At 46.6% G+C, this 72,089-nt stretch overlaps 1 protein-coding gene and 2 pseudogenes across 2 annotated transcripts; all 3 read left to right on the forward strand.

The window, feature by feature from the left end:
- Positions 1-4,660: 4,660 nt before the first annotated feature.
- On the forward strand, positions 4,661-46,453 carry LOC135054827 (oocyte zinc finger protein XlCOF7.1-like). Of its 2 annotated transcripts, none has more exons than XM_063958206.1 (5): positions 4,661-4,777; positions 6,463-6,617; positions 36,552-36,743; positions 38,720-38,798; positions 43,596-46,453. In XM_063958206.1, the coding sequence occupies exons 2-5, from the start codon at positions 6,540-6,542 to the stop codon at positions 45,323-45,325; spliced, it is 2,079 nt and encodes a 692-aa protein (XP_063814276.1). In that variant the 5' UTR covers positions 4,661-4,777; positions 6,463-6,539; the 3' UTR covers positions 45,326-46,453. The 2 variants fall into 2 exon arrangements, with proteins under 2 accessions (XP_063814276.1, XP_063814277.1); XM_063958207.1 differs by having other exon boundaries at positions 43,599-46,453.
- LOC134897463 (5S ribosomal RNA) lies at positions 31,990-32,109 on the forward strand (annotated as a pseudogene).
- LOC134896016 (5S ribosomal RNA) lies at positions 32,338-32,457 on the forward strand (annotated as a pseudogene).
- Positions 46,454-72,089: the final 25,636 nt, after the last annotated feature.

A 72,089-nucleotide genomic window follows, 5' to 3' on the forward strand; every position in this document is an offset into this window, starting at 1 on the left:
TCAGCATGGATGTGTAGTGCTGCAGCTGCTTGGTCTGATACCCTGTCAGATAACATTGATTCCCTTGACAGGGATACTATTTTGCTAACCATAGAGCATATTAAAGACGTCGTCTTATATATGAGGGATGCACAGAGGGACATTTGCCGGCTGGCATCTAGAATTAATGCAATGTCCATTTCTGCCAGGAGAGTATTATGGACTCGGCAGTGGACAGGTGATGCTGATTCTAAAAGGCACATGGAGGTTTTGCCTTATAAGGGTGAGGAATTGTTTGGGGACGGTCTCTCGGACCTCGTATCCACAGCAACAGCTGGGAAGTCGACTTTTTTACCTCAGGTTCCCTCACAGCCTAAGAACGCACCGTATTATCAAGTACAGTCCTTTCGGCCTCAGAAAGGCAAGCGGGTCAGAGGCGCGTCCTTTCTGCCCAGAGGCAGGGGTAGAGGGAAAAAGCTGCACCAGACAGCCAGTTACCAGGAGCAAAAATCCTCCCCTGCTTCCACTAAGTCCACCGCATGACGCTGGTGCTCCACAGGTGGAGCCAGGTGCGGTGGGGGCGCGTCTCCGGAACTTCAGCGACCAGTGGGTTCGCTCACAGGTGGATCTCTGGGTTCTACAAGTGGTATCTCAGGGATACAAGCTGGAGTTCGAGGCGTCTCCCCCTCGCCGTTCCTGCAAATCAGCCTTGCCAGATGCTCCCAAGGAAAGGGAGGTAGTACTGGCGGCAATTCACAAGCTGTACCTTCAGCAGGTGATAATCAAAGTTCCCCTCCTTCAACAGGGACGGGGTTACTATTCCACAATGTTTGTGGTACCGAAACCAGACGGTTCGGTGAGACCCATTCTAAATTTGAAATCCTTGAACACTTATATAAGGAATACTTTAAACACAAGAATGGAGCACCCCTCCAATGCGCGGAACTGGCTGCCTTAACTGTGTGAACCAAAATATGGGCGTAACTCACTCCCAATAGACAAGTTATAGAAGACAAGTACACACTATATGGGGCGCCAAATGACAATGTTAAACAATCAAGCATAGGAATAAATTTTCAGATATATTAGGTAGACGTCCCTTTCAAATACTTGCAATCAGGCATGTATAGGGTTCTCTGATCTCGACATAAGAGGGCAGACGGTTTCATCAGTAATCCAATTCGTGACGTCATATAAAAAATAGAAAGAAGGGAATACCTAGTGCAACACCGTTTTATTCCTTCACAGAATGATAGCACAAATATTCCATATAAACAAATCTGGTAATTGCAACCTTTTTTTTCACACAGCTCAACCAGTATTTGCCATGCTGTATGTGCTCCATAAAGTATTTTTAAAATAATTGTATACATCGGAAAAAGGTGTCTGCCCTCTTATGACGAGATCAGAGAACCCTATACATGCCTGATTGCAAGTATTTGAAAGGGACGTCTACCTAATATATCTGAAAATTTATTCCTATGCTTGATTGTTTAACATTGTCATTTGGCGCCCCATATAGTGTGTACTTGTCTTCTATAACAACTTATATAAGGAAGTTCAAGTTCAAAATGGAATCGCTCAGGGCGGTTATTGCAAGCCTGGAAGAGGGGGATTTTATGGTGTCACTGGACATCAAGGATGCTTACCTACATGTCCCCATTTACCCACCTCACCAGGAGTACCTCAGGTTTGTGGTACAGGACTGTCATTACCAATTCCAGACGTTGCCGTTTGGTCTGTCCACGGCACCGAGGGTATTTACCAAGGTAATGGCCGAAATGATGATACTCCTTCGAAAGAAGGGAGTTATAATTATCCCGTACTTGGACGATCTCCTTATAAAGGCAAGGTCCAAGGAGCAGTTGTTAGTCGGAGTAGCACTATCTCGGGAAGTGCTACAACAGCACGGCTGGTTTCTGAATATCCCAAAGTCACAGCTGATTCCTACGACGCGTCTGCTGTTCTTGGGCATGATTCTGGACACAGAACAGAAGAAGGTGTTTCTCCCGGAGGGAAGGCCCAGGAATTGTCATCTCTGGTCAGGGACCTCCTGAAACCAAAACAGGTGTCAGTGCATCACTGCACGCGAGTCCTGGGAAAGATGGTAGCTTCTTACGAAGCAATTCCCTTCGGCAGGTTCCATGCAAGGATCTTTCAGTGGGATCTGTTAGACAAGTGGTCCGGATCACATCTTCAGATGCATCGGTTGATCACCCTGTCCCCGAGGGCCAGGGTGTCTCTGCTGTGGTGGCTGCAGAGTGCTCATCTTCTCGAGGGCCGCAGATTCGGCATTCAGGACTGGGTCCTGGTGACCACGGATGCAAGCCTCCGAGGTCGGGGGGCAGTCACTCAGGAAAGAAACTTCCAAGGACAGTGGTCGAGTCAGGAGACTTCCCTACACATAAATATTCTGGAACTAAGGGCCATTTACAATGCCCTGAGTCAAGCAGAACCCCTGCTTCAAAACCAACCGGTGCTGATTCAGTCAGACAACATCACGGCGGTCGCCCATGTAAACCGACAGGGCGGCACAAAAAGCAGGATGGCGATGGCAGAAGCCACAAGGATTCTTCGATGGGCGGAGAATCACGTGCTAGCACTGTCAGCGGTGTTCATTCCGGGAGTGGACAACTGGGAAGCAGACTTCCTCAGCAGGCACGACCTCCACCCGGGAGAGTGGGGACTTCATCCAGAAGTCTTCAAGCTGATTGTAAATCGTTGGGAAAGGCCACAGGTGGACATGATGGCATCCCGCCTCAACAAAAAGCTAAAAAGATATTGCGCCAGGTCAAGGGACCCTCAGGCGATAGCTGTGGACGCTCTAGTGACACCGTGGGTGTACCAGTCGGTTTATGTGTTCCCTCCTCTTCCTCTCATACCAAAGGTACTGAGGATAATAAGAAAGAGAGGAGTAAGAACTATACTCATCGTTCCGGATTGGCCAAGAAGAACTTTGTACCCGGAACTACAAGAAATGATCCCAGAGGACCCTTGGCCTCTGCCGCTCCGACAGGACCTGCTACAGCAGGGGCCCTGTCTGTTCCAAGACTTACCGCGGCTGCGTTTGACGGCATGGCGGTTGAACGCCGGATCCTAATGGAAAAGGGCATTCCAGATGTAGTCATTCCTACGCTGATAAAAGCTAGGAAGGATGTGACAGCAAAACATTATCATGGAAGGTAGTCATGCTGTTGGCCTTGGCCTCAGCTAGGCGTGTGTCAGAATTGGCGGCTTTGTCTTGTAAAAGCCCATATCTGATTTTCCATACGGACAGGGCAGAATTGAGGACTCGTCCCCAATTTCTCCCAAAGGAGGTATCAGCGTTTTATTTGAACCAACCTATTGTGGTGCCTGCGGCTACTCGGGACTTGGAGGATTCCAAGTTGCTGGACGTAGTCCGGGCCCTGAAAATCTATGTTTCCAGGACGGCTAGAGTCAGAAAAACTGACTCGCTGTTTATCCTGCATGCACCCAACAAGCTGGGTGCTCCTGCTTCAAAGCAGACTATTGCTCGCTGGATCTGTAGCACGATTCAACTTGCACATTCTGCGGCTGGACTGCCGCATCCTAAATCAGTAAAAGCCCATTCCACGAGGAAGGTGGGCTCTTCTTGGGCGGCTGCCCGAGGGGTCTCGGCTTCACAACTTTGCCGAGCTGCTACTTGGTCGGGATCAAACACTTTTGCAAAAGTCTACAAGTTTGATACCCTGGCTGAGGAGGACCTTGAGTTTGCTCATTCGGTGCTGCAGAGTCATCCGCACTCTCCCGCCTGTTTGGGAGCTTTGGTATAATCCCCATGGTCCTTACGGAGTACCCAGCATCCACTAGGACGTCAGAGAAAATAAGAATTTACTCACCGGTAATTCTATTTCTGGTAGTCCGTAGTGGATGCTGGGAGCCCGTCCCAAGTGCGGACTTTCTGCTATACATGTATATAGTTATTGCTTAACTATAGGGTTATTGTTATGAGCCATCTGTTGAATGAGGCTCAGTTGTTGTTCATACTGTTAACTGGGTATAGTTATCACAAGTTGTACGGTGTGATTGGTGTGGCTGGTATGAGTCTTACCCTGGATTCCAAATCCTTTCCTAGTAATGTCAGCTCTTCCGGGCACAGTTTCCCTAACTGAGGTCTGGAGGAGGGGCATAGAGGGAGGAGCCAGTGCACACCAGATATAGTAGCTAATCTTTCTTTTAAGAGTGCCCAGTCTCCTGCGGAGCCCGTCTATTCCCCATGGTCCTTACGGAGTACCCAGCATCCACTACGGACTACGAGAAATAGAATTACCGGTGAGTAAATTCTTATTTTTAAAATGGGATATGTTTAACCATCAGAACAAATTGTATTGGTAACAGATCTGATAATGCTCACACGTATCCACTACTGAGAAACTACTGACACACACTGTATACGGAATAAAAAAAAAAAAAAACATTCATTAAACAAGAGAGATCACAAACAATTATGGAAATATTAAATCTCTCTCCTGGATCTACTGTAGAAATTCAGGAGAGGTTACCATGAGAGCAATGGCCACAGTCACACACAGGAGGTGACTCTCCCCTCCCTCCTGTATATCACTGCTGCTGCCTGCAGCAAATAAAAATGCTCACTCAACCCTCCCACTTCCTGTATGTGGAACGCACCCAGCCCCCCATGTCCTGGTTGTGGAACGCACAGGAAGTGTTTATTATTAGCCATCTAGCCACCAGCTTTCCTGTTCAGAGTCAGACAGCAGCAATACAGAGCAGAGAAAGGAGATACAGGATCTGATGCTGCTAGAAGTAAAAGCTGGTAATTGCATTCATTATATGTGTGTATCCTAGCTGTGCTAGCTAAATACCTCTATTTTACATTGCATCTGTTTTATGCTTCCTCAGATAGACAGTGTTTCTGATCACAATGACTCCCTGTAACTTAATGACAGTTCTAGTGTCACCTTATATACTGTATGTCACCTACTAATCCTGTCCTATAGATATACTGCATTGTTACTTAGAACTTTATCCCTCACCCTGCGTCACCCAGTGTCACCTACTAGTCCTGATGCAGCCTAACCCTCCCTGCAACCTAACACTCCCTCCCCCGCAGCCTAACCCTCCCTGGGAGTGCCTAACCCTAACCTTCCCTCCCCGCAGCCTAACCCTAACCCTCCCTGGGGATGCCTAACCCTAACCTTCCCTCCCCGCAGCCTAACCCTAACCTTCCCTCCCCGCAGCCTAACCCTCCCTGGGGGTGCCTAACCCTAACCCTCCCTCCCCACAGCCTAACCCTAACCCTCCCTGGGGGTGCCTAAAGGTGGGTACACACTGGAAGATATATCTGCCGATCAATTGATCGGCAGATATATCTATGGACGTATTGGACAGTGTGTTGAGCGTACACACTGCCCGATCCGTCAGGGACTGACGTCATGAACTGGGCGGGCGTGTACACACGCCCCCGCCCAGTTCAGCTGTCAATCACCGCTGGCCGCCACAGCATGTGTACGGGCGGTCAGCCGACCGCCCGTACACACACAGCGACACGCCAATATGTCGGTAGATATATTGGCTGTCAGCTGTGCTGCGGGGCCGACGCGATACATCTGTGAAAGATGCAGTTCACAGACGTATCGGCCGTACACACTGGCAGACGGACCCGCGATATATCGGCCGTTCAACGGCTGATATATCGGCCAGTGTGTTCGGGCCTTAACCCTCCCTCCCCACAGCCTAACCCTCCCTGGGGGTGCCTAACTCTCCCTCCCCACAGCCTTAACTTCCCTGGGGGTGCCTAACTCTAACCCTCCCTCCCCGCAGCCTAGCCCTCCCTGGGGGTGCCATACCCTCCCTCCCTGCAGCCTAACTTAACCCTCCCTGGAGGTGCCTAACCCTAACCCTCCCTCCCCACAGCCTAACCCTAAGCCCTGCCTCCCCGCAGCCTAACCCTAATCCTCCCTGCAACCTAACCCTCCCTCCCCGCAGCCTAACCCTAATCCTCCCTGCAACCTAACCCTCCCTCCCCTGCAGCCGAACACACTAACCCTTCCATTAGGTGCCTAACCCTCCCTCTCCGCAGCCTAACTCTAAACCCTCCTACCCCGCAGCCTAACCCCAACCATCCCGCCGCAGCCTAAACCTAACCCCCTCACACTCCCACGCGGCTTACCTCATCAGCGGCCTGTGAAATCATCATCCGGGATCCCCAGCACCGTGATAGTGATAAATGTTGGGATCCCAGCGCCGGCATTCCGAGTAGTGGGGGAAATCTGGCATCGGTTTTTCGACTGCCGGAATCCCGACCACCAGGATCCTAACCGGATCCCATTGTGCCACGCTAAAGAAGTGCAGTGTAGGTGGTACGTATCAATAGTACAATATATTGAAGTTTTGAATTTGAAAGTATTTCTGTATCCGGTGAAAGTGGATAAATAATAGATCTGAATTCATTGTATCTTTTAGTAACTCTTCTTGTGTTATTTGATTTTTTTTTTCTAGATATTTAATATGAGCTGTTGCTTGAAGATAAATAGTGTGAGGAGTCCTATGTTGATCATCCGACTGACTCACTGAGGATGGACAAGGACAGGAGTCACCGGACTGAGAGGATATTAGACCTCACCCTGGAGATCATCTACCTGCTGACTGAAGAGGTGAGGGGAACAAAGGGGGTAATTCTGAGTTGATCGCAGCATCGTTTGTTAGCAATTGGGAAAATCCATGTACACTGCAGGGGGGGCAGATATAACATGTGCAGAGAGAGATAGATTTGGGTGGGCTATTTTGTTTCTGTGCAGGGTAAATACTGGCTGCTTTATTTTTACACTGCAATTTAGATTTCAGTTTGAATACACCCCGCCCAAATCTAACTCTCTCTGCACATGTTATATCTGCCCCTCCTGCAGTGCACATGGTTTTGCCCAACTGCTAACAAAATTTCTGCTGCAATCAACTCAGAATTAGGCCCAAAGTGTCATCACTCTTTTATCTTTATTACTAACACAGGGACCTGACTGGGGAGGTGGGGGATCTGGGAGTGTCACAGTGACATCGCTCTTATCTCTATTACTAACACAGGGACCTTACTGGGGAGGTGATGGGATCTGTGAGTGTCACAGTGACATCACTCATCTCTATTATCTAACACAGGGACCTGACTGGGGAGGTGAGGGAGTCTGAGAGTGTCACTTTATCACTTTAAAAAGAACGGGAATGTGACTGAAAAGGTACAGTAAAGGATTCTGAATAGCGGTCACATGACCCATACTTTTCTTTTATGAAGAAGTTCCCAAAGTCTTCTTTTAGCACAGTTCTACTATACTTCCCACAGCGATATGGCTTTAGTAAGACAGCCTTAGATGTCAATTACCTGCTTACCTGTAGCTGCTTACCATTCCCCAGTTCTCCTACTACAGCAAGAGCCCTGTGGTTGCTGGCTGAGGCATTCTGAGAAATCTCTCAGTTGATCAAAGGAATTTACGCCTGTATTACAGACGGGCATTATTGGCTGGACATCTTGGGCCCATCCCCAAAGTTAGCCCTTAGCCTGGGTACTCAGTCTATAGATCTACAGTCAATAGGTCGACAGGGTCAACATGTCGACAGTCCAAAAGGTCGATAGGGTCAAAAGGTGTACACGTTTTTATTTTTTGTAAGGGTTTAATTTTTTTGCTGCATTTACTATCCATGTCACAAACTATTACCTTTAGTAACGTTTTGGCGAGCGGAGTGAGCCACCAAACCCGAAGCGTGGCGATCGAACGCAATTCATAAAATTGACTATTGACAATGCTAAATTCCTTTGTCGTATAAACAACCCTTAATGAAGTCTAAGAACACTGTACGCTGTTTACTTAAGAAGTACCGTAAGGGTACGCTAGTTGCGTAACGAACGCTCAGCCGAAGGCGAGACGCTCAAGCGTCACGTTCGCTCACGGCCCAGTGATCACAGGACAGCACGTTATTGGCTATGACTAGAGTAATGATTCGCTATGACGTAGCGGACGCTCGAGACCACGAGGAGATCACCAGCGGCGCAGACGGTCACAACGCTATACCTTTATGTCTAAACCTTTTATCAATGAAATACACAGAATACCTTAATGTGAATACAGGGTGTAAGTGCAACCTTGTGTAACCTGACTAACTACAAAGCTGCTTGAGCGTCACTGACGCTCAAGTGAACACTTAAAACTATAGGAAATACACAGATACTGGTTTAGGGTCCAAAGCCTATTAACTGTATTATATCTAATATACTTGTAAAAGAGAATAACAGTACAAATGATACACTACAATATAACAGAGACTTCCTAACCAAATAACTATACAAGAAATACAATACAATACTATGCTGATCTAATACAATACAATACTAGTCAATGGGAGATACGAGAGAAAGAGAAGGGAGAGAGAGAGAGATTGGCTCACAGTAAGACAATATGATTACGGAGAGAAACTTACGCACAAAGGGTATGATCGCATGCGCCTCGATATCCAGCTCCCGATTATCAGCAAGAAAACCGTTGATGAGAGTGAAGTTGGATATGGTCGGCCTGCCTATTTATGCCCCACACACAATGCAATCTCATAGTCCCTACAATCCCATTGTCCATTGGACGAAGGAATTCGGCTTCGCACTATAACAAAAGGTCATAGGGTGATTCATACAGGTGGGCTGTGACGATTTCAAACAGCTCAGGTGGGTGGGAAACTAGGTTTCCCGCCGCATACCTGAGTAAGAGTAAATAATAGTAATGGACATAAACTTCTTATGTCCATAACTATTCGCACGAGCGATTAATACGCTCCAAACCAACACCGGAATATTGCTAATTAAATACTCTTCCGATGGGTACCAAACACTGCTGTATGATTCCTGTTAGACCCTTCGCACAATACAAAGAGGGATTCCTCCATTCAGGGACATTCTATATTAACCAAACTTTCAGAATCTATCAAAGGGACCATGATCTACAAACTACATTAATTGTGGAAATATGTAACGATTGGGTCGCACGCTACGACTACATACTCCTTACCGTAAATACGCATACCGATGCGAGCGGGTGCACGCATCAGCGGGTATGCGCTATCACGGGAAAGCGCACGCATGCGCAGCGCGGACCAGCGTGAGGTGCAAATATGGCAGCGTGTATAGGGATATTTTTCTGACTTTGACAGTCCACCCTTTGGCAGTCAATAATAACTGCCACCTTCTAAAACATTTCAAAAGGAGAAAAATATAAGTCAGGGGTTAATTCATTTCCATGGTTGGGTAAGGAAGAAGAGAGGAGTAGGTGTGAAAAGGGTATGACCTAGTGAGATAGCAGAAGCATGTGTGTATGAGTCCATGTTTGGGGGGGGGGGGTCATGTATCATCGTGCCGTACGTGTTGTAAATCAAGCTTCGAGGTATTGCGAAGTATACATTTGAATTCCTTCTTATCCCGTGGTACAGGTCTGTGGATGGGCTGTCAAACTTTACCGAGCTCTTTTCGGCTTTTGAACAAAATGGGGAGCACATTTTAGTTGATGATACATGAATGGGGGAATATGTGATTGCTGATATCTGTGCCTGTATTCCCTATACTATGTGTGTTATTACCTGAGGGTTGTAGAGATGAAGATAAAGAACACTTATGGGAAATGCAATGATATTCTATGTCAGGGAAATGTACATCTGTTGTTGAAGTTTTGTTCGGTATCTGTTGAGAGTCGTCTTCTTTGCGCTGTATTGCTCCTTGGGCATGAGCAAATAGCTTTGTCAGTGCCATCAGATTTACAAAAATGTTGGGCTAGCGTGAGTTTAAGAATACTAGGGAAACTGGGGATCCATGGCAAAGTTCATCAAATGTCCATTTCTCAAGTGGTCAAAACTTCATCTTTGGTGCTTGTCTGTTGTCTGTATAGCGTCTCGTCAACTTCCTCGTCCAAGGGGGTCTTTGTATCTTGGAGAAAAGCAGAAAAACAGGTGAAAGAAACGGACCGTATAATCGCATTTTTCATCACATCCTGGTTTCTATCATTGGGTCATAAATCAAATCCAGGTTAATTACGGTTTCCTCACTCCTCAAGCTCATCACTTTTGTACTTTGTTTGCACCTCATTAAAGCCTGCCCGCATCTAAATATCAATCCAATAGATATAACAACACCTAAGATACATAGGAGAAACTTTCCAACATCCATTATGACTCCTTGAGCCCAGTCTCCTAAACCGGAGAACCAATTTCGCGGGTTCAACCATGACACCCAACTAGTCAGCTCATTACCTACAGCAGCAAGGGTGAGATTGTGTTTTCGACGAAATTCCCACTTCAATTGGAGAATATCGTCCATCTTTTGGTCTATGACCTCTACCGGATCCTCGGTGCTATTTGTGATATACGTGCAACACTTTATGCCGTACTGTGTTGCCAATGTAACACAATATCCGCCTGTTACTGCTGTAAGATAATTAAGAACCATCCTATGCTGAACTAGTTCTGTTTTATAAGCTTGAAGTTCTCTTCCAGTGTATCTGAACGTGTCATCATACATTTCAGTGATATTATCTAACAAATTGGCGAGTGCGGAAATGTATCTATAATTCATCACTCCTCGAGCGGTGCGAGTGAAATCTAACGCTACCAGAACCTGAATCCCGGTGGATTCATGGATAAGATCAGAGGCCGGATGCTCTAACCTTTCTGACAGTTGTCTTTTAACTCGGTGCTCGTAATGAGTGTGAGTATAAGGAGCTTGGGCACCACGGTGTATGTCCTTCATTTTGTCATGTGTAACAGTCATCACTTCAGGCAATACTTTTCCAATATAACACAATCCTTCAGAGTTTGGGGCAAGCCACTTGTACGCCTTTCTCCCGCATATGAAATATGCATCATCGGGGAGAACATATGGGACAGAGAAGGACATTACCATATTACACACCTTCCAGGTGAACTCTCCTGACCCTAATTCTTCCATCTGCTTAATGCACGTATCAGTTTGTACGATATGTGCACAGTATCCTGGTGATACTTCTCCAACTCTAGTAATCCTATTTCCTAAGGTATATCGATACCGGAAAGATTTTCCTCTACTGGCTATGTGGCGTACAAGCTCTGTATCTGTAGGCATTCTATCTGCTCTGTGTGAAAAGGTCATGGTAAGGTTGCTCCATGACACTTCCCAATTTCCCGGCTTACGGGGATTGGAGATATTAAAACATAAGAGGGACCTATCCACATGGTATTGGTGGAGCTTCAAACTAGGAGGGCTGGAGATGTTAAACCTCCGGTCCACCGGTCTCCCACCACTTAGCTCAAGTACCTCCCCTAACGTTAAAGGAAATGGTACTAGCCCTGATTTGCTATGACCCTGAGGTACTTGAGAGCATACCCAACAGTCTGTTTGGTTTAATACGTTACCCACTAAGGAGTGATAGTCACTCAATGGATGCCGGTCCATATGGATATTAAAACTGGATTGGCATTTCTTTATGCACCCATCCTCAATCAAATTGTCACAGAGCCTACAGATACAGTTTTCTTCAGCTAATAATCCATCACAATTTCTTCTATCGGATCGTTTTCTGATACTCGCCTTTGCTTGTTGGTTTGGTTGATCTTGGAAAACTACGCCTCCATCATCATAATCGGAACCCATTCCAGAACCTCTCTCGACCTCTATGGTACTCTCGCCGGAACAGACTGCTCTGGTCAACATCATGGTTAACATCAAAATCCGGATCACAGTCTCTTGGGGCAAGTCCATCTTTGAGGAGGAAATAGAGAAGAATGAGAAGGGGGAAAAAATAAATTTTTAAGGGAGAGGGGATGGGAAGTGGAGAAAAACAATAAAAGGGAGAAGGGAGTCAACAACTGCTTTCGGTCTTCAAGGCTCAGGTGCCGCCTCAGTCCTCCTGGAACAGACACTCCAGTGATACAACCTCTACCGTCTGTTCCTTATCACGGGACTTCTCTGGATCAGCAACCTTTTTGCAGTGGGATGAATGGACCCAAGTCTCTCTCTCAGCAACCTTCAATGCTGTGGTGCTAGTCAATAAGACCTGGTATGGTCCTTCCCATCTATCAATAAGACAACCTGAGCGTAGAAAATTTCGTATCATTACATAATCCCCAGGTTCAATGTCATGACAATTACTATCTGGTAAATCAGGAATCACCAACTTCAGATTATCATTTTGATTCCTCAACTGCTTACTCATGTTAATCAAGTATTTTACAGTCACTTCATTGTTACATTTCAAATCATCCTGAGGGTTAATCATGACATGCGGTTGTCGACCAAACAGAATTTCAAAAGGGGACAGGTTAAGAGGGGACCTGGGAGTGGTTCTGATGCTATACAAAACAACGGGTAAAGCTTCTGGCCACGTCAATCCTGTCTCTGCCATTACTTTACTCAATTTATTTTTAATAGTGCTGTTCACTCTTTCGACCTTCGCACTCGCCTGTGGACGGTACGGAGTGTGCAGCTTGCTATCAATACCCATTAATTTACACATTCCTTGAAAGACATCACCGGTAAAATGGGTACCCCTATCACTTTCAATGATTCTAGGGATACCATATCTACATACAAATTCCTGCACAATTTTCTTAGCTGTAAACATAGCGGTATTTGTAGCTGCTGGAAATGCTTCGACCCAATTCGAAAAAACATCTATACAAACAAGTACATATTTCAAATTTCGACATGGGGGTAATTGAATGAAGTCAATTTGTATTACCTGGAAAGGGCCGCCGGCAGGTGGGACATGGGATGGTTCTGTAGGTATTGCTTTTCCAATATTCTTTCTCAGACAGGTAAGGCATGACATTGCTCTTTTACCCGCATGAGAGGAGAATCCTGGGGCGCACCAGTATGCTCTTACCAATTTGCACATCCCCTCCTTGCCTAGATGAGTCAGCCCGTGAGCTGCTTCAGCCAGACATGGAAGGTATGTCCTGGGGGCCACTGGTTTACCATGTCCATCCGTCCAGAGCCCTGAGGACTCCTGGCCATATCCCTTTGCCTTCCAGACTGCCTTTTCCTGTGTGGAACACAAATTCTGCATCTCACACAACTTCTGTGTGTTGATGGTATTAAATACCATCAGTTGTGTGGTGTCTGTCTGTATGGGGGTAGCAGCTGCAAGCTTTGCGGCTTCGTCTGCTCGGCTGTTACCAAGGGATACTGGGTCTTGGCTATATGTATGTGCTTTACATTTGATAACAGCCACTCTGTCGGGTTCCTGTATCGCTGTTAGAAGCCTTTTTATATAAGCTGCATGCGCTATCGGTGTACCAGCTGCCGTCATGAAATTTCTGAGGCGCCATAGGGCTCCGAAATCATGTACTACCCCGAAGGCGTATCTAGAATCGGTGTAGATATTGGCTGACTTACCCTTAGCCAATTCACATGCTCTGGTTAGGGCGACCAGTTCAGCAACCTGGGCTGAGTGAGGTGGACCTAGCGGTTCCGCTTCTATGGTGTCTTGGTCATCTACGACTGCGTATCCAGTACACAAGTCTCCCGAGTCTGACTGTCTGTGACAACTACCGTCCGTGTAGAACGTGAGTTCTGCATCTTCCAGTGGATTGTCACTGATGTCAGGCCTTGCGGTAAAATTTTGGGTCAAATATTCCATACAATCATGTGTATCTTCCTTTGCATTAAATCCTCCTTCCCCATCACTCTCACCTTCCACCCTTTGTGTCTGACCAGGCACACCTGGGAGAAATGTTGCAGGATTTAATGCGCTGCATCTCCTTATGGTGATGTTTACTGGGGCCATTAGTGCCAATTCCCATCTTGTAAACCTCGCTGATGAGACGTGTCTGGTTTGGGCAGAATTTAATAAGGCAGATACCGCATGTGGTGTATGGATTGTGAGGTTGTGGCCTAGCACGACATCTTCGCTTTTTGTCACTAGCAATGCTATCGCCGCAACGCTACGCAAGCATGTGGGGAGGGATCGTGCTACCGTGTCTAGCTGAGCGCTGTAGTATGCAACTGGCCTGCTGGTATCACCGTGTTTTTGGGTTAGTACACCTGCTGCGCAACCAGCACTTTCTGTTCCGTATAGTTCAAAGGGTTTCCCATAGTCTGGCATACCTAGTGCTGGTGCCTGCGTTAGGCACTGTTTGAGTCTCTCAAATGCTGTTTCGGATTCGTCTGTATGCGAGATCCTATCAGGTTTGTTTGAGGAGACCATTTCCTGCAAAGGTAACGCCAATATGGAAAACCCTGGGATCCAATTACGGCAATACCCACACATTCCTAAAAACGTCCTGATCTGTTGCTGGGTTTGTGGCAGTGTCATGTCTCTAATGGCTTGGATTCTATCAGCGGTCAGGTGTCTCAGTCCTTGTGTTAGACAGTGTCCCAAATATTTTACCTTAGCTTGGCATAATTGCAACTTGTCTTTGGAAACCTTATGTCCTGTGTCTGAAAGATGAAACAGGAGCTGTTTCGTATCCTTCAGGGAAGCTTCCAGCGAATCTGAACACAGTAGTAAATCATCTACATACTGTATCAATACTGATCCACTCTCCGGTTGGAAAGACTGTAAACAATCATGCAAAGCCTGAGAAAATATACTTGGACTGTCTATGAAACCTTGGGGTAACCGAGTCCACGTGTATTGGACTCCTCTGTATGTGAATGCAAACAAATATTGGCTGTCAGGGTGCAGAGGTACCGAAAAGAATGCGGAGCAGAGGTCAATAACAGTGAAAAATTTGGCAGTGGGAGGAATTTGCATTAGGATGACAGCTGGATTAGGCACTACGGGGAACTGACTCTCAACTATTTTGTTAATCCCCCTTAGATCCTGCACTAGCCTGTAACCCCTCCCCCCACTCTTTTTAACAGGGAAGATGGGACTATTTGCTGTGCTGGACGTTCTTACTAGAATGCCCTGTTGTAGCAAGCGCTCTATTACTGGGAAAACTCCTAACTCCACCTCTGGCTTCAGAGGATACTGTGGGATTTTTGGAGCTATCCTACCATCTTTTACTTGTACAACTACTGGAGCTACGTTTGCCATTAATCCAGTGTCCTGTCCATCTTTTGTCCAAAGTGACTCTGGTATCTGAGATGTCATTTCTTCTATTTGAGATGGATTCCTATTTGTCATAATGGGATGTGACATTAATTTTGATGGGGAGTCTAACATGTCTCGTACTTCCTGAGCGTGATTCTCAGGAATGTCCAAGAATACACCCTCAGGAGTACAATAAATGACGCAACCCATTTTACATAGTAAGTCTCTTCCCAGGAGATTGGTTGGTGCCGATGCAGCTAGCAAAAACGAATGCTTGGTATGCAAAGGCCCTATTGTAATCTCGGCTGGTTTGCTAACAGGGTAGTGCTGGACTACTCCTGTTACTCCCATGGCTGGAACTGTCCTACCAGTGGTTCTCATGCCCACTGTCGAATTTATCACTGACTTGGCCGCCCCTGTGTCTACAAGAAAGTTTAAGGTTTTACCAGCTACATTGATTGCAATCTCTGGTTCACTTCCAAGACTGGCAATCAATTTAACTGGCTGCAGATTACAGGTATGGCCACACCCCTATTGGGTATGCTGACCTCCCTGAATCCCGCTGGCAGCGACTACTTGTGAGGGAGTTAGCTGGGAACTACCAGAGGCATGCCAATCTCTGTTCGGGGGGTATCTTTTTGTTTCCCCTGTATGTGGCTCAAAACTCCGCCTCTGTGGACCCTGCTCCCAATGTCGTGTGTCGTGTCGTTGTCTAGGGGGTTGAAAAGATCTTTGTACATTCTTTGTTCTACAGTCTCGTGCATAGTGTCCCTGTTTGTTACAAGAAAAACATGTTATTACACTTGACTTACCCACAGGATTCGGTGGTACATACGCAGGCTGCCTTGTGGTCAGCGCCTGTATACTTACTGACATCAACTTATCACTTTGCGACTCCCTGTGTCTAGTGATGTTTCTGTCGTGATCAATAGCAGCCTCTCTCAATGTGGACACCGACAGACCTCGCCAACATGGTTGCGTGGTCTGAACCCTAGTCTTTAATGTTTCCTTTAAACCATCCATCAGTACAGATACTGCTACTTCTTGGTGGTTTGGGTTGGTCCTAATGTCTTCTATTCCAGTGTACTTTGCCATTTCTAATAGTGCCCGGTGGAAATATTCTGCTGCCGTTTCGGACTCTTTTTGTCTAAAGGAGAATATTTTGTTCCATTTAACAACGGCTGGGAAATACTCCTTTAGCTGTAAATTTATCCTTTTTACGTTATCTTTGTTGTACACATCAGAAAGTGGTACATCTTTATCTAGTCCACAATCCGCTAAGAATTGAACTGAGTCGACATTTGAAGGTAAACAAGCTCTTAGCAGTATCTGCCAATCCTTGTTGTTGGGTTCTACAGTGTTACCTAGATCCCTGATGTATTTTTGGCTAGCAACTAAGTCTTTCCTGGGGTCAGGAAATTCGGACACTATTGTTCTTAATTCCATTCGGGAAAATGGAGTGTACATGGCAATGTTCCTTATGGGAGTGGCTCCTGATACATCTGTTTTCCCATTGGGAACTGCTATTACTCTAACAGGGTTAACTCTAACAACCTCATTCTGTGTAGATTCTACAACTTGTGGTGAAATTGTTTCAGTATAATGCATGGTGCCGTACTTACCCGTTGACACGACCTCACCTATCCCTCCGCTAGGGGCCTTCGCTAATCTCGTGGGTGTTGCTGTGCCTACTGTGGTCTCTGCTATGGTGGCTGCGAGAGAGAGAGCTGAAATTGTTGCCGGATCGTCTTCTTGATCACACTCCTGAGGAAAGTTCAAAACAGGGTACAACTTGCACGGGTTAATAATTGTATGGGTTACTTGGTTAACATCATTAACATTGACAGGGTTACTAAGTGTTTGTGTTTTACAACCCAGTGCGTTTCTCTCCGTAATCAACTTTTCTCCTGCTATGTATGGTGGTGGCGGGGCTGTGGCTATCAGTTTCCTGACTGCCCCAGATCCCGCCGCCAGAGCCAAACCTCTCTGTATCTCACCTTCCTGTTGCCACAACTGTAAATAATCATGATGCTGAATTCGTCTCTTTGTTGATTTTATGAGACATATCCTCCTCCTTAAATTTTGTAACACTTCTGTGCTGAAGCTACCTATTCTTGGGAATTTCTCCCGGTCTTGTACAGTCATTCTCTCCCATTCATCACATAAAACCTCTGTGTGACTTCCGTATTTTTCACACATGATGTACCTTGCCGACCCGACTGGTCGGTTCTCTGAATCAACCCGAACCGAGGTTGATCGCCCCCTACCTGAACAATTGGCCCCCATAATCTGCAGGTGTTGCTTACTACTCCTTTGATCTTTATATCACGGTCTTCAGCGAACCCTTACAGCAAACCAAATTATTCAAAATAGGCCGGCGGTGGCGGTTTACCGAGTACCCCACTCACTCGCCCACCTCGACCAATACGACCTGATCACACCGATATGGTGCTGGCGTACTCGATACAGGGCCCTACCAGAAACCTTCTGTTTACTGGAACATACGAGGGTTACCCGCAGGACACTTACTCTTTCCAGTAAAGGTGGGGTTGTTAGATAGTTCCTGAGTGACCAGCGAACTTCCCTTTAAAAATAAAAAATTACACAAATCACGTCAGAATGTACAAATAGCGTTTGTGACCACTTTACTCTAATGGTATTAGGTCAGATTACTAACTACTGCACACAATTACGTGCGGTACAATCGTTCAGTACATAAGCACTACCTGTTATGTACTGAGAGATCAGTGGAATCGAAAATTGCGGCTGCGAATTCCTTCAGCCAGAGCTTCCAATGGCCTATATGGGTTTTAGCACCAACCCCCGGGGTTGTGCTTTTTGTACCTTTATAGCGGACCTTCTTGTACCTTGTGACCTCCTGGCCTTGTCCTTGTGACCTCCTGGTCTTGTTACCTTGTGGTCCGCTATACTCTAATGCTCATATTTTATTTAACCAAGGATGCCTCCTTAGCCACCGTATATGTCACTTACACGTATGTCCTACCCGATTTCTTTTTGGTTCAACCTCTAAGTTATATAAACTTATGTAATAAAAACACACTCACTCAACACATGTACACTTTCGTTTCTATATCTATTTCTGCGCAGAAATTTTCTTTAGCCCAGCTGTGTTACCAATTAGGAGCAGGATCTGTTAAACTAAATTTCAAATTTTCCAAAAATAGATTTGCGTTATTTACCGCGTCGCGTTATCTACCGCTGTGCGTTACTTATCGCCTTTGCGTTACTTATCGCCTTATCACAACTTGAGCTACGTGGGCGTAACCGGACGCTACGTTGCGTAATGTACGCTGCGTGCGTCTGCCTTTGGATTGCGTACGCTAGTCTTTGTTAGAGACACGTGTACGCAAAACAAAAGATCCACCGTAACACAATTTCTACTTTTATCAATGTAGATGATCCCTGATCATCTACCGCACACCACACTGACTGCCTTATTTCCCAGACAAGCCGTGTGTTGGTCTATACTTTAGCTATTACCTCTACTATGAAATAACAGCAAATCTCTTTTAGCACTTTCTATCAACTATAAAAATTGGCAAACAGGAATAGTGATATACGAAATTGAAAAAGAAATGCAGATATATATGTATGCGTGCGTGTATACGCAAGACAGAAGAGAAATAAACAGTTTTAAAGGACACAAGCGTTTTGTTCTTACTTCCGGTTCCCGGATTCCTTCAGCACTCTTTATCTAAGCGAAGCAGACGCTTATCCCGTCAGCACTGTGAGACAACCTCCCACCCTTTGCTGGGGGATAATGTCTGCTGATCTACCTAGTGCAGATATGAGAAGGACAGGACGAGTCCCCAATTGACAATGCTAAATTCCTTTGTCGTATAAACAACCCTTAATGAAGTCTAAGAACACTGTACGCTGTTTACTTAAGAAGTACCGTAAGGGTACGCTAGTTGCGTAACGAACGCTCAGCCGAAGGCGAGACGCTCAAGCGTCACGTTCGCTCACGGCCCAGTGATCACAGGACAGCACGTTATTGGCTATGACTAGAGTAATGATTCGCTATGACGTAGCGGACGCTCGAGACCACGAGGAGATCACCAGCGGCGCAGACGGTCACAACGCTATACCTTTATGTCTAAACCTTTTATCAATGAAATACACAGAATACCTTAATGTGAATACAGGGTGTAAGTGCAACCTTGTGTAACCTGACTAACTACAAAGCTGCTTGAGCGTCACTGACGCTCAAGTGAACACTTAAAACTATAGGAAATACACAGATACTGGTTTAGGGTCCAAAGCCTATTAACTGTATTATATCTAATATACTTGTAAAAGAGAATAACAGTACAAATGATACACTACAATATAACAGAGACTTCCTAACCAAATAACTATACAAGAAATACAATACAATACTATGCTGATCTAATACAATACAATACTAGTCAATGGGAGATACGAGAGAAAGAGAAGGGAGAGAGAGAGAGATTGGCTCACAGTAAGACAATATGATTACGGAGAGAAACTTACGCACAAAGGGTATGATCGCATGCGCCTCGATATCCAGCTCCCGATTATCAGCAAGAAAACTGTTGATGAGAGTGAAGTTGGATATGGTCGGCCTGCCTATTTATGCCCCACACACAATGCAATCTCATAGTCCCTACAATCCCATTGTCCATTGGACGAAGGAATTCGGCTTCGCACTATAACAAAAGGTCATAGAGTGATTCATACAGGTGGGCTGTGACGATTTCAAACAGCTCAGGTGGGTGGGAAACTAGGTTTCCCGCCGCATACCTGAGTAAGAGTAAATAATAGTAATGGACATAAACTTCTTATGTCCATAACTATTCGCACGAGCGATTAATACGCTCCAAACCAACACCGGAATATTGCTAATTAAATACTCTTCCGATGGGTACCAAACACTGCTGTATGATTCCTGTTAGACCCTTCGCACAATACAAAGAGGGATTCCTCCATTCAGGGACATTCTATATTAACCAAACTTTCAGAATCTATCAAAGGGACCATGATCTACAAACTACATTAATTGTGGAAATATGTAACGATTGGGTCGCACGCTACGACTACATACTCCTTACCGTAAATACGCATACCGATGCGAGCGGGTGCACGCATCAGCGGGTATGCGCTATCACGGGAAAGCGCACGCATGCGCAGCGCGGACCAGCGTGAGGTGCAAATATGGCAGCGTGTATAGGGATATTTTTCTGACTTTGACACTATCCATGTCACAAACTATCACCATTAGTGTCCTTGTGGTGAGCCAACGCGCACGAAGTGTGGCGACCGAACACATTTAAAAGAAATTGGGGTAAAAAATGTTAAACACCCAGTTGATTTTGCATGTCGATTGTTGACCTTTTGACTGTCGACCTTTTGATCCTGTCAACCTTTTACTGTCAACTTAATAATTCAGGACTAGCCAAACCCCCTTTGTTTTTTCATTGCCGGGCAGCGTTAAGCATCCTCAGGAGACTCAGACGCATACCCGACTCCCCCTGCCCCCGACTGTGCGCACTGCACAGGGTGACGTAACCTCACCGCCCGCACTGCCCTCCTCCTCACCGTCCCGCAGCAAGTTGACCCACCCCCTGCTCGTCCAGGGGGTGGAGTGAGTTGTGTGGACTGGGTGGGGAGGGGGAGGTGGACATTGGAAACAAACCAAATTGTAATACTGCCCCCGCAAGCTGTCCTACTTAGTAAATATGTATAGTTAATTAAAAATAAAAAAATGTAATAGTGGCTTTTTCTCTTACGTCCTAGAGGATACTGGGGATCCATTTAGTACCATGGGGTATAGACAGATCCACTAGGAGCCATGGGCACTTTAAGAATTTGATAGTGTGGGCTGGCTCTTCCCTCTATGCCCCTCCTACCAGACTCCGTTTAGAATAATTTGTGCCCAGAGGAGCCGGTCACGCTTACTGAAGCTCCTGAAGAATTTTATGCATTTATTTTCTATGTTTGTTGTTTTCAGGCAGGACTGGATGGCACCAGACTGCCTGCTTCGTGAGACTTAAGGGGGGGAGAGAACGGCCAAACCTCTTATAGGGTTAATGGTCCTGTTCCCCGCTGACAGGAGACTAGCTTCTGAGGGAGCTATTCGCAAGCCCCACCATGGCGAGCGTACATTCCCGCAGCACACCGCCACCCCTAAAAGAGCCAGAAGATAGTTGAGTGGTGAGTACTAAGCTGGCGGGAAGACCACGCGCCATTGAGGGGGTGGGGGGGAGCTTCACTATGAGAGGATCCAGCAGCTCACCAGCGCCATTTTTCCTCTGCAATGGACACAGACGCTGACTGACAGGGATGCGCAGCTCCTCCGGTGTGGCTCCAGACTACCTCAGCGGTACCAGGGGATCATAGCAGAGGGAGAGCGATTATTAGTGTACTAAGTCCCCAATCTGGACTTAGTCTGCGATCCGGCTAAGCTTGGCATTATCAATAAGGGCGTTGTGTGTTGGCTCCAAAATATCTCTGTGTCTCCCTGGAAGGGCTCTTTGTGGGTTAATTGTGCTTTTAACCTTTTCCTGTGTGTGTGTGTGTGTGTGTGTGTGTGTGTTGCCACATTTACAATATGTCAGGCAAAGCGTGTTTCATGTACGGCAGAGTGTTCTTCTTCCCTATGGAACTCACTTCTATGTACTCGGTGTAGTGCACCTTCCCAGGCTAGCGGAGCTGAACCAGCGAGGCTTGATTCCATTAAAGGCATGATTTCCAATATTTCTAATAAATTGTCCCGATATGAGAAAGAGACGCTATCCTTAAGACAGTCTGTGGATGAGTTTATGAACAGAGACTCAGTCCCCAAACAAATGACTCAGTCCCCTGCCATTTGTCCGCAAAAATTAACTCTGGGCGATATCCTGCAGTCTAATTCTGACACTGAGGGGTCGGACATGGAGGAGGGGGAGGTGGATTCACAAGGGGGGGGGGGGGGGGACGCTGCTCTGTCACAGGGATTAGAGGCTCTTATAGAAGCTGTCAGAGACGTTCTGCAAATTCCTGCTAAGGTGACAGGAGAGTGAGGAATCTTATTTTAATGTGAAAAGAAGTCCTCAGTCACTTTTCCTGTGTCAAAGGAATTGAATACCCTGTTTGAAGAACCATGGGTTAATCCTGATAGGAAATTTCAAATCCCTAAAAGGTTACTTTACTCTTTTCCTTTTCCTCCGGAGGATAGAAAAAAATGGGAAAGTCCACCGATAGTGGATGCATTAGTATCCAGGCTGTCATGAAAAATTGTATTGCCTGTCCCTGGTGCATCCTCCCTGAAAGACAGGGCTGATCGTAAAATTGAGACTACACTCAAATCCTTGTATACAGCTGCTGGGGTGGCCCAGAGACACGCTATAGCATGTGCGTGGATTACTAAAGCCATGTCACAACTGAGGGCCTGAGCTGACGGGAGGAAGCCTCAGTTGTAGGGGCTGAGATGTACTTGAACCTGGGAGGTTGAATCAGACCCCTAGACATGTAAGTAACACGTAAGAAGATTGCCCGAAGGCGTGACCATGACAACCAGAGTAAAAGTCAATAATGATTTATTAAAGAAAGCTCCATGTATCACAGCAGTGGTAAAAGAATAATGCAATCAGCAATAAAATATATCACAGTTCCTGGAAACTACGGGTTGGCAATGGCCACAGGGCTCTGGTAGTAATAGGTACAGTTCTTATTGTCCTTGAGATGGAAAGTCCTTACCAGACCCGTCCGTAGTAATGAGAATAGCCAAGGAACACACCAGCTGATGTTTCACTGTAATCTGGTACACTGATGTTGGAGTAACTGCTGTGGGTACTGGTTGGAACCAGTCAGGTGTTCACATGGAGTGATTGCTGGATGGAACCAGCCAAATGGTAGAATGATGCTGGAGAGCAAAGAAATACTGGTACCGGTGGTTTGTAGAAATCTGCTGGGAAAGTACCGGCACTTTAAGGAATGCTGATCACTGCTGGAAGCTGACCGCTGGAAGCAGATGGAATAGTAGCTGGAAGCTGGAGTAGTCCCGGAGGACTGCAGAGTCAGGCTGCACCGCAAGGTGGTAAGCTGGTGCGGGTCTCTTAGTGATAGCTGGAGACAGGAGCTGGAAACCTGGAACAAATCAATCACAGGAGAGAGAGACTGGAAACAAGGTTTGACAACCAAAGCACTGACGATTTCCTGGTGCAGGCTCAGTCCCTTTATACCCTTAGGTGTAAAGGGATTGGATGGCTTAATTATGCAGACATCAGCAAGGCTATGGATTGGAGGTCAGGATCATGTGACTGGAACCAAGATGGCTGCGCCCATACCGGCCTGTGGAAGTGAAGCTGTTTGTATTCACCACATGGAGATTCCTCTGTAATGGCGGCGGTGAACATAGAGAACGCCAACTTGCATCTCAACCTTCAGCATGGACGGCCGCGGCTGCAGTAGGTGAGGAGTGCCACATACCCTGTATGTATTTGGAATATGGAAATGATGCCCGAGGCCCCGCCGGCAGGTGACGCCATGCCAGTCGCCCGGGCATTGAAGAACAACATCCACGGATCAGCAGAGATGAGATATGACGTATGAATGCTTGCATCACAGCTGGGAACCGAGCCTAGGACGCTGGGACAGTCTTAGGAGACACATGAAAGGTAAATAATGGCGTCCAGATACCCGGATCGTGACAAGCCATTGCTAAATGGTCGGGTAACCTAATTGAAGGGTTGGATTCCTTATCTAGAGGGGAGATTGTGTTACTCCTGCAACATATACTGGACTCTGTGAACTTTATGGTAGAAGCCATAAAAGAAGAAGGTTTGCTTATTGCATGCGCCACTGCTGTGGCAGTGTCAGCAAGCAGGGGCTTATGGTTACGCCAGTGGACTGCGGATGTGGACTCCAGGAACGGTGTGGAAGGCCTTCCCTTCACAGGAGAGGCCTTATTTGGAGACTAAGTAGACAAATGGATCTCCAAAGCTACTGCGGGTAAGTCCACATATCTTCCTTCTGCAGCTCCCCCAACCAGGAAGACCTACTCTGGACCTACTCTACAGTCCTTTCGGACTGCCAAGTTTAAGGGCAAAACCAGAGGACCTTCTACAGCCAACAGAGACGCTAGAGGTAAACCACGCAAACCAGCAACTGACGGTTCTCAAGAACAGGGCTCAAGCTCTGCTTCCTCAAAGCCTTCAGAGTGACTGTGGACCGCGATGCCTGGAAGACTGGCAGGTGGGAGCCCGACTAAAAAATTTCAGTCACATCTGGACAACATAATGCCAGGATCCCTGGGTCATAGATCTTATTTCCCAGGGCTACAGACTGGAGTTTCAGGAGCTACCACCTCACAGATATTTCAAATCAGGCTTACCAGTTTCACAAGAGGCAATTATAACCTTACAGGATGCTATTCAAAAGCTGGTACAGACTCAGGTCATTGTTCCAGTTCCACCTTTATCTCCAAAACAAGGGATATTATTCCAACTTGTTTGTAGTACCGAAACCGGACGGTTCAGTAAGGCCGATTTTGAATATCTAATTGTTGAACCTGTACTTATGAGTGTTCAAATTCAAGATGGAGTCTCTGAGAGTGGTGATCTCAGGTCTGGAGGAGGGGGAGTTCCTAGTGTCTCTGGATATCAAGGATGCATACCTTCACATTCCGATCTGGCCGCCTCACCAGGCTTATCTACGGTTTGCACTGCAGGACTGTCACTACCAGTTCCAGGCCCTGCCCTTTGGTCTCTCCACGGCACCAAGGGTGTTCACCAAGGTGATGGCAGAGATGATGTTTCTCATTCGCAAACAGGGAGGAAACATAATTCGGTACCTGGACGATCTTCTGATAAAGGCACCGTCCAGGGAGAGGTTGTTGAACAGCATTGGCCTCACAACCAAACTACTCTTTGATCACGGGTGGATTATGAGTTTTATGAAATCTCACTTAGAGCCAACTCGGAGGCTCCCATTTCTGGGAATGATACTGGACACAAAGTTGCAGAAAGTTTTTTTCTTCCGTTGGAAAAGGCATTGGTAATCCAGTCGATGGTTTGGGATGTTGTATAGCCAACCCAGATATCGGTGTATCTATGCATTCGCCTTCTGGGGAAAATGGTGGCCTCTTACAAGGTTTTTCAGTATTAGAAGAAAAGTGTTGGGAACCGCACAAGTCCTCAATCTGATAACGTCCTGTGATCAAGCATACAATGCGAAACGTACGTCAGGAGGAAGTACTGCGATCACGTGATGCGCACACGTGACCGCACTAGCCGGAATCCCGAGGACGGTCACCAGGCAACGGCCGCATAGCTCCGTCTTCTGAACGGGGAGACCTCGACCACACGCCGCTGCAGCCCCTGGAGCACGGGCACGGCAACAGGCGGGTCTTACAGCATCAAGATCGGAGCTGGTATCGTATACCCCGCACTCCGATTTTTGCGATCTGCACATAAACTAATCAGCTTGTCAGCACAATTTTTTCTTCTCTTTTTCTTTTTTCTTTTTTCCTTTTTTCCTTGAGCAATTAGCAGCCATTAGAAGTGATACTATATTCTCCAGCCACATTGTCACTCCTATAATATGTTAAAGAGCAATACTGGATAAACTGTCCCAACCAGCAATACCACAAGGACTGTATACCTTTAGCATTAAGGTGTATATATAGCTGGGATTATCTATACTTGCTATAAACATCAATAGCAAGCTAATATTAATTTTACAGGTATCATTGACTGTGTTTCTCCTTTGAAATTTATATATTCAACAATGGCAAATTTCAGCAAATGCTCTGAACTTAGAGCTCATTAGGCTCAAGCAAATCAAAAATTGTGCAAATTATCTACAAGCACCTAGTTCTAGCCTGCTTTCCTATAATCACGCAGGTACTCATTAGAGGTTCTAGGCATCAGGCATCTCACAGCTATTGTCTGGTTTAGTGCATAAGGGTGTATTATAATTGATTATTTTGAAAACTTATTGCCATATTCATGCTGTGCAGCATAATTATATCCTGCACTTATATAGTGACTGAATTTGGCACGGCCGTTCTGGTGCCTCTTGGGCGTTTCTAGGAGTGAAAGGCAAGTCCTAATTGTGGACATTGTGTGGTGTTCAGGAATTTCTTTTTCATCCACTAGGGGTCACTGGAGTACTCTTGGGATATGGACGGTGCGTAGCAAAGGAAGGCACATTTAAATATTTAAATGAGCAACCCTCCACTTCCCTCCTCCATACTCCCAGGACCTTCAGTGTTTTTATGTGCCTCAAGGAAGCACATCATGAGCTGAAAGCTCACGTTTGATTTTACTTTTTTTATTTCATTTTTGATTTTTCAGACAATACCTTCCCTACTTACTAAGAAGTGTGGGTCCGGAATTGTACTGCCTCCAGCCGCTGCTGACACGTGGGCGCTTGCAGGAGAAGCACGGCCGTGTCAGCCAGGCAGCATGCGGTCCTTTCCCCACTTACAGAGAAGTGAGGGTCCAGGATTGAGCGGCCATCTCCTCCAGCTGGGTGGAGGAGATTTCAGAGGAGTCGTAATTTTTTTCACAGGCGCTTTCAGCGCTGCTGCCACAAGACGAAGGACTACGGCTGCACAGGGAGATCGCGGGACACAAGGGGGGATGATATACCGCAACAAGCACGAGGTGCAATGTTATCAAGAATATGCATATTATGTTAGAACTAAAATATGCATAGGGATTCACTATGGATATTGTAGTATAGGAAGTATACTACATATGTATATAGGCGGTAATATGATCTGTTGAAACTAATATTACTGTAAATTGAAATGCTCAATATTGTTTATTTTTTCTTATGCTTAACATATGGTGAAAGCACATGGCACTAAGCACATGGCTGGACACCATTTTAACTCCATTTCCTGGTTCTTTGTCCAGGAATTTTTTTCTGCTGTTATACAACACTTCCCCACTAGAGGAGCAGGGGCGGTGTTAGGAATTTTCTGTCACAAGAAAGTGTGCAGCAATATTTTTCTAGTTTATGTACACGTTACTTATCTAAGGGTCCACGTGCACAGTGGGAATACCAGTAAGCATCCGGATATATATCCTAATCCTTTTTGAGCGGCTACATCTAACTGTTTATAACGTAGTCACATGCTCATCTGGAGGGTTATGTATTATCTGTGAGAGCGCTGCGGAATATGTGTGCGCTATTTAAGTAACTGATAATATATAATAAGAAAACAGTACCTATCAAGGGCGCCTGATAACATCGGCTGTGTGGTACAAAAAGATTCAATGCCAGACGCAAGGTTCTGAGTTTTTAATGCCACTAAGACCCCTTTCACATCGCACAAATAACCCGGTACCGACACGGCATATTGCCGTGTCGAACCGGGTCAGTGTGCGATGTGAAAGCACACTGGGCGATTTAGCGGGTCGCCTGACCCGGTAAATCAACCCGGTAAAAAAGAAGGGTTTTACCCGGGTTGATTACCGGGTCAGGTGCGGTGTGAATGGGAGCCGTGTCGATGCGACACGGTTCCCATTCACAAGATAGGGAGAGGCGGCGCTGGAGATGAGCTCATCTCCCGACGCCGCCTCCACCCCCGCCCCTGCTGCTGCTGCGGCCTCCGTTGTCATGGCAACCGACCCGGTATATTGCCGGGTCGGGAAGCCTGCAACGGAGCGCAAATGCCGGATCCCACCCGGTAAGTACACGTTTGTCTTACCGGGTAGGACCCGGCATTTGCGGTGTGAATGCAGCATAAGGAACCTAGTTCAGATGCAAGTGTTCCTATACGATAGAACGCAGCGAGCACCTGTGCGGGGGGGTGTGTGTGTGTGTTCATAGTGCTAATTCTATTATTAAGCCATTCAATATACCAGAGGCTATGACAGCATTTCTTGGTGTCAAAACTGTCTTGGTCCCGCCTGCACCTACACTTAATAACTAGTCAGTGTGGACATTCCACCTATGCTAAAGACAATGGTTATGCTGTAGTTGGGGTTTGGGTTACCGACATTATAGTCGCAGACGTAGTTAATAGCCAGTTCTGGCCTTAAATCAGTTTCGACGGCTTGTTACTTACATTGGTATATCGCCTGAGAATTTACGCATGTCTGCTATAGCTGTCAGCCATGTTAGTTCTCGTAGTCCATCATCACTCTTTGTAGTTGACAGACGCTTTGTGTGGCCTTACACGGAAATGTGTTCTTTACTCCTAAATTAGAACGTTTCAGTTCTTACGCTCCGGTGTGAGAGTCTATTTACAGCCATTGCCACACAAGTTCTTACAAGGAAAACTGCACCAGGGTTCAAATCTTTTAAACCTCAGTCTTTTCCAGTTGTCCTACAACACACGACACGACTACACGTGGTCGAGAAGGTGGTTTAACCGTCGTTCGGACACAACGGCTGCTGACAAGCCAATGGCATGGCAAGTTTTTAATTGTCTTGTTTCGTCTTTTGGGCAAGCAATTCTTCGGATGTCTCATTTGACATTATTACTGAAATCCACAGATCTGCGGTTACAGATCTGCGGTTACATAATTAGTGTTCAATCACACATAGAGTACCATTGTCTACCACCTTTGTTGTGGTTTGTCAAGGCTACATCCAAGACTAGCCGGCCTGTGTCAGAAGACAAAAAGGCAGTTCTGTAGACCGCAATTCAGTGGCTCCTAGATTCAAGGTATTACAATTTTGTTTGTAGTACCGCACCCGGCCGACTGTTATATACCAAAGGTGGCTCAATCAGTGGAATTCATGCGGTCAGTGATTGCATGTTTACAACCATTGAAATCATATTCTCCCTAGAAGTCAAGAATGCGTTTTTGCGTGTTCAAAATTTTGCCACTACATCTGGCATACTTAGACGTTGGCAGTCCATCATTCAAACTCTCCTGTTTGGTTTCTCATCAGCGCCTCGGGTTGTCACAGGGGTGATGTCTGGGATAAGTTATTCTCAGATCCCGGCTGGTGATAATGATTCTGTGCTTAGATAACCTTCTCATCACAGCTCTAGTTCAACAAATACTACTAACGTACAATGACCTAGTTCAACACGGTGGAATTGTCAGATTCAAGATATCACTTCTGAATTCGTCTCAATCAATTAAATTCCTAGGAATGATTCTCGATACGGTAGATCAAAGAAATTACCTACCAAAACATAAAGTACAGACAATTCGTGCTCAAGCACGCACAGTCTCGGTACATTTGTGCATTCGCCTCTTAGGCACAAGGGTGACGGCTTTCGAAGCGATTCAGTTCGGAAGATTTCACTCACGTCCTTTTCAACTGGAGGTGCTCGCACAGTGGTTGGGCTCGCATCTGCAGATTCACCACAGGGTGAGGTTGTCGCCACGGGCCAGAGTATCTCTAATCTGGTGGCTCAAAGTACACAATCTAACCGCAGGAAAACAATTCAGCGCCGGTCATTGGATAGTTCTAATGACGGACTCTAGACTCAGAGGTTGGGGAGCTGTAGTTCAAAATTATCAGCTCCAGAGTCTCTGTGCGGATCACAAAAGATTGCTGTCTATAAATGTCCTGAAACTACGGGCAATTTACAATGTGCTCCGACAAGCTTCGGTCTCAGTCTGTCCAGGTGCAGTCAGACAACGCGACGACGGTCGCATACAACAAACAAGGAGGAACGAGAAGCCGCATGGCAATGCGGAAAGTAGCTCGAATCCTCATTTGGCCCGAGCATCACCAAGTGATATTGTCGGCAGTGTTCATTCCGGCAGTGGGCAACTGGGAGGCAGATTATCTCAGCCGTCGGGATTTTCATCCAGGAGAATGGGCATTAAATCCAAAGGTGTTTCACATGTTATTCCAGAGGTGGGGTTACCCTCAAGTGGACCTGATGGCATCTCGCCACAATCACCAAACGCCCAGTATGTGTCCAGAACGCAAGATCCAACGGCAGTGGCGGCGGATGCTCACAATCGCGTGGCTGTACAGCCTCGTGTATCTATTTCCACCGTTTCCACTCCCCCCCTTGGTTGCTAAAACGGATCACAAGAAAGTCCGCCACAGTCATACTAGTAGCGCCTCATTGGTCTCTGAGAGCTTGGTTCTCGGATCTCCGCAGACTACTCGCAGGTCCAGCGTACCTCCGTCTTGCTACCGGTAGAGGCAATGGTAAGGAAACAGACTTTCCTCCCGTAGCCTCAGCAATCCATGCGTCCAATTCAGGACCAAACAACTTAACCATACCAGGGCCAGCAGCTACTACGTGCAGGTATGTGAGCAGGGCGGCCAGCTTCCGCTGCCGCCCGAGGTGTTTGTCCGCTCCCCGAGTTAGCGCGGTGGCGTTTAACGGGGCGGCTATTGAGACCGCACTCTTAGGAAAATTTATACCAACCATGTTACGAGCTAGGAAGCCGGTTAGGGCAGCTCATTATTACAGAATATGGCGTGCCTATATAGGTTGGTGGGAAGCTCGGAAGTTTCCGACATCATCTTTCAAGTTATTCCGTCTTTTGTTGTTTCTACAGACGGGGTTAGATGGAGGACTGCGTTTATCTACACTAAAGGTGCAGGTATCTGCTTTGTCAATTTAATTTCAAAAACGTTTGGCTCTATTGCCGTCTGTACACCGTTTTCTGCAAGGTGTCCTCAGAGTACAGCCTCCATTCATTCCACCTACAGCGCCATGGGGCTTGAAGCTGGTTTTAGATTTCTTACAGTTTTCATATTTTGAACCCTTACAACAAGTGAATATTAAGTTTTTCACTTGGAAAACTATTTTTTCTTCTAGCCCTAGCTTCGGCAAGTCGTGTTTCAACTTTGGGTGCCTTGTCATGCAAGCCACCGTATTTAATGTTTCATGATGACAGAGCGGATCTTCGGACCAATCCCGCTTTCTTGCCACAAATAGTGTCATCTTTTCACATCAATTAACCAATAGTAGTTCAATCAACCAATAGTAGGTCCTGTGTTAACAGGAAATAATGAAACTTTGGTTGTGGTACGCGCATTACGCGTTTATGTATCCCGAACGTCTACATTTCGTAAGACGAATACGTTGATGCGGCCAAGCTGGGTTGGCCAGCTTCTAAGCAGATCTTATTCATATAGATTAAACTGACCATACGTCAAGCTTAACTTCATGCTAGGTTACAGCTGTTTCCATTAGTAACAGCTCATTCCACACGTTCTGTGGGAACTTCATGGGCAGCTGGTCGTGGGGCTTCTACGACGCAGTTTTGCCGTGCGCCTACATGGCCAGCAGTGCACACGTTGGTGCGCTTTTACAAGTTTGATACGTTGCGGCATCAGCTTATAGCTTTGGCCGCCTACTGTTACAGGTGCCAAACAGCTCTCCCGCCCACGGGGGAAGCTTTGGTACGTCCCAAGAGTACTCCAGTGACCCCTAGTGGATGAAAAAGAAAATAGGATTTTGGTACTTACCAGGTAAATCCTTTTCTTTGAATCCATAGGGGGCACTGGACGCCCACCCAGAGCAGTTTTACCTGGTTTGTGGTAAGTTCAGGGGATCTTATGGTAACACATTCTCACCGACTGGTTTAAACTTTCAAGTTCTATCGGTTATAGTGTCAACTGTTTAGTTGTCAGTAACGTTATGTGTCAACTTAGTTGTTGTCAGTTATTTTATAATGTAAGTAATTCTCCTTTGTTCACTTCTCTGTCGCTCCTATTCGGCTCAGTAAAAAACACTGAAGGTCCTGGGAGTATGGAGGAGGGAAGTGGAGGGTTGCTCATTTAAATATTTAAATGTGCCTTCCTTTGCTACGCACCGTCCATATCCCAAGAGTACTCCAGTGCCCCCTATGGATTCAAAGAAAAGGATTTACCTGGTAAGTACCAAAATCCTATTTTTACCCACATAATAGGCCTTCACTCATATGTATACTGTTATCTGTGGTTGATATGTCACAGGGTGACTAAGCCAGGTGGCTGCACATAATCTCATTTAATTTTTTGACCATTGTACCATATGTATATATAAATCTCAATTTCTGCCAATCATAATTTATAAACCTGGATGACTCAGGAGGGTGAGTACAATATTTGCGGTCATACCTCACTGGAGATGCCCAATCTCTTCTGACCTTGGAAGCTAAGCAGTGAAAGGCCGGGCTAGTAAGAGGATGGGTGACCACCTTTGAACACCCAGGTACTGCAACAAATTGATTCCCCTATAGTGTCATCCGCACCCAAAATATTGGGTATTTGGATCCCAAAAAAATTGGTTTGCATCGGTGAAAGGCAAGCCCTATTTGTGGATGTTGTGTAACCTTTTTTCCACAAAACAGGCCGTCACCCATGCTCATATCTTATTTGTGGCTGCTATGTCACAGGGTGACTAAACCAGGTGGCTGCATACACTTAGGTGACCCAAGAGGGTGAGTACAATATTTGCGGTCATACATCACTGGAGATGCCCAATCTCTTCTGACCTTGGAAGCTAAGCAGTGAAAGGCCGGGTTAGTACTAGGATGGGAGACCACCTCTGAACACCCTGGTACTGCAAGAAATTGACTCCCCTATACAGTGTCACCTACATATATACTACTGGGTACCCGACTCTGACATGACCTATGATTTAACTCTCTGCATTTATTGTAATCCACAATGGATATCTGCTGAACAAATGATGGTCATACATTACATGAGTCTGAATGTGCAATGATTAATGAATTCTGTTACCACAGCCATTAATTTCCGGCAACTGGTATATTGTGATATGAATATCACGTATTATTTATAATCTGTTCTATATTTTCGCAAAGCTTCTAATTTTTCACGTAGATACTCCTTAAATTTTATTCTATGTGTTACCTAATAAAAATGGTTTTATCAGTATTAATAAATTACATTGCCACCCTCTGAATTAGAGTGCTCCCAAAAAAGAGTCTACTTTCCAACACTTCTTTGTTTTGTTTTTTTCTTGAAGGTTTTTCAGTATGTAAGGTTTCATGCAAGACCCTTCCAGCAAGACCCTTCCAGTATGTAAGGTTTCATGGACAAATGGTCCGTATCACATCATCAAATGCACCAGAGGAACTGTCTGTCGCCAGAGGCCGGAATTTCCCTTCTGTGGTGGCTACAGACTTCTCACTTAATCAAGGGCTGACAGTTTAGGATTCAGAATTGGATTCTGCTAACCACAGACGCAAGCCTCAGAGGTCCAAGGGGTGCAGTTTCAAGGAAGATGGTCAAGTCAGGAAGTCGTCCTTCCAATCAACATTCTGGAACTCGGGGCTCTATACAACGCCCTTCTGCAGGCCTCATATCTTCTTCAAGATTGGGCCATTCAGGTCCAGTCGGACAATGTGACGGCAGTGACGTACATAAACCAACAGGGCCGAACGAAAAGCAGAGCAGCAATGTCAGAGGTGTCAAGACTTCTCTAGCAGAAAAACATGCTGTGGCATTGTCGGCGGTCTTCATTCCGGGAGTAGACAACTGGGAAGCAGACTTCCTCAGCAGCCACGACCTGCAGCCAGGGGAGTAGGGCCTTCACCCAGAGGTGTTCAGGTGCTCGACATGATGGTCTCTCGTCTCAACAAGAAGCTGAAGCGGCATTGTTCAAGTTCGAGAGACCCACAGTCAGTGGCAGTGGACGCTCTGATGACTCCTACGTGTTTCCTCCACTTCCTCTGATCCCAAGAATTCTGGAAAGAATAAAAAGGGAAAAGGTTCAAACAATTCTCATTGCTCCGAACTGGCCAAGAAGGGCCCGGTACACGGACCTTCTAGAGATGCTCCTCAAAGATCCGTGGCTTCCTTCTCTTTGCGAGGATTTTCTGCAACAGAGCCCGCTTGTCTATCAGGACTTACCGCAGATATGTTTGATGGCATGGAAGTTGAACAGCTGATTCTAACCAGGAGAGGCATCCCTGACAAGTCATCCTGACTATGATCCAAGCCAGGAAGGGGGTAACGACTAAACATTACCACCGTATTTGGAAGAAATACGTCTCTTGGTATGAGAGCAGAAAATATTCTGCAGTGGAATTTCATCTGGGACGTTTCCTGTTTTTCTGCAGTCAGGTGTGGATGTGGGCCTATGTCTGGGCTCCATAAAAGTCCAGATTTCGGCCTTGTCCATTTTCTCTCATAAACAATTGGCTTCTCTCCCTGAGGTCCAGACATTTTTGAAAGGTGTTCTGCACATCCAACCTCTCTTCGGCACCTTGGGATCTCAATTTGGTGCTGCAGTTCCTCCAATCAGACTGGTTTGAACCGCTACAGGAGGTAGACGTAAAATATCTTGCGTGGAAGACCATCACACTGTTGGCCTAGGCTTCAGCAAGACTGGTATCGGTGCTAGGGGTGTTGTCTCACAAGAGACAAAAAAAAAATATTTCCAGGATCAGACCCTTTCTGACCCAGGATGCTACTAAGACTCTTATCCACTCACTGGTCATCTCCAGACTGGACTACTGTAACCTTCTCCTGACTGGCATTCCTAACAAATACCTCTCTCCACTCCAATCTAGCCTCAATGCTGCTGCCCGGCTCATCTTCCTCACCAAACGCACTACGTCCACCTCTCCTCTCTTACTAGACCTTCACTGGTTCCCCTTCCCTTTCAGAATCCATTTCAAGCTTCTCACACTCGCTTACAAAGCCCTCACCCACTCCTCTCCCATCTACATCTCTGACCTTATCTCCCTTTACACTCCCACCCGTCCTCTTCGCTCTGCTAATGCACGCCGACTCTCCTGCCTACGGATTACTTCCTCCCACTCCTACCTCCAAGATTTTTCACGTGCTGCACCACTTCTTTGGAATTCCCTACCTCTCCCCCTCAGACTCTCCACCTCTACAAAACTTCAAACGATCTCCCGAGACCCACTTCTTCATCAAACCCAGCCAGATTTCATCCTAACCCTCTGTTCTACGCTCTCTATGTACCCCATCTGTGTCACCCCTGTCTGTCTACCCCTCCCCTTTAGAATGTAAGCTCTCACGAGCAGGGCCCTCTTCCCTCATGTGCTTATCCTTTCTTACTTTAATAATCTTCAACTGCACCACATCCAGCAGTCTTCTGCCACCTGATACTTATTCCAGTGTCATCTGCTGATGTAACTATGTTTATTTACCCTGTACTTGTCCTATACTGTCATCAACTGTAAGTTGCTGTTTTCCTGTTTGATTATTTGTTTATGTATTCTGTAATTGGGCGCAGTGGAACCCTTGTGGCGCCATATAAATAAAGGATGATAATAATAATAATAATAATAATAAAGAGCTTCTATTTTGATATTCTATGAGGACAGAGCTGAGCTCAGAACTCTTCAGCAATTTATTCCTAAGGTGGTGTCTGCATTTCACATCAACCAACCTATTGTGGTTCCGGTTGTTACTGACACCTCTGTTACTTCAAATTCTTTGGATGTTGTGAGGGCTTTGAAGGTGTATGTCAGGCATGTCCAAACTGCGGCCCTCCAGCTGTTGAGAAACTACACATCCCAGCATGCCCTGACAGAGCTTTAGCATTTTCTGGAACAGGCTCGCTATCCAGCATGCTTATTCCAGGGCAGGATTGCCGTTTCCTAAATCTGTACATGCCCACTCGACTAGGTCGGTGGGTTCTTATTGGGCGGCTGCCCAGTGTGTCTCGGCTTTACAACTTTGCCGAGCAGCTACTTGGTCAGGTTTGAACACGTTTGCTAAGTACTACAAGTTCGATACTTTGACCAAACTGAAGGTCCTCAGTGGCCAATCAGTTCTGCAGGAACCTCAGCACTCTCCCATCTGGTTTGGGAGCTTTGGTACTTCCCCATGGTTTTAAATGGATCCCCAGTATCCTCTAGGATGTAAGAGAAAATAGAATTTTAATTACCTACCGGTAAATCCTTTTCTCGTAGTCCGTAGAGGATACTGGGTGCCCGCCCGGTGCTTCGTTATTCCTGCACTGTTACTTGGTTAAGAATTGTTGTTTGGTTCAGCTGTTGCTGTTACTGTTTAAAGTTTGGTTAGCATGGCTTTCCTCTAGTTATGGTTGTGCTGGTTCGGAATCTCACCACTGTCCTTTTATTTCCTTCTCTCAAAGTATGTCCGTCTCTTCTGGCACAGTTTCCTAGACTGTCTGGTAGGAGGGGCATAGAGGAAGGAGCCAGTGCACACTATCAATTTCTTAAAGTGCCCATGGCTCCTAGTGAACCCGTCTATACCCCATAGTACTAAATGGATCCCCAGTATCTTCTAGGGACTATGAGAAAAGGATTTACCGGTAGGTAATTAAAATCCTATTTTTTATTATTCTATTAAATTGGCTAGCTTAAAATGAGGGCTTATAACCAATCAATAAAAATAATAACATTAGGCGGGCGGGTGGCGGCCGTTACTGTTGTGACTAGGGTCACCCTCACCCCTAAATCCGCACCTCTATTCAGCAATTGTATACTCATATGATGTACATAAAGTCCATTAAAAATTATATACAGGTATATACAATGTAATGTGTGTCATTAATGTGACATGTGGGACATTAATTCGATGTGGTTCACCTGATCCCAAGGCTCAAACAGTCATTAGATAATTGTGTGCTAACTATTCCAGTGAGGTTGCACCAGAGTAGAGTATAGGATTTTGTGTTTCTCCTCTTGTATTATACAGGATTACATAGTAGTGAAGAAGACATCCGGAGAGCGTGTGACCCCCAGCAGCAGCCTCTGTGTGTCAGGAAGACTGAGCAGGACCCATCGCCCCATCCCGGTGCCTCCATCACACTCCCGGATACATGAGAGAGACAATGAGCAGAAGATCCTGGAACTCACCAACAAGATCATTCAGCTGCTGACTGGAGAGGTGACTGCTGGGAATGGGGCGTTGTACAGTAACACCAGGGGAGGTGTCTGGGTGATGACTGGAGAGGTGACTGCTGGGAATGGGGCATTATACAGTAACACCAGGGAAGGTGTCTGGGTGATGACTGGAGAGGTGACTGCTGGGAATGGGGCATTATACAGTAACACCAGAGGAGGTGTCTGGGTGATGACTGGAGAGGTGACTGCTGGGAATGGGACATTATACAGTAACACCAGGGCAGGTGTCTGGGTGATGACTGGAGAGGTGACTGCTGGGAATGGGGCATTATACAGTAACACCAGGGGAGGTGTCTGGGTGATGACTGGAGAGGTGACTGCTGGGAATGGGACGTTATACAGTAACACCAGGGGAGGTGTCTGGGTGATGACTGGAGAGGTGACTGCTGGGAATGGGGCATTATACAGTAACACCAGGGGAGGTGTCTGGGTGATGACTGGAGAGGTGACTGCTGGGAATAGGACATTATACAGTAACACCAGGGGAGGTGTCTGGGTGATGACTGGAGAGGTGACTGCTGGGAATGGGACATTATACAGTAACACCAGGGGAGGTGTCTGGGTGATGACTGGAGAGGTGACTGCTGGGAATGGGGCATTATACAGTAACACCAGGGGAGGTGCCTGGGTGATGACTGGAGAGGTGACTGCTGGGAATGGGGCATTATACAGTAACACCAGGGGAGGTGCCTGGGTGATGACTGGAGAGGTGACTGCTGGGAATGGGACATTATACAGTAACACCAGGGCAGGTGTCTGGGTGATGACTGGAGAGGTGACTGCTGGGAATGGGGCATTATACAGTAACACCAGGGGAGGTGTCTGGGTGATGACTGGAGAGGTGACTGCTGGGAATGGGACATTATACAGTAACACCAGGGGAGGTGTCTGGGTGATGACTGGAGAGGTGACTGCTGGGAGGGAATGGGACATTATACAGTAACACCAGGGGAGGTGTCTGGGTGATGACTGGAGAGGTGACTGCTGGGAATGGTGCATTATACCGTAACACCAGGGGAGGTGTCTGGGTGATGACTGGAGAGGTGACTGCTGGGAATGGGACATTATACAGTAACACCAGGGGAGGTGTCTGGGTGATGACTGGAGAGGTGACTGCTGGGGATGGGACATTATACAGTAACACCAGGGGAGGTGTCTGGGTGATGACTGGAGAGGTGACTGCTGGGAATGGGACATTATACAGTAACACCAGGGGAGGTGTCTGGGTGATGACTGGAGAGGTGACTGCTGGGAATGGGGCATTATACAGTAACACCAGGGGAGGTGTCTGGGTGATGACTGGAGAGGTGACTGCTGGGAATGGGGCATTATACAGTAACACCAGGGGAGGTGTCTGGGTGATGACTGGAGAGGTGACTGCTGGGAATGGGGCATTATACAGTAACACCAGGGGAGGTGTCTGGGTGATGACTGGAGAGGTGACTGCTGGGAATGGGACATTATACAGTAACACCAGATGAGGTGTCTGGGTGATGACTGGAGAGGTGTCTGCTGGGAATGGGGCATTATACAGTAACACCAGGGGAGGTGTCTGGGTGATGACTGGAGAGGTGACTGCTGGGAATGGGGCATTATACAGTAACACCAGGGGAGGTGTCTGGGTGATGACTGGAGAGGTGACTGCTGGGAATGGGGCATTATACAGTAACACCAGGGGAGTTGTCTGGGTGATGACTGGAGAGGTGACTGCTGGGTATGGGGCATTATACAGTAACACCAGGGGAGGTGTCTGGGTAATGACTGGAGAGGTGACTGCTGGGAATGGGGCATTATACAGTAACACCAGGGGAGGTGTCTGGGTGATGACTGGAGAGGTGACTGCTGGGAATGGGGCATTATACAGTAACACCAGGGGAGTTGTCTGGGTGATGACTGTGTCATTGTGTGTGTCAGGTTCCTATAAGGTGTCAGGATGTCACTGTCTATCTCTCCATGCAGGAGTGGGAGTATGTAGAGAAACACAAGGGTCTGTACAAGGACGTCATTATGGAGAGTCACCGGCCCCTCACATCACTGGGTAAGAGACTTGATAAGACGAGTTTAAAGTTATAGCCCCACATTTTCTATTGTTTGTATTAAAATTTCTTGGGAGGCTGTTAAGGCTGTCATTATTTTTAAACTCAAGTCTTTGTTCAAAGTGTTTCTGCATTGGTCTAATCTGTATTTACTTGTAAATGTTGCAAGCGTCTCTGTTTTGGCAGCCTGGTGACCACTGCTGCACTATGATATCAGGACGATAATTGTTGGATCCAGTATGATAGTGGATCTAGAACCCGTATCAAAGATGGACGATTATCGGGAACCTGCAGCTGTGCAAAGTCCATTCTGCGCATTCACAGAACGGGCCTTATGATGCCACTCGCAGTTCCCTTCTGCAGCTGCCTGATTGACAGTCAGCAGCACTGAGGGGGTGGGGGGGGCAGAGGGCGGGGGGAGGCCTGCGCTCCCAGAAACGGGGGCGTGCCGCCCACGTTTTCTGGGAGGGGAGAGTTCAGCGTCTAGGTGTTACCACGCAGACTTCCTGGCCTCACAGCCCCCACTTCCGTCAGTCAGCTGGAGCATACTCAGCTGGCCCTCTGCGTGGAACATCGTGACCGATGGTCGCGATGTTGGATCCCAGCTTGTGACATTGGCCGCAGTGCTGGGATCGCAGCTACATGCAGGAGGTGTCTTCTACTGAGACTTCTCCTGCATATCCCTCCTTATAAGTGGATGGAAATGTAAAGCTACTTGCAGGCGACTTTGGATTTCCGTCCATCCCTGAATCAGTCCCTCAGTTCCCATGTGATTTTGCACTAACTCTGGAGACTGGCTGATGAGCGGCTGTCACAAGGCATGGTGAAATAATTAGTAGAAGGAGCAAGTTTAATGAAAAGACATTTAGCTTCCCAATGGATGGGCATCCGTCAGTTCCAGTTGGAGCGGAACCAGTTCCGGTTCACCTAACCCAGGAAGATGTTTGGAGCACAGGGAAATGCCGGGCGCCTGCTGAGATTTTGTTAGCAGCGCGCGCCTGCCTCTTTCCCCTCAGCAGCAGCTAGACGCAGGAGCTCACTCCTGAGCACCGACTTCCGGCTCTGGCGGTGTGCGCTATTGGAGAGACGTCATGACGTCTCTCCCATAGTTCCGAGGAGCCGGACGGCAGCGGTTGGATGCAGGAGCAGGGCTTAAGGTGATTATTGTTTTTTTGGGTTTTTTTGGGGGGGAGGGTCACTACGACATTGATAGTGGGGGCACTACTACTGGGGGGATTACTAGAAGCGCTACTACTGGGGGCATTACTATAGGGGGCAATGGCACTGCGGGGCACTACTAATGGACGCACTGCATAAGAGGCATCACTCCTAGGGTCGTAAGGGGCACCACTACTATGGGCACTGCATAAGGGGCAGTACCACTATGGACTCTGCATAAGGGGCACTTCCACTACATTGGCCATTGCATAAGGGGCACTACTGCTGTGGGCGTTGCAAAAGGGGCGCTACTGCTGTGGGCATTATGTGTATTAGTGGCACTACTATAGGCATTGTGTATAAGGTGCACTTATGTGGGCATTGGGGGTCATTCCGAGTCGATCGTTCACTGCATTTTTCGCAGCGCATCGATCAGTTAAAAAAAAATGCAAATCTGTGCATGCGTATGCGTGACGTACGGGTGCGTCGAGCATTGTAGTTTTGCACAGGTTCCAGCGACTCTTTCATTCGCACTGGCGGTCGCAAGAAGATTGACAGGAAGTGGGAGTTTCTGGGTGTCAACTGACCGTTTTCTGGGAGAGTTTGGAAAAACGCAGGCATGGCCGGGCATTTGCTGGGCGGGTATCTGACGTCATTACCGTGTCACTCGTCGCAGCAATCATCACACAGGATAAGTAACTACAGGGCTGGTCTTGTTTTGCACAAAATGTGTTTGCAGGCGCTCTGCTGCACAGGCGTTCGCACTCCTGCAAAGTGAAAATACACTTCCCTGTGGGCGGCGACTATGCGTTTGCACGGCTGCTAAAAACTGCTAGCGAGCAAACAACTCTGAATGACCCCCATTGTGTAGAAGGGGCACTACTGTGTGTCATAACATGAATAAGGGACACTACTATGTGGTGTAATGTGAATAACATTGTTCTACTGTGCGGTGTAATGTGAATTGGGGATACTATTGTGTGACCATGCCCCTTTTTTTTCTGCCGCAGGTGCGTGCAGTCCCTTTATTTAGTAGGCACCGAAGAGGGGGGTTTGCGTTTCACCACCTCTCTAGGGACACTTTTAGCACTTGCGGATTTCTATCAGCAATGATTTCAAACATCAATTGATCGTTGTTAGCCACCGATTGCCATCCCTATACTGGATTCCCTTACTCCCACTCAGCACTCAGTAGCTGTGGACAGTGGCAGCAAAGAGTTTACCTGTGATGATACCTTCGTTTTGGACAAAGGCTTACTCGTGTAGTCAGTGTTTGATTGGTCGAAACCTCACCTGTCTTGGATCTACACTCCCTTTTAAAGCACCTTTTTAAGTTTATAGGTTAGTAATAGTGTTTATATAATGTTTTCAGCTTCTTTAAGAAACACAGCAAAAAAGCTTTAAATTATAAGAGACGGCTCAGACGTGGGATATTTTCAATAATGTATATAGATAATATAAACCCTAAGGTGTGGTGACAGAAAAAACTACATATTTTAGATACCAGTGCGGCATGAATCATACGTTTATTTATTTTTATTTCTTGTAACTACTATGAATAACAAAATCACAGATATAACATCTCTAAAGATAACTCTAAAGGGGCTAGAATATTATCTCCTTCAACAGAAAAAGTCCCCTATCCTCTACATGGCTGTAAAACAGGACCTTGTAATTCAGTTTTCTATGTAACGTTACTTGTAAGTGTTCCCCGTTCCAGTGTTAGATGACCCCACTTGGTGCAGCTGTGTGCGAGAGTGTAGGATTAGGTTCAATGAAGATGAGAGAGAGAGAGAGAGAGAGAATGAATGGAGGTCCTCTGGTGCACCAGGACTAAAAGTACCGGGCTGGAAATAGAATTCAGACTGCAGAGAATGGAACTGGTCTTTAAGGAACATCGGCTTGGCATTTGATATTAAAAAGGGGGTAGTACTCCTAAGGAGGATTCCTGATGTTAGCGAAACGCGTCGGCCCCCTCCTTTTTACCAGTGGCTTCTCCACTGAATGCCCAGCACTTTAATAAGCTTTTGGACTACCAGTAGATGTATTGTGATTTTATGTTCATGATTTTTATTAACATTTTCCTGTTTACTGCCACACTGGTATTATAAAATATGCTTAGTGGTTTATATTCGCTATCCTTTTGTTGAAAGTATGCCAAGTCTCCACTGTCTTGTTTATCATTTTTGTCTCTGTAGCTTTACAGGGGTGTTTTATATTTTGTTGCACTGAGAAGGTCGGAATGATCGTAATGTTGACATGCAGCATGTCATCATTGACCACATCAACATCATGTCGACACTGGTCAAATGTCGACATAATTAACGTTCCTGGTGGACTAGCAGTGACTCACCTGGTACGTCTGGTCCGGCGGCTCCAGCGGTGTCTTCTGGGTACGGCAGTGACCTCATGATGACTTCCAAGACATCCTGCAGTGGTTCCGGTGGTTAGTATCCCTAACCTTCTCCCTGGTGACGGACCATATCACTCCACAGCCGCAGTCTAACCCTCTGCTCTACTCAGCAGACAGCTTGTTGCAAAGGGCTACCATAGACTTGTGTGTCAAGAGAATCCAAATTTTTTTATTTGTTTGCTCCAATTCATAATACAATGAGTGTTTTTTTTTTAATGATGAATTGCATAATATTAATTAGTGCTATGGTGTAGCATATACATAACTGGCACCCCCTTCCAGCTTGGCCATGTAAAATACTCGAGCACATGTGGGAACATGTCAGCATATCGGGCTCTCTTAATAGCAGCAGCTGGACAGCCAGGACAAAGAAAAACAGTTTTGTTAATACAGTGTTTCCCAACTCCAAATCTGAAGTACCGCTAACAGGTCATGTTTTCAGGATTTTTTTTCTTTAATCATGCCCAGGTGAGTCAAATCTTGTTTGCCGCTTCCAGAGGCGGCAGTCCTGAAAACATGACCCGTTGGGGTCCAGAATCATGAAGATCTAAATAGAAATATCTAGCACACCTGAGCATAATAGCACAGGTTCTGTAGATATCAATGTATTTAGGAATGCATCCGTGTATTAAGAAGCACCCTGGTGACAAGAGAGAGGAAGGTGTCGATGGAGCATAATTAAACTACAGCGCAGTGGCATAGTGGTTAACATTGCAATGAGGTCACAAGTTGGTTAGTTAATTGGATTATGGCAGATATAATAATTAGTGTGTCAGTGAATGTGTGTGTGTGTGTATGATTGTATGTTAGGGAATATATACCCCCTATGTACTAAGTCTTGGAGACTGATAAAGTGGACGGAGATAAAGTACCATCCAATCAGCTCCTACCTAACGGTAATTTTTCAAATGCAAACTGTAACATGGCATATGCAGATTGGTTGGTACTTTATCTCTCTACAAGAGTTGATACATCTCGCCCTGTATGTGTGTGGAAAGTAATTGGGCTGATTATAGAGGGCAGAGCAGAAGATGGTGGAGACAGTTCCTGTAATAATAGTTGTGGCCACAGAGGGAAATCCTTTATACATGACATGCTAGGCTTCTTGAGGGACAATGGTGAGAAGCCCTAGTCTATAGCATCGGCAGCCATTACAACCCAAGGAGCCTTTTCTCCTCCTTAATATCCTAGTTTTTACAGCATTTAACCACAATGTATTTCTCTCCAGCAGATCCCACTGAAGATACAAAAATATCAGGAGCATCTCGCATCCCAATATGTTCACAAGACTGCTTGAATGGGGATCGTAGTATTGGGATACATGTTAAGCCTGCAACATACTCCTCATCTGATGAACAAAACACAATCTACTGTCTGGAGAATGTTACTGAGAAGCCACCTTCATGTGAAGAAAAAAATGCCACCAACATATATACACCCTCAGATCATACACAGGATACATCTACTCATATTAAGGAGGAACCAGTCTCATGTGATGGAGGAGACCTCACACACACTGAAATGTCTACACACACAGGTCATACACAGCAAACATCTCATATTAAGGAGGAACCAGTCCAATGTGATAGAGGAGACCTCACACACACTGATAATTATACTCCCACATATCATACACAGTATACATCTACTCATATTAAGGAGGAACCAGTCTCATGTGACATAGGAGACCTCACACACACTGACATGTCTACACCCAGATATCATACACAGTATACATCTACTCATATTAAGGAGGAATCAGTCTCTTGTGATGGAGGAGACCTCACACACACTGATAATTATACCCCCACATACCATACACAGTATATATCTACTCATATTAAGGAGGAATCAGTCTCTTGTGACGGAGAAGACCTCACCCACACTGATAATTATACTCCCACATATCATACACAGTATACAGCTACTCATATTAAGGAGGAACCAGTCTCTTGTGACGGAGAAGACCTCACCCACACTGATAATTATACACCCACATATCATACACAGTATACAGCTACTCTTATTAAGGATGATTCAGTCTCATGTGACGAAGCAGACCTCACACACACTGACATGTATACTTCCACAGGTCATACACAGTATACATCTACTCATATTAAGGATGATTCAGTCTCATGTGACGAAGGAGACCTCACACACACTGACATGTATACACCCATAGATCATACAAAAGATAATGAAGCCATGTTGAGTGAAGAACTTGCGGACACGGATACTTCTACACTGACAGATCATACACAATATGTGAGACCATTCTTCTGTTCTGAATGTGGGAAGTGCTGTAAATCTATCTCAGAACTCACCATACACCAGAGGACTCACACGAGAGAGAAACCGTACTTATGCTCTGAATGTGGCAAATGTTTCAGCACTAGCTCAGACCATATCAAACATTACAGAATTCACACCGGAGTGAAGCCGTATTCTTGTTCTGAATGTGGGAAATGTTTCACCTCTAACTCGGCTATCACTAAACATCAGAAAATTCACTCCGGTGTGAAGCCATTTTCATGTCCGCAGTGTGGGAAATGTTTTACCCAGAAGGGAGGACTTGTGAGACACGAGAAGACCCACACCGGGGAGAGAGCGTATTCCTGTAGTGAGTGTGGGAGGTGCTTCATCAGTAACTCCTCCCTCATTATGCATCGCAGAACTCACACAGGAGATAAACCCTACTCTTGCTCGGAATGCGGGAAAGGCTTTTATCTGACGTCGGATCTTGTCATCCATTACAGGATACACACAGGAGAAAAACCTTATGCTTGTCCGACGTGCGGCAAATGTTTTATTTCTAACTCAAATCTTTCCAAACACCAGAGAATTCACACGGGAGAGAGGCCGTACCCCTGTCCTGTGTGTGGAAAATGTTTCGTTACTAACTCAAATCTTTCCAAACATCAGAGGACTCACACAAGAGAGAAGCCGGGTTCTTGAGTGAAACCTCTCTCCAGTAATCACACACATCTTCCTTCATCAGACTATTCACAAAGAAGGGGAGTTATCGTTTGCTGTGAATTTACGCCAACATTTACAAAACATATTTGCACTGTACATATTGTAGGCTTAGGTAGTAGTGCTGTCCCTACATACTGTACATTAAAACTACCTGCCAGTATTGTGAAACTATTCCGGCTTTTGTAATATGTGTGAAAAGATCTCCAGCAGTAATAACTACATGGTAAACTTAATAGCCTGGCAAAAAGTAAAGAACTGAAGAGGCGGTTAATGAGTCGGGTGCACAAATTAAATTTGTTTGATTCATTAATATAATAAAACGTAGCTTTTATTGCTTATATTAATATTAAGACAGTCCCTAATGTAGGACACATACAGGAAAATATAGAGGTTAAAAAATGACACATACAAACATATAAGTGATAGAGTGAGAAAATAGTGTACTAAGTTTATTAAAAGGTGAGTTCATCACAATGACTCCTGCAACTATATGTTTGTAATGTGTGTCATTTGAGCCATGAAAAGCACTTTAATTCATTATTATTAATTCATACCACGGCACATATATGAAGGTATTGTTAATTCATACCACGGCACAGTTATACAGGTATAGTGGCATATGATGTAAACTCAATTCAGCTAGTATAGTACTAGATCTGTGCCCTGATACCGCACCTTAATATAGAAATGTATATATATGTAGCACTCTTGTACATGTGCCGTGATCCACACTATCCTAAACGTATGACCAGTATCGATCCAATGCTATAATAAGATTTTACTCACCGGTAAATCCATTTCTCGTAGTCCGTAGTGGATGCTGGGAACTTCGTAAGGACCATGGGGAATAGCGGCTCCGCCGGAGACTGGGCACAACTAAAGAAAGCTTTAGGACTACCTGGTGTGTACTGTCTCCTCCCTCTATGACCCTCCTCCAGACCTCAGTTAGGATACTGTGCCCGGAAGAGCTGACACAATAGGAAAAGGATTTTGAATCCCGGGTAAGACTCATACCAGCCACACCAATCACACCGTATAACTCGTGATATTATACCCAGTTAACAGTATGAAATATAACTGAGCCTCACTACAGATGGCTCATAACAATAACCCTTTAGTTAGGCAATAACTATATACAAGTATTGCAGACAATCCGCACTTGGGATGGGCGCCCAGCATCCACTACGGACTACGAGAAATAGATTTACCGGTGAGTAAAATCTTATTTTCTCTGACGTCCTAAGTGGATGCTGGGACTCCGTAAGGACCATGGGGATTATACCAAAGCTCCCAAACGGGCGGGAGAGTGCGGATGACTCTGCAGCACCGAATGGGCAAACTCTAGGTCCTCCTCAGCCAGGGTGTCAAACTTGTAGAATTTAGCAAATGTATTTGACCCCGACCAAGTAGCTGCTCGGCAAAGTTGTAAAGCCGAGACCCCTCGGGCAGCCGCCCAAGAAGAGCCCACCTTCCTCGTGGAATGGGCTTTCACTGATTTAGGATGCGGCAGTCCAGCCGCAGAATGTGCAAGCTGAATCGTACTACAGATCCAGCGAGCAATAGTCTGCTTTGAAGCAGGAGCACCCAGCTTGTTGGGTGCATACAGGATAAATAGCGAGTCAGTTTTCCTGACTCCAGCCGTCCTGGAAACATATTTTCAGGGCCCTGACTACGTCCAGTAACTTGGAGTCCTCCAAGTCCCACGTAGCCGCAGGCACCACAATAGGTTGGTTCACATGAAAAGCTGATACTACCTTAGGAAGGAATTGGGAACGAGTCCTCAATTCCGCCCTATCCATATGAAAATCAGATAAGGGCTTTTGCATGACAAAACCGCCAATTCTGATACACGCCTGGCCGACGCCAAGGCCAACAGCATGACCACTTTCCACGTGAGGTATTTTAGCTCTACGGATTTAAGTGGCTCAACCCAATGCGACTTCAGGAAATCCAACACCACATTGAGATCCCACGGTGCCATTAGAGGCACAAACGGGGGCTGAATATGCAGCACTCCCTTAACAAAAGTCTGAACTTCAGACAGTGAAGCCAGTTCTTTTTGGAAGAAAATGTACAGAGCCGAAATCTGGACCTTAATGGAACCCAATTTTAGGCCCGTAGTCACTCCTGACTGTAGGAAGTGCAGAAATCGACCCAGTTGAAATTCCTCCGTTGGGCCTTCCTGGCCTCACACTAAGCAACATATTTTTGCCATATTCGGTGATAATATTTTGTGATCACATCTTTCCTAGCCTTAATCAGCGTAGGAATGACTTCCTCCGGAATGCCTTTTTCCTTTAGGATCCGGTGTTCAACCGCCATGCCGTCAAACACAAGCGTGGTAAGCCTTGGAACAGGCAGGGCCCCTGCTGCAGCAGGTCCTGTATGAGCGGCAGAGGCCATGGGTCCTCTGAGATCATTTCTTGGAGTTCTGGGTACCAAGCTCTTCTTGGCCAATCCGGAACCACGAGTATAGTTCTTACTCCTCTCCTTCGTAGTATTCTCAGTACCTTGGGTATGAGAGGCAAAGGAAGGAACACATACACCGACTGGTACACCCACGGTGTTACCAGAGCGTCCACAGCTATCGCCTGAGGATCCCTTGACCTGGCGCAATATCTTTTTAGCTTTTTGTTGAGGCGGGACGCCGTCATGTCCACCTGTGGCCTTTCCCAATGGTGTACAATCATTTTGAAGACTTCTGGATGAAGTCCCCACTCTCCCGGGTGGAGGTCGTGCCTGCTGAGAAAGTCTGCTTCCCAGTTGTCCACTCCGGGAATGAACACTGCTGACAGTGCTAACACATGATTTTCCGCCCATCGGAAAATCCTTGTGGCTTCTGCCATCACCATCCTGCTTCTTGTGCCGCCCTGCTGGTTTACATGGGCGACCGCCGTGATGATGTCTGACTGGATCAGCACCGGCTGGTGTTGAAGCAGGGGTCTAGCCTGACTTAGGGCATTGTGAATGGCCCTTAGTCCCAGAATATCTATGTGTAGGGAAGTCTCCTGACTTGACCACAGTCCCTGGACGTTACTTCCCTGTGTGACTGCCCCCCAGCCTCGAAGGCTGGCATCCGTTGTCACCAGGACCCCGTCCTGTATGCCGAATCTGCGGCCCTCTAGAAGATGAGCACTCTGCAGCCACCACAACAGCGACACCCTGGCCCTTGGAGACAGGGTTATCAGCCGATGCATCTGAAGATGCGACCCGGACCACTTGTCCAACAGATCCCACTGGAAGATCCTTGCATGGAACCTGCCGAATGGAATTTCTTCGTAAGAAGCTACCATCTTTCCCAGGACTCGCGTGCATTGATGCACCGACACCTGTATTTGTATTAGGAGGCCTCTGACTAGAGATGACAACTCCTTGGCCTTCTCCTCTGGGAGAAACCCTTTTTCCTGTTCTGTGTCCAGAACCATACCCAGGAACAGTAGACGCGTCGTAGGAACCAGCTGCGACTTTGGACTATTCAGAATCCAGCCGTGCTGTTGTAGCACTTCCCGAGATAGTGCTACTCCGACGAACAACTGCTCCCTGGACCTCGCCTTTATAAGGAGATCGTCAAAGTACGGGATTGTCAAAGTCAGAAAAATGTCTCTATGCACGTTGCCATATTTGCACCGCACACTGGTCCATGCTGCGCATGCGTACGCTCTCCCGTGAAGGCGCATACCCGCAATAGCGTGCACTCGCAGGCGCGGTATGCGTATTTACGGTAGAGTTTATGTAGTCGTAGCGTGCGACTCATTCGTTACATATTTTCACAATTAATGTAGTTTATAGATCATGGTCCCTTTGATAGTTTCTGAAAGTTTGGTTAATATAGAAGGTCCCTGAGCTAAGGAATCCCTCTTTGTATCGTACGAAGGGTCTAACAGGAATCATACAGCAGTGTTTGGTACCCATCGGAAGAGTATTTAATTAGCAATATTCCGGTGTTGGTTTGGAGCGTATTAATCGCTCGTGCGAATAGTTATGGACATAAGAAGTTTATGTCCATTTCTACTATTTACTCATACTCAGGTATGCGGCGGGAAACCTAGTTCCCCACCCACCTGAGCTGTTTGAAATCGTCACAGCCCACCTGTATGAATCAACCTATGACCTTTTGTTATGATGCAGGGCCGAATTCCGACGTCCAATGGACAATGGGATTGTAGGGACTGTAGGATTGCATTGTGTGTGGGGCATAAATAGGCAGGCCGACCACATCCAGCTCTCACTCTTCAACGGTTCTCATTGCTGAAAATCGGGTGCTGGATGTCCAGGCGCATGCGATCGTTTACCCTTGTGCGTAAGTTTTTCTCCGTAATCATTGTCTTTCTGTGAGCCAATTTCTCTCATCTCTCTCCGTCTCTCTCTCTCTCTTTCCCTTCTCTCTCTCTCTCGTATCTCCCCTAGACTAGTATTGTATTGTATTAGATAGTATTGTTTAGTTCTGTGGTTAGGAAGTCTCTGTTATATTGTAGTGTATCATTTGTACTGTTATCCCCTTTTTACAAGTATACTAGATATAATACAGTTAATAGGCTTTGGACCCTAAACCAGTATCTGTGTATTTTCTATAGTGTTGAGTGTTCACTTGAGCGTCGGTGACGCTCAAGCAGCTTTGTAGTTAGTCAGGTTACACAAGGTTGCACTTACACCCTGTATTCACATTAAGGTATTCCGTGTATTTCATTGGTATAAGGTTTAGACATAAAGGTATAGTGTTGTGAGCGTCTGCGCCGCTGGTGATCTCCTCGTGGTCTCGAGCGTCCGCTACGCCATAGCGAATCATTACTCTAGTCATAGCCAATAACGTGTCCTGTGATCGCTGGGCCGTGAGCGAACGTGACGCTTGAGAGTCTCGCCTACGGCTGAGCGATCGTTACGCAACTAGCGTACCATTACGGTACTTCTTAAGTAAACAGCGTACAGTGTTCTTAGCTTCATAAAGGGTTGTTTATACGACAAGGGAATTTAGCATTGTCAATTGGGGACTCGTCCTATCCTTCTCATATCTGCACTAGGTAGATCAGCAGACATTATCCCCCCAGCAAAGGGTGGGAGGTTGTCTCGCAGTGCTGACGGGATAAGCGTCTGCTTCGCTTAGATAAAGAGTGCTGAAGGAATCCGGGAACCGGAAGTAAGAACAAAACGCTTGTGTCTTTTAAAACTGTTTTATTTCTCTTCTGTCTTGCGTATACACGCACACATACATTTATCTGCATTTCTTTTTCAAATTTCGTATATCACTATTCCTGTTTGCCAAGTTTTATAGTTGATAGAAAGTGCAAAAAGAGATTTGCTGTTATTTCATAGTAGAGGTAATAGTTAAAGTATAGACCAACACACGGCTTGTCTGGGAGATAAGACAGTCAGTGTGGTGTGCGGTAGATGATCAGGGATCATCTACATTGATAAAGGTAGAAATTGTGTTACGGTGGATCTTTGTTTTGCGTACACGTGTCCCTAACAAAAGACTTGCGTACGCAATCCAAACGGCAGACGCACGCAGCGTACATTACGCAACGTAGCGTCTGGTTACGCCCACGTAGCTCAAGTCACGAAAAGTTGAATTAGCGCAAAGCGATAATTAGCGCAAAGGCGATAAGTAACGCACAGCGGTAAATAACGCGACGCGGTAAATAACGCAAATCTATTTTTGGAAAATCTGAAATTTAGTTTAACAGATCCTGCTCCTAATTAGTAACACTGTTGGACTGAAGACAATTTCTGCGCAGAAATAGATATAGAAACAAAGTGTACATGTGTTGAGTGAGTGTGGTTTTGTATACAAAAGTTTATATAACTTTAAGGTGGAACCAAAAGGAAAGTCGGGTACTCGTCAAGGGACACACGTGTAAGTGACATATACGGTGGCTAGGGAGGCATCCCTGGTTAAATAATATTTGAGCATTAGAGTATAGCGGACCATAAGGTAACAGACCAGGAGGTCATTAACAGACGGTAACAGACCAGGAGGTCATAAGGTAACAGGTAAAATAGACAAAGAGGTCCGCTATAAAAGTCCAGTGGCACAACGCCTGGGGTGTTGGTGCAGAACCCATATAGGCCATAAGCTCTTGCTGAAGGAATCGCGGCCGGAAACATCGATTCCATTGATCTTTCAGTACATGACAAGTAGTGCTTGTGTACTGAACGATTGGACCACACGTAATTGTGTGCAGTAGTTAGTAATCTGACCTAATACCATTAGAGTAAAGTGGTCACAAACGCTATCTGTACATTCTGACGTGATTTGTGTAATTTTTTATTTTTGGAAGGGAAGTTCGCTGGTCACTCAGGAACTATCTAACAACCCCACCTTTACTGGAAAGAGTAAGTGTCCTGCGGGTAACCCTCATATGTTCCAGTAAACTGAAGGTTCCATAGGGGCCCTGTATCGAGTACGCCAGCACCATATCGGTGTGATCAGGTCGTATTGGTCGAGGTGGGCGAGTGAGTGGGGTACTCGGTAAACCGCCACCGCCGGCCTACTGTGGAGTAATTTGGTTGTCTGTAAAGGCTTGCTGAAAACCTTGATACAGAAATCCAAGGAGGACTAAGCAACACCTGCAGACTATGGGGGCCAGTTGCTCAGGTAGGGGGCGATCAACCCTGGTTCAGGTTGATTCTGTGAACCGACCAGTTGGGTCGGCACGATATGTAATGTGTGAAAAATATGGAAGTCACACAGAATCTTTATGTGATGAATGGGAGAGAATGACTGTACAAGACAGGGACAAATTCCCAAGAATAGGTAGCTTCAGTCCAGACGTGTTACAAAATTTAAGGAGGAGGATATGTCTCGTAAAATCAACAAAGAGACGAATTCAGCATCATGATTACTTACAGTTATGGCACCAGGAAGGTGAGATACAGAGAGGTTTGGCTCTGGCGGCGGGATCTGGGGCAGTCAGGAAGCTGATAGCCACAGCTCCACCTCCACCATACATTGCAGGAGAGAAGTTGATTACGGAGAGAAACGCACTGGGTTGTAAAACACAAACTCTTAGTAACCCTGTAAATGTTAATGATGTTAACCAAATAACTCATGCAAGTATTAACCCGTGCAAGATGTACCCTGTTTTGAACCTTCCTCAGGAGTGTGATCAAGAAGAAGATTCGGCAACAATTTCAGCGCTCTCTCTAGCGGCCACCATATCAGAAACCACAGTGGGAACTGCACCACCCACGAGATTAGTTAAGGCCCCTAGCGGAGGGATAGGTGAGGTCGTGTCAACGGGTAAGTACGGCACCATGCATTACACTGAAACAATTGTACCACAACAAGCTGTAGAATCTATACAGGAAGAGGCTGTTAGAATTGCTCCTGTAAAGGTGATAGTAGTTCCCAATGGGAAAACAGATGCATCAGGAGCCACACCCGTCAGGAACATTGCCATGTATTGCCCGTTCACTAGAATGGAATTGAGGACCATAGTGTCTGAATTCCCAGACCCCAGAAAAGATTTAGTGGCAAGCCAAAAATACATCAGGGATCTAGGAAACACTTTAGAGCCCAATAATAAGGATTGGCAGATAGTGCTAAGAGCTTGCTTACCTTCCAATGTCGACTCAGTTAAATTCTTGGCTGATTGTGGACTAGATAAAGATATACCGCTTACAGATGTGTACGACCAGGATAATGTAAAAAGGATAAATTTACAGCTAAAGGAGTATTTCCCAGCCGTTGTTAAATGGAATAAAATATTTTCCATTAAGCAAAAGGAGTCCGAAACGGCAGCAGAATATTTCCACCGGGCACTATCAGAAATGGCAAAATACACTGGTATAGAAGACATTAAGACCAACCCAAACCATCGAGAAGTAGCAGTATCTGTACTGATGGATGGTTTGAAAGAAACATTAAAAGCTAGGGTACAGACCACACAACCATGTTGGCGAGGTCTGTCAGTGTCCACCTTGAGAGAGGCTGCTGTTGATCACGACAAAAACATCACTAGACACAGGGAGTCGCAAAGTGATAAGTTGATGTCCGTAAGTATACAGGCGCTGACCACAAGGCAGCCTGCGTATGTACCACCGAATCCTGTGGGTAAGGCAAGTGTAATAACATGTTTTTCTTGTAACAGACCGGGACACTTTGCACGAGAATGTAGAACAAAGAATGTACAAAGATCTTTTCAACCCCCTAGACAACAACACAACACACGACATTGGGAGCAGGGTCCACAGAGGCGGAGTTTTGAGCCACATACAGGGGAAACAAAAAGATATCCCCCGAACAGAGACTGGCAGGCCTCTGGTAGTTCCCAGCTAACTCCCCCACAAGTAGTTGCTGCCAATGGGATTCAGGGAGGTCAGCATACCCAATAGGGGTGTGGCCACACCTGTAATCTGCAGCCAGTTAAATTGATTGCCAGTCTTGGAAGCGAACCAGAGATTGCAATCGATGTAGCTGGTAAAACTTTAAACTTTCTTGTAGACACAGGGGCGGCCAAGTCAGTGATAAATTCGACAGTGGGCATGAGAACCACTGGTAGGACAATTCCAGCCATGGGAGTAACAGGAGTAGTCCAGCACTACCCTGTTAGCAAACCAGCCGAGATTACAATAGGGCCTTTGCATACCAAGCATTCCTTTTTGCTGGCTGCATCGGCACCAACTAATCTCCTGGGGAGAGACTTACTATGTAAAATGGGTTGCGTCATTTATTGTACTCCTGAAGGTGTATTCTTGGACATTCCTGAGAATCACGCTCAGGAGGTACGAGACATGTTAGACTCCCCATCAAAATTAATGTCACATTCCATTATGACAAATAGGAACCCATCCCAAGTAGAAGAGATGACATCTCAGATACCAGAGTCACTTTGGACAAAAGATGGACAGGACACTGGATTAATGGCAAACGTAGCTCCAGTAGTTGTACAAGTAAAAGATGGTAGGATAGCTCCAAAAATCCCACAGTATCCTCTGAAGCCAGAGGTGGAGTTAGGAGTTTTCCCAGTAATAGAACGCTTGCTGCAACAGGGCATTCTGGTAAGAACGTCCAGCACAGCCAATAGTCCCATCTTCCCTGTTAAAAAGAGTGGGGGGAGGGGTTACAGGCTAGTGCAGGATCTAAGGGGGATTAACAAAATAGTTGAAAGTCAGTTCCCCGTAGTGCCTAATCCAGCTGTCATCCTAATGCAAATTCCTCCCACTGCCAAATTTTTCACTGTTATTGACCTCTGCTCCGCTTTCTTTTCGGTACCTCTGCACCCTGACAGCCAATATTTGTTTGCATTCACATACAGAGGAGTCCAATACACGTGGACTCGGCTACCCCAAGGTTTCATAGATAGTCCAAGTATATTTTCTCAGGCTTTGCATGATTGTTTACAGTCTTTCCAACCAGACAGTGGATCAGTATTGATACAGTATGTGGACGATTTATTACTGTGTTCAGATTCACTGGAAGCATCTCTGAAGGATACGAAACAGCTCCTGTTTCATCTTTCAGACACAGGTCACAAGGTTTCCAAAGACAAGTTACAATTATGCCAAACTAAGGTAAAATATTTGGGACACTGTCTAACACAAGGACTGAGACACCTGACCACTGATAGAATCCAAGCCATTAGAGACATGACACTGCCACAAACCCAGCAACAGATCAGGACGTTTTTAGGAATGTGTGGGTTTTGCCGTAATTGGATCCCAGGGTTTTCCATATTGGCGTTACCTTTGCAGGAAATGGTCTCCTCAAACAAACCTGATCGGATTTCGCATACAGACGAATCCGAAACAGCATTTGAGAGACTCAAACAGTGCCTAACGCAGGCACCAGCACTAGGTATGCCAGACTATGGGAAACCCTTTGAACTATACGGAACAGAAAGTGCTGGGTGCGCAGCAGGTGTACTAACCCAAAAACACGGTGACGCCAGCAGGCCAGTCGCATACTACAGCGCCCAGCTAGACACGGTAGCGCGATCCCTCCCCACATGCTTGCGTAGCGTTGCGGCGATAGCATTGCTAGTGACGAAAAGCGAAGATGTCGTGCTAGGCCACAACCTCACAATCCATACACCACATGCGGTATCTGCCTTATTGAATTCTGCCCAAACCAGACACGTCTCATCTGCAAGGTTTACAAGATGGGAATTGGCATTAATGGCCCCAGTAAACATCACCATAAGGAGATGCAGTGCATTAAATCCTGCAACATTTCTCCCAGGTGTGCCTGGTCAGACACAAAGGGTGGAAGGTGAGAGTGATGGGGAAGGAGGATTTAATGCAAAGGGAGATACACATGATTGTATGGAATATTTGACCCAAAATTTTACCGCAAGGCCTGACATCAGTGACAACCCACTGGAAGATGCAGAACTAACGTTCTACACGGACGGTAGTTGTCATAGACAGTCAGACTCGGGAGACTTGGTACTGGATACGCAGTCGTAGATGACCAAGACACCATAGAAGCGGAACCGCTAGGCCCACCTCACTCAGCCCAGGTTGCTGAACTGGTCGCCCTAACCAGAGCATGTGAATTGGCTAAGGGTAAGTCAGCCAATATCTACACCGATTCTAGATACGCCTTCGGGGTAGTACATGATTTCGGAGCCCTATGGCGGCTCAGAAATTTCATGACGGCAGCTGGTACACCGATAGCGCATGCAGCTCACATAAAAAGGCTTCTAACAGCGATACAGGAACCCGACAGAGTGGCTGTTATCAAATGTAAAGCACATACATATAGCCAAGACCCAGTATCCCTTGGTAACGGCCGAGCAGACGAAGCCGCAAAGCTTGCAGCTGCTACCCCCATACAGACAGACACCACACAACTGATGGTATTTAATACCATCAACACACAAAAGTTGTGTGAGATGCAGAATTTGTGTTCCACACAGGAAAGAGCAGTCTGGAAGGCAAAGGGATATGGCCAGGAGTCCTCAGGGCTCTGGACGGATGGACATGGTAAACCAGTGGCCCCCAGGGCATACCTTCCATGTCTGGCTGAAGCAGCTCACGGGCTGACTCATCTAGGCAAGGAGGGGATGTGCAAATTGGTAAGAGCATACTGGTGCGCCCCAGGATTCTCCTCTCATGCGAGTAAAAGAGCAATGTCATGCCTTACCTGTCTGAGAAAGAATATTGGAAAAGCAATACCTACAGAACCATCCCATATCCCACCTGCCGGCGGCCCTTTCCAGGTAATACAAATTGACTTCATTCAATTACCCCCATGTCGAAATTTGAAATATGTACTTGTTTGTATAGATGTTTTCTCGAATTGGGTCGAAGCTTTCCCAGCAGCTACAAATACCGCTATGTTTACAGCTAAGAAAATTGTGCAGGAATTTGTATGTAGATATGGTATCCCTAGAATCATTGAAAGTGATAGGGGTACCCATTTTACAGGTGATGTCTTTCAAGGAATGTGTAAGTTGATGGGAATTGATAGCAAGCTGCACACTCCGTACCGTCCACAGGCGAGCGCGAAGGTCGAAAGAGTGAACAGCACTATTAAAAATAAATTGAGTAAAGTAATGGCAGAGACAGGATTGACGTGGCCAGAAGCTTTACCCATTGTTTTGTATAGCATCAGAACCACTCCCAGGTCCCCTCTTAATCTGTCTCCTTTTGAAATCTTGTTTGGTCGACAACCGCATGTCATGATTAACCCTCAGGATGATTTGAAATGTAACAATGAAGTAACTGTAAAGTACTTGATTAACATGAGTAAACAGTTGAGGAATCAAAATAATAATCTGAAGTTGGTGATTCCTGATTTACCAGATAGTAATTGTCATGACATTGAACCTGGGGATTATGTAATGATACGAAATTTTCTACGCTCAGGTTGTCTTATTGATAGATGGGAAGGACCATACCAGGTCTTATTGACTAGCACCACAGCATTGAAGGTGGCTGAGAGAGAGACTTGGGTCCATTCATCCCACTGCAAAAAGGTTGCTGATCCAGAGAAGTCCCGTGATAAGGAACAGACGGTAGAGGTTGTATCACTGGAGTGTCTGTTCCAGGAGGACTGAGGCGGCACCTGAGCCTTGAAGACCGAAAGCAGTTGTCGACTCCCTTCTCCCTTTTATTGTTTTTCTCCACTTCCCATCCCCTCTTCCTTGAAATTTCTTTTTTCCCCCTTCTCATTCTTCTCTATTTCCTCCTCAAAGATGGACTTGCCCCAAGAGACTGTGATCCGGATTTTGATGTTAACCATGATGTTGACCAGAGCAGTCTGTTCCGGCGAGAGTACCATAGAGGTCGAGAGAGGTTCTGGAATGGGTTCCGATTATGATGATGGAGGCGTAGTTTTCCAAGATCAACCAAACCAACAAGCAAAGGCGAGTATCAGAAAACGATCCGATAGAAGAAATTGTGATGGATTGTTAGCTGAAGAAAATTGTATCTGTAGGCTCTGTGATAATCTGGTTGAAGATGGATGCATAAAGAAATGCCAATCTAGTTTTAATATCCATATAGACCGGCATCCATTGAGTGACTATCACTCCTTAGTGGGTAACGTGTTAAACCAAACAGATTGTTGGGTATGCTCTCAAGTACCTCAGGGTCATAGCAAATCAGGGCTAGTACCATTTCCTTTAACGTTAGGGGAGGTACTTGAGCTAAGTGGTGGGAGACCGGTGGACCGGAGGTTTAATATCTCCAGCCCTCCTAGTTTGAAGCTCCACCAATACCATGTGGATAGGTCCCTCTTATGTTTCAATATCTCCAATCCCAGAAAACCGGGAAATTGGGAGGTGTCATGGAGCAACCTTACCATGACCTTTTCACACAGAGCAGATAGAATGCCTACAGATACAGAGCTGGTACGCCACATAGCCAGTAGAGGAAAATCTTTTCGGTATCGATATACCTTAGGAAATAGGATTACTAGAGTTGGAGAGGTATCACCAGGATACTGTGCACATATCGTACAAACTGATACGTGCCTTAAACAGATGGAAGAATTAGGGTCAGGAGATTTCACCTGGAAGGTTTGTAACATGGTCATGTCCTTCTCCGTCCCATATGTTCTCCCCGATGATGCATATTTCATATGCGGGAGAAAGGCGTACAAGTGGCTTGCCCCAAACTCTGAAGGATTGTGTTATATTGGAAAAGTATTGCCTGAAGTGATGACTGTTACACATGACAAAATGAAGGACATACACCGTGGTGCCCAAGCTCCTTATACTCACACTCATTACGAGCACCGAGTTAAAAGACAACTGTCAGAAAGGTTAGAGCATCCGGCCTCTGATCTTATCCATGAATCCACCGGGATTCAGGTCCTGGTCGCGTTAGATTTCACTCGTACCGCTCGGGGAGTGATGAATTATAGATACATTTCCGCACTCGCCAATTTGTTAGATAATATCACTGAAATGTATGATGACACGTTTAGATACACTGGAAGAGAACTTCAAGCTTATAAAACAGAACTAGTTCAGCATAGGATGGTTCTTAATTATCTTACAGCAGTAACAGGCGGATATTGTGTTACATTGGCAACACAGTACGGCATAAAGTGTTGCACTTATATCACGAATAGCACCGAGGATCCGGTAGAGGTCATAGACCAAAAGATGGACGATATTCTCCAATTGAAGTGGGAATTTCGTCGAAAACACAATCTCACCCTTGCTGCTGTAGGTAATGAGCTGACTGGTTGGGTGTCATGGTTGAACCCGCGAAATTGGTTCTCCGGTTTGGGGGACTGGGCTCAAGGAGTCATAATGGATGTTGGAAAGTTTCTACTATGTATCTTGGGTGTCGTTATATCGATTGGATTGATATTTAGATGCGGGCAGGCTTTAATGAGGTGCAAACAAAGTACAAAAGTGATGAGCTTGAGGAGCGAGGAAACTGTAATTAACCTGGATTTGATTTATGACCCAATGATAGAAACCAGGATGTGATGAAAATGCGATTATACGGTCCGTTTCTTTCACCTGTTTTTCTGCTTTTCTCCAAGATACAAAGACCCCCTTGGACGAGGAAGTTGACGAGACGCTATACAGACAACAGACAAGCACCAAAGATGAAGTTTTGACCACTTGAGAAATGGACACTTGATGAACTTTGCCATGGATCCCCAGTTTCCCTAGTACTTTTAAACTCACGCTAGCCCAACATTTTTTTGTAAATCTGATGGCTCAGACAAAGCTATTTGCTCATGCCCAAGGAGCAATACAGCGCAAAGAAGACGACTCTCAACAGATACCGAACACAACTTCGACGACAGATGTACATTTCCCTGACATAGAATATCATTGCATTTTCCATAAGTGTTCTTTATCTTCATCTCTACAACCCTCAGGTAATGACACACATAGACGATAGGGAATACAGGCACAGATATCAGCAACCACATACCTCCCCCATTCATGTATCATCAACTAAAATGTGCTCCCCATTTTGTTCAAAATCCGAAAAGAGCTCGGTAAAGTTTGACAGCCCATCCACAGACCTGTACCACAGGATAAGAAGGAATTCAAATGTATACTTCGCAATACCTCGAAGCTTGATTTACAACACGTACGGCACGATGATACATGACCCTCCAAACATGGACTCATACACACATGCTTCTGCTATCACACTAGGTCATACCCTCTTCACACCTACTCCTCTCTCCTCCCTCACCCAACCATGGAAATGAATTAACCCCTGACATATATTTTTCTCCTTAAATGTTTTGTGGCAGTTATTATTGACTGCCAAAGGGTGGACTGTCAAAGTCAGAAAAATGTCTCTATGCACGTTGCCATATTTGCACCGCACACTGGTCCATGCTGCGCATGCGTACGCTCTCCCGTGAAGGCGCATACCCGCAATAGCGTGCACTCGCAGGCGCGGTATGCGTATTTACGGTAGAGTTTATGTAGTCGTAGCGTGCGACTCATTCGTTACATATTTTCACAATTAATGTAGTTTATAGATCATGGTCCCTTTGATAGTTTCTGAAAGTTTGGTTAATATAGAAGGTCCCTGAGCTAAGGAATCCCTCTTTGTATCGTACGAAGGGTCTAACAGGAATCATACAGCAGTGTTTGGTACCCATCGGAAGAGTATTTAATTAGCAATATTCCGGTGTTGGTTTGGAGCGTATTAATCGCTCGTGCGAATAGTTATGGACATAAGAAGTTTATGTCCATTTCTACTATTTACTCATACTCAGGTATGCGGCGGGAAACCTAGTTCCCCACCCACCTGAGCTGTTTGAAATCGTCACAGCCCACCTGTATGAATCAACCTATGACCTTTTGTTATGATGCAGGGCCGAATTCCGACGTCCAATGGACAATGGGATTGTAGGGACTGTAGGATTGCATTGTGTGTGGGGCATAAATAGGCAGGCCGACCACATCCAGCTCTCACTCTTCAACGGTTCTCATTGCTGAAAATCGGGTGCTGGATGTCCAGGCGCATGCGATCGTTTACCCTTGTGCGTAAGTTTTTCTCCGTAATCATTGTCTTTCTGTGAGCCAATTTCTCTCATCTCTCTCCGTCTCTCTCTCTCTCTTTCCCTTCTCTCTCTCTCTCGTATCTCCCCTAGACTAGTATTGTATTGTATTAGATAGTATTGTTTAGTTCTGTGGTTAGGAAGTCTCTGTTATATTGTAGTGTATCATTTGTACTGTTATCCCCTTTTTACAAGTATACTAGATATAATACAGTTAATAGGCTTTGGACCCTAAACCAGTATCTGTGTATTTTCTATAGTGTTGAGTGTTCACTTGAGCGTCGGTGACGCTCAAGCAGCTTTGTAGTTAGTCAGGTTACACAAGGTTGCACTTACACCCTGTATTCACATTAAGGTATTCCGTGTATTTCATTGGTATAAGGTTTAGACATAAAGGTATAGTGTTGTGAGCGTCTGCGCCGCTGGTGATCTCCTCGTGGTCTCGAGCGTCCGCTACGCCATAGCGAATCATTACTCTAGTCATAGCCAATAACGTGTCCTGTGATCGCTGGGCCGTGAGCGAACGTGACGCTTGAGAGTCTCGCCTACGGCTGAGCGATCGTTACGCAACTAGCGTACCATTACGGTACTTCTTAAGTAAACAGCGTACAGTGTTCTTAGCTTCATAAAGGGTTGTTTATACGACAAGGGAATTTAGCATTGTCAGGATAATTATAACTCCCTTTTTTCGAAGGAGTATCATCATTTCGGCCATTACCTTGGTAAATACCCTCGGTGCCGGGGACAGACCAACGGCAACGTCTGGAATTGGTAATGACAGTCCTGTACCACAATTTTGAGGTACTCCTGGTGAGGAGGGTAAATAGGCACATGCAGGTAAGCATCCTTGATGTCCAGTGATACCATGTAATCCCCTTCGTCCAGGCTTGCAATAACCGCCCTGAGCGATTCCATTTTGAACTTGAACCTTCGTATATAAGTGTTCAAGGATTTCAATTTTAGAATGGGTCTCACCGAACCGTCTGGTTTCGGTACCACAAACATTGTGGAATAGTAACCCCGGCCTTGTTGAAGGAGGGGTACCTTGATTATCACCTGCTGGAAGTACAGCTTGTGAATTGCCGCCAGTACTACCTCTCCTCGAGGGCAGCAGGCAAGGCTGATTTGAGGTAACGGCGAGGGGGAGTCGCCTCGAACTCCAGCTTGTATCCCTGTGATACTACTTGCAGAACCCAGGGATCCACCTGTGAGCGAGCCCACTGGTCGCTAAAGTTCCTGAGACGCGCCCCCACCGCACCTGGCTCCACCTGTGGAGCCCCAGCGTCATGCGGTGGACTCAGAGGAAGCGGGGGAAGATTTTTGATCCTGGGAACTGGCTGTCTGGTGCAGCTTTTTCCCTCTTCCCTTGTCTCTGTGCAGAAAGGAAGCGCCTTTGACCCGCTTGCTTTTCTGAAGCCGAAAGGACTGTACCTTATAATACGGTGCTTTCTTAGGCTGTGAGGAAACTTGAGGTAAATGTTTTCCTTCCCAGCAGTTGCTGTGGATACGAGGTCCCAGAGACCATCCCCAAACAATTCCTCACCCTTATAAGGCAGAATCTTCATGTGTCTTCTAAAGTCAGCATCGCCTGTCCACTGCCGGGTCCCTAATACCCTCCTGGCAGAATGGACATTGCATTAATTCTGGATGCCAGCCGGCAAATATCCCTCTGTGCATCCCTCATATATAAGACGACGTCTTTAATATGCTCTATGGTTAGCAAATAGTATCCCTGTCCTGACAGGGTAACAGACCACGCTGCAGCAGCACTAGTCATGCTGAGGCAATTGCAGGTCTCAGTATAGTACCTGAGTGTGTATATACAGACTTCAGGATAGCCTCCTGCTTTTTATCAGCAGGCTCCTTCAAAGTGGCCGTATTCTAAGACGGCAGTGCCACCTTTTTTGACAAACATGTGAGCGCCTTATCCACCCTAGGGGATATCTCCCAACGTGACCTATCCTCTGGCGGGAAAGGGTACGCCATCAGTAACTTTTTAGAAATTACCAGTTTCTTATCGGGGGAACCCACGCTTCTTCACACACTTCATTCACTCATCTGATGGGGGAACAAAACACTGTCTGCTTTTTCTCCCCAAACATAAAACCCCTTTTTTGTGGTACCTGGGTTAATGTCAGAAATGTGTAACACATTTTTCATTGCCGAGATCATGCAACGGATGTTCCTAGTGGATTGTGTATATGTCTCAACCTCGTCGACACTGGAGTCATACTCCGTGTCGACATCTGTGTCTGCCATCTGAGGTAGCGGGCGTTTTTGAGCCCCTGATGGCCTTTGAGACGCCTGGGCAGGCGCGGGCTGAGAAGCCGGCTGTCCCACAGCTGTTACGTCATCCAGCCTTTTATGTAATGAGTTGACACTGTCGGTTAATACCTTCCACCTATCCATCCACTCTGGTGTCGGCCCCCCAGGGGGCGACATCACATTTATCGGCATCTGCTCCGCCTCCACATAACCTTCCTCCTCAAACATGTCGACACAGCCGTACCGACACACCGCACACACACAGGGAATGCTCTGACTGAGGACAGGACCCCACAAAGTCCTTTGGGGAGACAGAGAGAGAGTATGCCAGCACACACCAGAGCTATATATAATGCAGGGATTAACACTATAACTGAGTGATTTTCCCAATAGCTTGTATACACAATATTGCGCCTAAATTTAGTGCCCCCCCTCTCTTTTTAACCCTTTGAGCTTGAAAACTACAGGGGAGAGCCTGGGGAGCTGTCTTCCAGCTGCACTGTGAAGAGAAAATGGCGCCAGTGTGCTGAGGGAGATAGCCCCGCCCCTTTTTCGGCTGACTTTTCTCCCGCTTTTTTTATGGATTCTGGCAGGGGTATTTATCACATATATAGCCTCTGGGACTATAAATTGTGATTTTTTTGCCAGCCAAGGTATGAATATTGCTGCTCAGGGCGCCCCCCCCCCCCCCCCCCCAGCGCCCTGCACCCATCAGTGACCGGAGTGTGAGGTGTGCATGAGGAGCAATGGCGCACAGCTGCAGTGCTGTGCGCTACCTTGTTGAAGACCGAAGTCTTCAGCCGCCGATTTCCAGGACCATCTTCATGCTTCTGGCTCTGTAAGGGGGACGGCGGCGCGGCTCCGGGACCGAACGATCGAGGTCGGGTCCTGTGTTCGATCCCTCTGGAGCTAATGGTGTCCAGTAGCCTAAGAAGCCCAAACTATCTCCAGTCAGGTAGGTTCGCTTCTTCTCCCCTTAGTCCCTCGTAGCAGTGAGTCTGTTGCCAGCAGATCTCACTGAAAATAAAAAACCTAAAATATACTTTCTTTTCTAGGAGCTCAGGAGAGCCCCTAGTGTGCATCCAGCTCAGCCGGGCACAAGATTCTAACTGAGGTCTGGAAGAGGGTCATAGTGGGAGGAGCCAGTGCACACCAGGTAGTCCTAAAGCTTTCTTTAGTTGTGCCCAGTCTCCGGCGGAGCCGCTATTCCCCATGGTCCTTACGGAGTCCCAGCATCCACTTAGGACGTCAGAGAAACTCAGGTGAGTCCTGATCCGCACAGGGATGTGGGGATAGATACGATCAGGGATGTGGAAATAACACAATCTGTGCTATCTTTAAATTATAAAAAAAAACAGGATTTTGATACCTACCGGTAAATCTTTTTCTCCTAGTCCATAGAGGATGCTGGGGTCCACTTCATGACCATGGGGTATAGACGGTTCCGCAGGAAGCCATGGGCACTCTTAAGACTTTTCAATGGGTGTGAACTGGCTCCTCCCTCTATGCCCCTCCTCCAGACATCAGTTATAGGAACTGTGCCCATGGAGACGGACATTTCGAGGAAAGGATTTACTTTAATACTAGTGGTGAGATACATACCAGCTCACACCTCAACCATGCCGCACAACATGGCATTCAACAGAGCACATGCCAACAGACATGAATCGATGACAGCAACATGCTGAACTAATATAACACAACTTTTGTAACTGTAATAACAAAACTGCAGGTAAAGTACGTACTGGGACGGGCGCCTAGCATCCTCTACGGACTAGGAGAAAAGGATTTACCGGTAGGTATCAAAATCCTGTTTTCTCATACGTCCTAGAGGATGCTCGGGTCCACTTCATGACCATGGGGTTTATACCAAAACTCCAGTACGGGCGGGAGAGTGCAGATGACCCTGCAGCACCGATTGGCCGAACTTGAGGTCTTCATCGGCCAAGGTGTCAAACTTGTAGAGTTTTGCAAATGTGTTTGACCCCGACCAAGTAGCTGCTCGGCAAAGTTGTAATGCCGAGACCCCCCGTGCAGCCGCCCAGGATGAGCCCACCTTCCTAGTGGAATGGGCCTTCACCGACTTCGGCAACGGCAATCCAGCCGTAGTATGAGCGTTCTGAATCGTACCTCTGATCCAATGCGCAATAGTCTGCTTGGAAGCAGGACACCCAATCTTGTTGGGAGTATACAGGACAAACAAGGACTCTGTTTTCCGTATTCGAGCTATTCTAGCGACATAAATCTTCAAAGCCCTACCCACATCTAGAGACTCTGACTCAGTGAACGTGTCAGTAGCCACTGGCACCACAATAGGTTGGTTTATGTGGAAAGATGAAATCACCTTTGGAAGAAAATGTTGACGAGTTCTCAACTCTGCTCTATCTTCATGGAAGATCAGGTAAGGGCTCATGTGGGACAAGGCCCCTAATTCAGACACCCACCGTGCGGATGCCAATGCCAAAAGCATCACCACTTTCCAAGTGAGAAACATCAACTCTATCTCTTGTAGAGGCTCAAACCAATCCGATTGAATGAACCGCAACACTACGTTAAGGTCCCATGGTGCCACTGGAGGCACAAATGGAGGCTGGATGTGCAGAACCCCTTTCACGATGGTCTGAACCTCTGGAAGAGAGGCCAATTGTTTTTGGAAGAACACTGACAAGGCCGAAATCTGGACCTTGATTGACCCCAATCGGAGTCCCGCCTCCACACTAGCCTGCAGAAAATGGAGAAAACGTCCCAACTGAAACTCTTCGTAGGAGCCTTCTTGGATTCACACCAAGACACATATTTTCTCCAAATACGGTGGTAATGTTTCGACGTTACTCCTTTCCTGGCCTGAATAAGGGTGGGGATGACTTCCTTGGGAATACCCTTTCGGGCTAGGATCCGGCTCTCAACAGCCATGCCGTCAAACGTAGCCCCGGTAAGTCTTGGTACACGCATGGTCCCTGTTGCAGCAGGTCCTCGCGAAGAGGAAGAGGCCGAGGATCTTCTATGAGCAACTCCTGAAGATCTGGGTACCAAGCCCTCCTTGGCCAGTCTGGGGCAATGAAGATTGCTTGAACCCTTGTTCTTCTTATGATCCTGAGAACTTTTGGGATCAGCGGAAGTGGAGGGAAGACATACACTGACCGGAATACCCACTGGGTCACTAGCGCATCCACTGCTATTGCTTGAGGGTCTCTCGACCTGGAACAATATTTCTGAAGCTTCTTGTTGAGACGAGATGCCATCATGTCTACTTGAGGAACTCCCCAAAGACTTGTCACCTCTGCGAAGACTTCTTAGTGGAGGCCCCACTCTCCTGGATGGAGATCGTGTCTGCTGAGGAAGTCTGCTTCCCAGTTGTCTACTCCCGGAATGAAAATTGCTGACAGTCTTTCTGCCCAGAGGAGGCTCTTCGTCACCTCTGCCATTGACGCTCTGCTTTTCGTTCCGCCCTGCCTGTTTATGTACGCGACTGCTGTTACATTGTCCGACTGGATCTGCACGGGATGATCTTGAAGAAGATGTACCACTTGTTGAAGGCCGTTGTAAATGGCTCTCAATTCCAGCACGTTTATGTGAAGGCAGGCTTCCTGACTTGACCATTTTCATTGGAAGCTTTCCCCCTGAGCGACAGCTCCCTAGCCTCGGAGACCTGCATCCGTGGTTACCAGGACCCAGTCCTGAATCCCGAACCTGCGTCCGTCTAGTAGATGAGAACTGTGTAGCCACCACAGGAGCGAAATCCTGGCTTTTGACGACATGATTATCTCCAACAATCAAATGTACTGATGGATCGACACAGTTGATGGTTTCAATATCTGTTTTACCATTTTCTGGATTTCCAGAGTCTTTTCCACTGGAAGAAATACTCTCTGAATTTCTGTGTCCAGAATCTTACCGAGAAAAGATAATCTTGTCGTCGGTTCCAACTGTGACTTTGGATAATATATGATCCAACCTTGTTGTTGGAGTATTGACAGGGAGAGTGTGATGTTTTGTAACAACTGCTCCCTGGATCTCGCCTTTATCAGGAGATCGTCTAGATAAGGAATTATATTGACTCCTTTTTGACGCAGGAGAACCATCATCTCCGCCATAACCTTGGTGAATACCCTCGGCGCCGTGGAGAGACCGAAAGGTAACGTCTGGAATTGGTAATGGCAATCCTGAACCGCAAATCTCAGATAAGCCTGGTGAGGAAGATAAATGTGAACATGCAGGTACGCATCCTTTATGTCTACAGACACCATGTAGTCCCCCTCCTCCAGACTGGAAATCACTGCCCTCAGTGATTCCATTTTGTACTTGAATCGTTTCAAGTAGAGATTCAGATTTTTTTTTAGGTTTAGGATCTGTCTGACCGAGCCGTCCGGTTTTGGAACTACAAAAAGGCTTGAATAAAACCCTTCCCCTTGTTGTGACAAAGGTAACAGGACTATAATCTGATCCTGACATAATTTTTGGATTGCCGCTGTTACTGCTTCTCTTTCCGGAAGAGAAGCTGGCAAGGTCGATTTGAAAAATCGGCATGGGGGAACGTCTTGAAACTCCAGCTTGTACCCCTGGGATATTATCTGCAAAACCCAGGGGTCCAGGCCAGACAGAATCTAAGCTTGGCTGAACAGTTTGAGACGTGCCCCCACCCGAACGGCATCCCGCAAAGGAGCCCCAGCGTCATGCTGAAGATTTGGCAGAAGTAGGGGTAGACTTCTGCTCCTGGGAACCTGGAGCTGCTGTGGACTTCTTTCCCATTCCCCTACCTGCAAAGAAAGGGGAACCTCTTGCTTTTTTGTATTTATTGGGTTGAAAGGACTGCATGTGCGGGTGATATGTCTTTTTTGCCAGTGCAGGTGCAGAGGGCAAAAATGTCAACTTACCTGCGGTAGCCGCCAAGACTAACGCATCCAGTCCATCGCCAAATAAGGCCTCACATTTATATGGGAGAGCCTCCATATTTCTTTTGGAATCTGCATCCGCGGTCCACTGGCGAATCCACAACGCCCGCCGAGCCGATACTGCCATGGTAGCGGCTTGTGAACTCAAGAGTCCAATATCTTTCATGGCTTCTAGCATGCATGCGGCAGCGTCTTTGATATTCCCTAACTTAAGGAGTATCTCATCTTTATCAATCGTGTCAGTTTCTGATGACACGCTTTCTGACCATTTTTCAATAGCGCGACTCACCCACGCGCAAGCAATTGTGGGCCTAAGCAGCGTACCATTGGCAACATAAATGGATTTCAAAGTAGTCTCCATTTTGCAGTCTGCTGGCTCCTTTAGTGAAGCCGTGCCAGGTGCAGGGAGAATTACCTTCTTTGTCAACCTGGACAGAGCACTGTCTAACACAGGGGGTGACTCAGTAGCGGATCTTGCCACGGGCAAGCAGGACTTTTGCCCGGGGCGCCGCCTTCCGGAGGGTGCCGCACCAGGGCAAGATCCGCTGCTGCTGTGTGCCCCCCGCTGCCGCAGTGAAGGGAAACTAGATGCGTACACGTTTAGTTTCCCTTCGTGGAGAGGTCCTTTACTGTGCGGTGCGCGATGACGTCATCGCGCACCGCACAGCAAAGGTCCTCTCCACGAAGGGAACTAGACGCTACGCGTCTAGTTTCCCTTCGTGGAGAGGACCTTTGCTGTGCGGTGCGCGATGACGTCATCGCGCACCGCACATCATTTCAGTCTGTACAAGGGGCGTAAATGACCACGCCTCCTTACGAAGCCATGCCCCCTATTGCCGCCCGGGGCGCACAGAGCCCCAGAACCGGCCCTGGGGTGACTCCCATTTTTTCCTGTCCTCCAACGGGAAAGGATAAGCTATCTGAATTCTCTTGGGAATACAAAATTTATTTTCGGGATTCACCCATGGATTTCTTTTCTTTATAGAAATAAGCCTTCTCTTGAGGTACAGGAGTGGCTTCCGTGACTTCCAGAACTTCCCTTATAGCTACAATCATATATTGTATATTTTTTGCCAATTTATGATCAATTTCTCTGGAGTCACTATCGTCGAGAAAGAATCAGTGTCCGTGTCGGTATCAGTATTTCGCAAATGGTCTCTTATGTGACCCAGAGGGGTCGCCTGCGGATGGAAGAACAGAGCCCTGAAAAATCACATCCTCCACAGATTTTCTCCAGCACTCAGCATGAGATTCAGACTTATCTAATCTCCTATTGATATGATGCATACTATCACGTGTTTCTTTCACCCATGCAGGCTCTTGGTTGCCGGCAGCGCCACCACATTACACTTCTGTGTCCCTAAAATGGTTTCCTCCGGGGAGGAACTCCCTGCCTCTGACATGTCGTACAACACACACACACACACACACACACACACACACACACACACACACACACACACACACACACACACACACACTGGGACTTATAGGTGACAGACCCACAGTAAAATCTGTCAGAGGGACACAGTTTAGGAGCAGCCAGTTCACAACCCCAGCGCCAGTATCTAATGCCTGTGAACACAGAATGCCCACTGACATGCAGAGCTTTTTACACAGTAAAACACACTTGTAAAGCACCAAATTCGCTTGTGTCCCACCCCTGTTTTGCACCCTGATACTTGTAGTCAGAAGTGAAGGAGGACCAGCGATGTCTCTGCAGCCTGAGGAGAGAGAAAATGGCACTGAGCAGTGTGCTGGCTGCCTGAGGAAGAAGCTCTGCCCTTTTTACCTCAGAAACTTTTCATAATATTTATACTGGCAGGGGTAGGGCTGTGCCTGGGCATCTTTTGCCAGTTAATAGAGGTGTTTTTGCTGCCCCCCTCCCCTGCGCCCTGCACCCTGCAGTGCCTGTGTGTGTGTGGGCAGCAATGGCGCGCTGCGCTCCCGCCAGCTGCGCTGTACCTCAGCCATCACTTTGCTTGATAGAAGATCTGTCTTCATACACTCACCTGTCTTCTGACTTCTGGCTCTGTGAGGGGGGTGACGGCGTGCTGTGGGAGTGGGCATCTAGACACGGCTAGCGTTCATTTCCCTTCAGGAGCTAATGGTGTCCTGTCAGCCAGAAGCAGAGCCATGAAACTCTTCAGGAAGTTGGTTCCTACTTCTGCCCCCTCAGTCCCACGAAGCAGGGAGACTGTTGCCAGTAGTTCTCCCTGAAAATAAAAAAATAAGAATTTACTTACCGATAATTCTATTTCTCGTAGTCCGTAGTGGATGCTGGGGACTCCGTCAGGACCATGGGAATAGCGGCTCCGCAGGAGACAGGGCACAAAAGTAAAAGCTTTAGGATCAGGTGGTGTGTACTGGCTCCTCCCCCTATGACCCTCCTCCAAGCCTCAGTTAGGATACTGTGCCCGGACGAGCGTACACAATAAGGAAGGATTTTGAATCCCGGGTAAGACTCATACCAGCCACACCAATCACACTGTACAACCTGTGATCTGAACCCAGTTAACAGCATGATAACAGCGGAGCCTCTGAAAAGAGGGCTCACAACAATAATAACCCGATTTTTGTAACAATAACTATGTACAAGTATTGCAGACAATCCGCACTTGGGATGGGCGCCCAGCATCCACTACGGACTACGAGAAATAGAATTATCGGTAAGTAAATTCTTATTTTCTCTGACGTCCTAAGTGGATGCTGGGGACTCCGTCAGGACCATGGGGATTATACCAAAGCTCCCAAACGGGCGGGAGAGTGCGGATGACTCTGCAGCACCGAGTGAGAGAACTCCAGGTCCTCCTCAGCCAGGGTGTGCCCCTGACCAAGTAGCAGCTCGGCAAAGTTGTAAAGCCGAGACCCCTCGGGCAGCCGCCCAAGATGAGCCCACCTTCCTTGTGGAATGGGCATTTACATATTTTGGCTGTGGCAGGCCTGCCACAGAATGTGCAAGCTGAATTGTACTACACATCCAACTAGCAATCGTCTGCTTAGAAGCAAGAGCACCCAGTTTGTTGGGTGCATACAGGATAACAGCAAGTCAGTTTTCCTGACTCCAGCCGTCCTGGAAACCTATATTTTCAGGGCCCTGACAACATCTAGCAACTTGGAGTCCTCCAAGTCCCTAGTAGCTGCAGGTACCACAATAAGCTGGTTCAGGTGAAACGCTGACACCACCTTAGGGAGAAACTGGGGACGAGTCCGCAGCTCTGCCCTGTCCGAATGGATAATCAGATATGGGCTTTTGTGAGACAAAGCCGCCAATTCTGACACTCGCCTGGCCGAGGCCAGGGCCAACATCATGGTCACTTTCCATGTGAGATATTTCAAATCCACAGATTTGAGCGGTTTAAACCAATGTGATTTGAGGAATCCCAGAACTACGTTGAGATCCCACAGTGCCACTGGAGGCACAAAAGGGGGTTGTATATGCAGTACTCCCTTGACAAACTTCTGGACTTCAGGAACTGAAGCCAATTCTTTCTGGAAGAAAATCGACAGGGCCGAAATTTGAACCTTAATGGACCCCAATTTGAGGCCCATAGACACTCCTGTTTGCAGGAAATGCAGGAATCGACCGAGTTGAAATTTCTTCGTGGGGCCTTCCTGGCCTCACACCACGCAACATATTTTCGCCACATGTGGTGATAATGTTGTGCGGTCACCTCCTTCCTGGCTTTGACCAGGGTAGGAATGACCTCTTCCGGAATGCCTTTTTCCCTTAGGATCCGGCGTTCAACCGCCATGCCGTCAAACGCAGCCGCGGTAAGTCTTGGAACAGACATGGTACTTGCTGAAGCAAGTCCCTTCTTAGCGGCAGAGGCCATGAGTCCTCTGTGAGCATCTCTTGAAGTTCCGGGTACCAAGTCCTTCTTGGCCAATCCGGAGCCACGAGTATAGTTCTTACTCCTCTACGTCGTATAATTCTCAGTACCTTAGGTATGAGAAGCAGAGGAGGGAACACATACACCGACTGGTACACCCACGGTGTTACCAGAACGTCCACAGCTATTGCCTGAGGGTCTCTTGACCTGGCGCAATACCTGTCCAGTTTTTTGTTCAGGCGGGACGCCATCATGTCCACCTTTGGTCTTTCCCAACGGTTCACAATCATGTGGAAGACTTCCCGATGAAGTCCCCACTC

Source organism: Pseudophryne corroboree, chromosome 3 (assembly GCF_028390025.1).
Source record: "Pseudophryne corroboree isolate aPseCor3 chromosome 3, aPseCor3.hap2, whole genome shotgun sequence".
Taxonomy (NCBI): Eukaryota; Metazoa; Chordata; class Amphibia; order Anura; family Myobatrachidae; genus Pseudophryne; species Pseudophryne corroboree.

Coding starts and splice junctions, on each gene's coding strand:
- LOC135054827 (XM_063958206.1), top strand. CDS start 6,540: ATGGACAAGGACAGGAGTCACCGGACTGAGAGGATATTAGACCTCACC. Junction 6,618..36,551: donor TCTACCTGCTGACTGAAGAG/GTGAGGGGAACA, acceptor TGTATTATACAG/GATTACATAGTAGTGAAGAA. Junction 38,799..43,595: donor CCGGCCCCTCACATCACTGG/GTAAGAGACTTG, acceptor ATTTCTCTCCAG/CAGATCCCACTGAAGATACA.